This window comes from Mercenaria mercenaria, chromosome 15 (genome assembly GCF_021730395.1).
Source record: "Mercenaria mercenaria strain notata chromosome 15, MADL_Memer_1, whole genome shotgun sequence".
In the NCBI taxonomy this organism is placed as follows: Eukaryota; Metazoa; Mollusca; class Bivalvia; order Venerida; family Veneridae; genus Mercenaria; species Mercenaria mercenaria.
In genome coordinates this window covers 19,803,160-19,868,509 of record NC_069375.1, presented here as the reverse complement: position 1 = coordinate 19,868,509, position 65,350 = coordinate 19,803,160, and the positions used below count along the sequence as shown (strand labels likewise).

At 34.5% G+C, this 65,350-nt stretch overlaps 2 protein-coding genes across 2 annotated transcripts in view; both read right to left on the bottom strand.

Annotated features, from left to right (window-relative positions):
• Positions 1–4,672: 4,672 nt before the first annotated feature.
• Positions 4,673–52,990, bottom strand: LOC123548730 (laminin subunit gamma-1-like). The gene is made up of 29 exons (XM_053524719.1): positions 52,499–52,990; positions 44,289–44,590; positions 38,707–38,837; positions 37,876–38,042; positions 36,539–36,727; positions 35,543–35,660; positions 34,401–34,508; positions 33,065–33,201; positions 32,454–32,579; positions 30,827–31,132; positions 28,692–28,919; positions 28,112–28,297; positions 27,379–27,508; positions 26,762–26,874; positions 25,919–26,065; positions 25,358–25,510; positions 24,594–24,731; positions 21,607–21,798; positions 20,884–21,043; positions 20,167–20,316; positions 19,373–19,510; positions 17,087–17,264; positions 16,432–16,554; positions 15,968–16,082; positions 15,576–15,775; positions 13,790–13,948; positions 11,740–11,839; positions 11,080–11,207; positions 4,673–9,560 (listed from the first exon to the last, which is right to left on the bottom strand). The coding sequence occupies exons 1-29, from the start codon at positions 52,962–52,964 to the stop codon at positions 9,423–9,425; spliced, it is 4,926 nt and encodes a 1,641-aa protein (XP_053380694.1). The 5' UTR covers positions 52,965–52,990; the 3' UTR covers positions 4,673–9,422.
• Positions 52,991–60,127: 7,137 nt separating this feature from the next.
• Positions 60,128–65,350, bottom strand: part of LOC123560450 (uncharacterized) — a 15,531-nt gene continuing 10,308 nt past the window's right edge. Inside the window, exons 12-14 of the mRNA XM_053524721.1 lie at positions 65,188–65,259; positions 64,752–64,819; positions 60,128–60,293 (exon numbers count right to left, since the gene is read on the bottom strand). Coding sequence (XP_053380696.1) covers positions 60,239–60,293; positions 64,752–64,819; positions 65,188–65,259 — 195 coding nt within the window. The 3' untranslated portion in view covers positions 60,128–60,238. The remainder of the gene's footprint in view (positions 60,294–64,751; positions 64,820–65,187; positions 65,260–65,350) is intronic.

Here is a 65,350-nt window from a genome sequence, read left to right as displayed (position 1 = left end):
ATTTCGCCTCCAGCAGTTGATTGCCTGGCCGTAACCGTAGAAGAAACTGGTGTTTTAGAGTCACTACGTCAAAGTTCAAGGTCTTAGGGGCAAGAACATTGGAAACCATTTTCAATCCATAACATAAGAACCACTTGACCTAGAACTTTGAAACTTAATTGGATGATCGGACATGTCAGGCTGATGATCCCTAGTTATTCACCAAGTCAACCAAATGTGTCTCTTTGAATCCTGCTCCTATCTCCTATTTTGACTTGCTTATTTCTAATGTTTATACCACAGTCACACATACGGCGCGGAATAGCTACGTCTGGCTACGGATAGAAACGTAGTAACCCGTATCGATCCGTACCTGAGCCGTACCGATTGATACGGATTACTACTTTAAGGTACGGATCGATACGGATTACTACGTTTCTATCCGTGGCTAGACGTAGCTATCCGTGCCGTATGTGTGACTGGGGTATTAAGGGATAGTCGTCTTCTAGTTTTGACTGAAGACACCATGTTTTCACTTCCAAGGACAGGTTTTCAGTATAAAAAGCTATACCGGTATCTCGTTGCGTATCTCTCACTAAATAGCATTAGCCTAGTAGGTTCATATTACACCCTCCCCCCACCACCCGCCCACCCCACCCCACTACACACAATAAAATGAAATGAGTCTAGGTAAATAGAATGATGACAGTTTATGTTAGATTTTGTAGTAGAAATGATTTTCTACTGCGTTTAACATGGTCTCCCTTCCTGGATCAAAAAGTAAGATTAAGGTGTTGTCGCGACCCCAGAAGAGCTTAAACCAACAACCCCAGGATCGAAAGGCAAACACCTTGAAATCGACCCCGTTTCAGGTTTTTTTAATCAATCACTAGACAAAATTAACGCCATGTGATCTCCAATCGTGACTATCTTTTAATGCCAGGCAAAAGACAAAACCACATTGGAACTGCAACCAGTGAAATTGGAACCTTGACACATTAGTTCCGTGCACACGATACTAGGAGAAAAAAGACAACATACAATTTAAACATATTGATGTCTAGAAGTCTTATTCTGTAAAAAGGTATTAGACACAATAATTCTATTAATTCAGTACCAAAGACATGATGTTGGCTTTGTTTGCTGAATTGACAGAAAGGGTTGATGTTGCAAAAATTTAAAACTTAAACATTTTTTTTCAACATCAACCAACATGTTTCTGAAAAAAAGCTTTTTTAATACTGTATAGTAACAGGAAAACTTGCCTCATAATTAAAACAGTAACTTTCATAAATATGTTACACTCTTTAAAAACAAGAGTTGTCAGCGAACTCGACTTTTCAAAGTTCTTGACTCTGAATTACAACTTTGCCAGTAAAAACTAGTTTTGATAGTAACAGAGATATTTGACTTAATCAAAAACTTTAACCAAAAATTCTAAGTTAAAACGGGGAAAAACTCTGCAAAAATCAAATCAGCGTTGTGGAAATTGTTTCTCCTGGTGTAGACTTTGATCGTAAATAACTATTTTCAGTTTTAAGTCAATAGTCTTGACAGAAACAGAGATATTTGACTTCATAAAAATCTTTCACCAAAATTCTAAGTAAACAAGAGATCACAGAGTGATCTTGGCGCCCACCCATTGAGCCATTTTTTATTGTTCCAAATTTCAAGACTAGCTCAAGGTCAAAATCAAGGTCAAATTTCATTTCAGTACACATCACTGTGCATGTGGTCCAAATTTGAACGCTGTAGCTTGAGAAATGTGAAAGTAGGTCACAAGATCAATTTCAAGATCAAAGTTCATTTCGGTATACAAAACTATGCATGTGCTTCAAATTTGGAGGCTGCAGCTTGAGAAATGTGAAAGTAGGTCACTAGGTCAATCTCAAGATCAAAGTTCATTTCAGTACACAAAACTACGCATGTAGTCTAAATTTGAAGCCTGTACCTTCAAAAATGTGAAATAGGTCGCTAGGTCAATGGCAAGGTCAAAGTTTGTTTCGGTACACAAAACTATGCATGTGGTCCAAATCTGAAGGCTGTAGCTTGAGAAATGTGAAAGTAGGTCACTAGGTCAATGTCAAGAAAGTTTTTTCAGTACTCAAAACTACGCATGTGGTCCAAATTTGAAGGCTGTACTTTGAGAAATGTGAAAGTAGGTCACTAGGTCAAAATCAAGGTCAAATTGCATTTCGGAACACAGAACTATGCATGTGGTCCAAATTTGAAGTCTGTACCTTCAAAATGTGAAAGTAGGTCACTAGGTCAATGTCAAGGTCAAAGCTTTTTCCAGTGCACAGAACTATGCATGTGGTCCAAATTTAAAGGCTGTCGCTTCAGAAATGTGAAAGTAGGTCACTAGGTCAAAATCAAGGTCACCTCGTATCAATCTTCATCTTGCCACTATACACGTAGTCCAAATTTGAATGTTGTAGGTTATTGACGAGAAGATTTTAAAAGCTTTTCCCTATATAAGTCTATATGAACCATGTGACCCCCAGGGCGGGGCCATATTTGACCCTAGGGGGATAATTTTAACAAACTTGGTAGAGAACCACAAGATGATGCTACATAACAAATATCAAAGCCCTAGGCTTTGTGGTTTGGACAAGAAGATTTTCAAAGTTTTACCCTGTATAAGTCTATGTAAATCATGTGACCCCCAGGGCGGGGCCATATTTGACCCTGATAGATAATTTGAACAACCTTAGTAGAAGACTACTAGATGTTGTCACATGCAAAATATCAAAGCCCTAGGTCCTGTGGTTTTGGGACAAGAGGTTTTTCAAAGTTTTTCCCTATATAAGTCTATATAAACCATGTGACCCCCAGGGCGGGGTCATATTTGACCCTAGGGGGATAATTAGAACAATCTTAGTAGAAGACCCTAGATGATGTCACATGCAAAATATCAAAGCCCTAGGCCCTGTGGTTTTGGACAAGTGGTTTTTCAAAGTTTTTCCCTCTATAAGTCTATATACACCATGTGACCCCGGGGCAGACCATATTTTACCCCAGGGATATAATTTGAATAATCTTGGTAGAGGACCACTAGATGATGCTTCATACCAAATATCAAAGCCCTAGGCCCTGTAGTTTTAGACAAGAAGATTTTCAAAATTTTTCTCTATATAAATCTATGTAAATTATTAAAAAAACAAAGGGCCATAACTCACTCAAAAATTGTTGAACCAGTTTGATATTCAGGGGGACACAACTAGGATACCAATACATTATTCTGACAAAGTTTGGTCAAAATCCCCGTAGTAGTTTCTGAGGAGATGCAATAACGAGAAATTGTTAACGGACGGACGGAATGACGGACCACGGACGCAGAGTGATTTGAATAGCCTACCATCTGATGATGGTGGTCTAAAAAGGGGCTTAACACCATCAAAATTCCAATCAAAGTTATGGGGATTGTTTCTCCTGGTGTAGACTTTGATAGTTAATAACTATTTAAAGTTTCAAGTCAATAGCTTTGATAATAACCGAGATATTTGACTTTATCATAAACTTTAACCAACAGCGATGCCTGCGCCGGGGCGAGTGCAATAGCTCTACTTTTTCTTCGAAAAGTCAAGCTAAAAATGATTTAGATGCACATTGTCATGTATTATAAATGGTATGGTTTATATATCTATAATTATGAAATGTAGTTTATACTTCTTTGTAATTATGTAGATCTACCATTAATAAACATCTTCTGACTGCAGATAATAATTCTATGAAGTTTGACAGTTGTGGGCCTCATGATTATTTAATTATTCATCAAAAAGCTATAGGCCTTAGCGTTTTTCAGTTAGATAATTTTCAACGCAAAAAAAACAACATCAAATGAAGTTTAGACACTGTTTAAAGTGCTGTCTGGTTATTGATTTGAAACCTTTGCTGTCTAGGGTCACTTTTACCTGCGTAAGTGACTTACAAGCCTCTCATGCCACCAGTCTTCTACAAACTGTCAACCTACGTAGTTTTCACCATGGCATTTTCAAGTTATTGATTGAAATTTATTTTATTTTGTTGGGTTTACCGTCGCACCGGCACAGTTATAGGTCATATGGCAACTTCCTAGTTTTAATGGTGGAGGAAGACCGAAGGTGCCACTCCGTGCATTATTTCATCATGAGCGGGCACCTGTGTAGAACTACCGACCTTCTGTAAGCCAGCTGGACTGCTTCCTCACATGAAGAATTCAAAGCCCCGAGTGAGGCTCAAACACACATCAATGAGGGGCAAGTGCTTTGAATTCAGCAACCTTAACCACTCTGCCACGGAGGCCCCACTGATTGAAAACTGTTTTGCATGTATATAAGGCACACAAATATAGCTTCTTTTGTTATACTTAGTTTTGGGTTTTAGACAGTTTTTAACAGTATTTCAGTTACTAGTAAGTAACGGCGAGCAGTTAACCTTACTTGTGTTCAAGGCATCTGTACCAGTACAAACCTGTTACCCTCAAGTAACTGCAAACTTCCCCACATAAATCAGAGGAAGAGGACGAATAATTGCAGACACAATGTCTTTTATCAATTATAACTGAGCACAAAACTCATGACCCCGCGATCTGTACATCTGCGCTCTCCCTATTGAGCTAAGCTGCCTGGCTTCGCTGTATAAAAACTACTTCCCTTCACACTGTACATGTAATGCTCCTCAGATACGGAAAAAATAGAAAGGAATAACTGCAAACATATTAACAATGGTTTATTTTAATACAAAATTTCAGACAGGGAAATGAGTTTAAAGCTAACATAGTTATCATGAGTTTTCCCTTACACTTTCACTTGAGGTTTAGTTTATATTTGAAAGAATATGTGTTCCTAGTGATACAGTAAAACCAAAGTCAACATCAAAAAGCAACCCATTATAGCAGATGTTTTCTTTCAAACACACACTTTTCAGTGTTTCTGGTGGCATCTGTTTACCAGAGACTATAATGTCCACTTAACATTTTGTAAGAGGTAGACTTTGAGTGACCGTGTTTACATATATTGAGACCTTATAGAAACTATCAAACTGCTTATATTTCGAAACCAGTAAACAATTTGTAGAAAAGTTAAGATTTATCACATCAAACAATTTAATTTATTATCAATTATTAATTAACCACTTTTCAGAGGACTGTGAATAAATATGTAAATCAAAAATGTTTTACTAGAAGATTTGGAGAAGAACACATCTTGTGTCTGTTATTCTAAAACACCGCCATATATCAAGTATCTATGTACTGTTTTACAAATAAAAAGTAAATGTATTTGACTATTACAAAAGACTAAATACAATTTATTATACATTTATTCAGTTAAAGTACTAATACACTTATACTTGTATAAAATAAATATAAATGACAACAAAACTATTTAGGTATAGCACCACCCTTACTTCTCTTTTTTTGTAACAAGTGTATGCATGCTAGCCGTTACTGAAGAAATAATATACCTGAATTCAAACATAGAAAGCTAATTTGAATTGAAACAGGAATTTTAAAGTGAACAATGATACCTTGAATTGTGTGTTTACTTAGGTAAATATTCAATGTATTCATACACAACTGTTAACAGAAAACCTGATGTGTTGCTGCAGCAAGGTAAAACTATAACATTACAAAGACAACTTCAATTACTTATTCAACCGCCTTGCTGCTACCATGAACTTAATATTGTTCTGTCTAAAAAAACCACAAAATAATTCAAGGGTGCTTACAAAATCCACAAACAGGAAACTTTAATCTTCCCAGTCTTTGACTAGCATGCAATCATAAGAAATGACATGTTCAGGACAAGATATTTACCAATGAAAAGGACTGAAAGCCTCTCAGCAAATCATATAATCCAATTTTTCTGGCTTTTATTTTAGTTTGATTATGCAGATTTTCTATTATGACATTCTGGATTTCTTCAATTTCATTTTTAAACTACTTGCTATAAGTTTAAAGAGCAAAAAAGCAAGACTATTTAAAAGCTCAACGTATCGAAGGAATAAGTTTACATGATTGCCATCAAGCAGATGTTTGACAAACACTGCTAATTAGGCGTCATCTGTGAGCTGTATTAATACCTTTAGCCTGCTGGGGGCAAGTGTTTCTGCCTTTGCGACCAGTGCAGACCAAGATCAGCCTTGCAGTCTGATCATGGTCTGCACTGTTCGCTTTTCAGTCAGTAAGTTTTCAGTGAAAACCCCTTTGAGTAATAAATGGTATTGCCCAAACTGAATGTTGGACCAGTCCATTTTAGAAATTTAGCAGGGTAAAGGTTAATACATTTGTCCGAAAGTTTCTTTTCCTGACACAGGACAGTTTGCCAACTTCTCAAATGTTCAACTAATCATTTACCAGAATGGCAACATTGCTTAAAGGACAGAACCGAGAGATCAGCAGAGTTCACCCAGTAGCAGTGTTAAATGTAAAAATCGACATATACCTAATGCACATGACTTACATTAGAACAAAATGTGAATAAAAGAAGTACAAAGCAATAAAAAATCAATGATACAACTAGCATTTACATCACCTACGACAAATGGTATTTACATGAAACCTATTTATACAGGATCACATTATATTTCATTAATCTGAAGTGCACTTACAACAAATAAACATTATTAAATGTAGGTTTTTCGAACAAGAATACCACAAAATATATTAACACTTAGCATTTCTGACTAACCTTACAATGTATTTAAAAAATTAATTGTTTTAATCTTACAGAAATTTATATGAAAAAATAATTAAAACATCTTCCATGAAAAGTCCAATGAAACTCGATAATTGAGTAAAATCCTTTCAAATCTGAGACTTATTCAATCCTTTCATTACACTTCATATACATTTTTTTTTTGTATTTTGATTGTATTTTTGTTCACAATTAAGTCAAAAACTTCTCAATCACTGGTGAAAAAGCTGAGAATGACAAGGTGTGTGATCATTTTTACAATACTAACACTGAAATGATATGACATATAATCTATTTGTACGAGAGAATAAAGCTGGTATGTTACTATGGAGATCATGAAGATGGCACCTCTATGTTCTATCTGACAACCACACTACAATGTTACCCTACGATAATAAAAATTAAAGGTCTTAACTTACAAAAAATATAAAAAACCTGTCATTTTGAAATTTACCTTGAAATGAAGAAAACAAGACAGCAAGACTTCTCACTGCTTCCCAACAAAGAAATATTACATTTTACATAGTTAAAAAGGTAGAGAAAGGCAAGGAAAGTTGATACATGTAAATGTATTAAATTTTGTGTCTACTCTGAAACTACAAAAAGATGATAAAATCCACTGCACTGATAAATAAGGTAACTACAAGCAGAATGAAAAGTATATGACTGCTTCACATTATACAAGCTTTATCCGTGTGCAACTTGTAAAAAAAACAATTTAGCATCAGTTGCAAAATGCTTCTAAAAATCTAAAATGTAGATGTCTTTATCATAAAGCTAAAACTAAAAAACATTAAAATATTTCATTTATTACAAAATACAAAATTTTCTATAAAAAATTACAAGCATATATATAAATTTCTTAAGAAATGCATAATTCACTAAGGACACAACACAAAACATGAATTTTGGCACAGTTATATATGATATAATGGTAATTCTAGTAAGCATGTTATTACATTCTAGTGCATTTTTTCACAAAGTTATTCTCCTGAAATAATTCAATAAAAAGGAAACAGAAATTTACTATCAACTGCAATTTTCTCTGTCAATAATTTGGCAAGTCATACTAAATATAGACATAATTTTTCTTGGTATTTTTCAGTATTTTCACTTAAATTTAGGTTTCTAAGTTCATGATCAATAGTTAATTGAACAGTTTACAGTCAAGAGAATAATTTTCTGAAGAGTGACCAGACTTAATCAAACATACACCTTCCTTCCATCATCTACAGCTTGTATTCATACCAAGTCAGGAGTAAGAGATTCACGGGTCAGTACCGATAGCAAAATATTTTACAAACAATCACAGAAATATTGCATAGGTCCTATGTAAAACTTTTGTTCATAAAAAAACATCCTAGATAAAAAACTTTCACAAGATGAAAGAATAAGTTTATGTTAGTTTAAAGTTAAATTTTACAATTCTTGTATGTATAAATATTCAATAAAAACATAAAAAAAAAAAATGACAACCATTTGTACAAAAACAACTCATTTTAGACTTTCCCGATCGATACAAGCCTCGAGGAAATGTGTAGAACAAATACCTTTCTGACAAGTCTGTTTTCAACCTGACCTAACACTAATCTTCTGTAATTTTGAATATGTATATTCCGAATTTTAATGAAAAGTCTGATTGACATCTTACAAGCCACATGGTAGGATATATTTTAAAAAGCTTATGCCTGACAAATACAATAAGGCGCAGATATCATCCATTTGTTGTAAGGTCAATTGCACAATATAATTAGGAGGTAATTTCAAGCGATCTTGAACACCTTCACATTTTCGGGTTTGTATGTTGAGAGAAATCAACAACAAAAAATTGTGTGGTTTAAACAGTGTTTCAATCTTCAGTTAATGAATTATACTGACAAACTTGAAAATCTTTGATCAACAAAAAATAATCAGATAAAATAATTTTAAATTATGCACATTAAGAGTAAAAGAAATATAAGAAAATTTGACATCACAACTGAATTATGCAATGTAGTTAAATAGCATATATGTTGTTTTTTTGTTTTTTTTTTAAATATTGACCAAAAATTAAATAGAAAGTAATAATAATAATGTCACAAGATATGAAATTTTACCCACCAGTAAATCAATGATGTAAGTATCAAAAAAATATGTACACATACACATATACTGGCCATGCAAATAATATATCTATGTATGTCAGTTTATACATAACCGGAAGATATTCGTACAAAATTGTTTTGTTACACACGTTATAAGTACTAAAACTTCTACTCTTGAAACCCAATTGCAATTTTATAAAATATTCCATTCATAAAAATGATTTTCATCTAATAAAGCATGAAGCCTTGATTATATCAAAATTTGTAAAATATTTATGACAAAAACTGAAGCAAACTAGAGAAATGATGCAGACATAAAATGCATCATTCAAACTCCACCTGTCAACTAGTATACAACTGAGTAAAATTGGAATATTTACATCTTTTCTAATGCCTCAATAAATCCTAGCATTATACTGAACATAATGTAAACAGCACAAATTCTCAGAATTTTTGCCAAAATTAAAATTGGCTTCTCTAGCTAGTAGCTATACGTGTATATATATTTCATCATTTGTGCAAAATCTTCAGTCTTTACTTATGTTCGTCAACGAGTGTGACAGGACAAGTGAAGATTTGTCAGCACAGTTACAATGAAATGAGAATAGCGACACTTTTGTTTAAGACAATGATATTCTGTACAAGATGATATATAAAGTCTCTGTACAATGAACCTGGTGAGTTACTGGGCTGTAGGTGTCTCAATGTCTATATTCTTGAAACACCCATCAGGTAGGGATTCCATAATATCCTTCACATTCATCACATCAGCTTCAAGCTCAGACAGATCTTGCCTGTAGTCCTGCACAAACATCTTCACCTGAAGTATGAAGACACACATTTTAATACAGTTCAAATCATCCCGTTTACTGAATTGCTTGTATTATTCCTTACCACGCTTAGTTTCTATAATGAACTTGCCCATCTTCCAATTTGGACAGTACCATTAACTGTTAAAAGGGGTGCAAACCAAAAAAATAGAATGGTGAACAGTGTAGAATTATCAGACTGCACGGATGTGCAGGCTGATCATGATCTACACTGTTTGCAAAGGCAGAATTAATGGTGTCTAGCATTGTAAGGGTTATGTTCATGTAACCCTTGGTATAATTTTTCTGCTTTTCCCAACTGTTTCAAAAGCTTAACAAGGAGCTGTGTTCAATAAACGCTTGATGCCCCCAGAGGCATCCTTGTCGATAGATTTTGCAGCTAAGTCCAAAACGAGGTCAAGGTCAAACTGAGGTCAGGTGATGTTTGAAGATGAGGAATGGTCACAGTTTACATCTGTATTAGTATCAATTCATTCTTGTAAGGGGTATTGATGCTAGACGAAACGGTCCCATTTGGTTAACCAGGAGATGGCCCATATAAATCGACCTAAATCCAAAATGAGGTCAAGTGATGTCTGAAGATGAGGAATGATCACAGGTTACATCTGCATTAGTATCAAGTCATTCTAGTAAGGGGTACTGTTTTCTAGACAAAACAGTCTCATTTGGTTAACCTCGTACGGACGGACGAACGAACGGACGGACAGGTCAATCACTATATGCCTCCCGCATCAGTAGATGCTGGGGGCATAAAAAAAGCTTCACTCTAATTTTGAATATGCAAAGTCCATACTCTGTCTATTTGTTAAGGTTTAATATCCCTTTCTGTTTCTACATAAGGTATTATGTATCTGTTACTGTGATAATCTCTGGACCCATAAAAAACTGAGCGTGAAGACCAGTCTCATAATAAAACACTACCATTGGTCAATTTCAAACCTGTACTCAGACACAACCAATCAGGAGCTGGAATTTTTAGACTGGTCTCTAAACTTACTTTTATAATTTTAGTACTAGGATATTCAATATACAGATTTCACTCTGAACAAGAATATTTAACTAAAATTTTACATTTCTGTTTAGTGTCCAATCTCATTCAAGTTTATTGCCAATAAAGTGACATTCTCTCCATGCAAAGCTGGTAATAAAACTCAGCTACAAGGCCAGTGTTACAGTGCAGCCTTGCCATGGTCAAGGTTAAAGAATGAGCCAGGTGTTAACCAGTCAGTTTTGAAACTATGTTACTGAGACTGACATTCTTACAGTGTTCTTATCATTAATACAAAAGCTAATACTGAATATTATATCTTATGGTGTCATTTATGCATATCTGACTACTTAAAATCCAATGATTCTTCTTGTAATAAAATGATTGTATTCTTCTAAATTCTCACAGATTTCATACAACTGACATTCTGACTTAAGTTTCATACAGGTACTGAATATAGAAAAATAAGCCTGCGTTATTCCTCATTTTAGAAGATTTTATAGATCTGAAAGCAAACAAACCTGGTCATTAGCTGTAGTAAGGTTCTTGAACTGAGATTCTAGGTCTGCATCTTTAAGTGTCTGTTCTGCTGCTGCTAGTTCAACCTCCAGTCTGTCAAGCTCAGCAGTGTCCAGATCTCTCAATGTTGCTAAAATTATAGAGTTATTTTTCAGTATTTTCCTACTGTTTGTTTGTTGTTTTGGGTCTAACGCTGTTTTTGAACAGTAATTCAGTTATGTTATGACAAGCAGTACAAATAACCAGTGTTCCTGGATTCTGTACCAGTACGTACCTGTTCTCACAAGTAGCTGCCAATGTCCCTAAATAATTAAGAGGACAAATGATTACAGACACAATGTTATTTACCTAATTATCACAGAGAACATAAGCCCCTCCAGGGTATCAAAAATATGACCCCAGGGTCCATAGATGAGCTACTGAGCTAAGTGTGCAGACCATTTTCATGTTGTATTCTTCCAAGGGTTTGTGTTTTGTTTTATTAAAATCAGCTGAATAGAAATATTTATGTCAGTTGCTGTGCGACTATGTACTGACACATACAAGGAGTAACTTCAATTGGTATTGTTTGAGATTTGAACTTATCGCCACAAATGCAGATTTAAAACGCTGATGAATCTGGGCCTAACTGTATCATATTGTGTTACATACTCTCTACATACCTAGAATGCTGCTGATATTCTCAACTTTAGCAAGAGCATCAGCCACTTTGTCAGCTGCATCTTTCGCTGTCTGTTTGGCCTGTCCTGCTTGTTGCAATGCCTGGAAAATACAAGTTGTCCAATCACATCTAAAGAACATTTAACAATTATTGTACACAAAAAATATTGAAGACATAGCAATTGTGAATATTTAGCCCATCTAAAATTTACCTTAAAAGGATCTTACAAAGTACAATTTTCTTTCTTAAAACATGATATATATGGAACAAGAGCTGTCACTAATGGTGACAAATGCCCCCGCAGTGCGCTGACCTTTGACCTGGTGACCTTGACCTGGTGACCCCAAAGTTAGTAGGGGTCGTGTACTCAATAAGTACTATCAGCATGTGAAGTTTGAATGTCCTGGGTGCAGTGGTTCGCGAGTAAAGTGTCTTCATGCAAAAAGTTAATGTTGTGACTAACGAACGGACAGTTGAAAACTAATATGCCTCCCTTCGGGGGCATAAAAAGCAAACAAACAACATGAAATGGTATCTGGAAGGTTTTCCTGCAATGGTGATTCTTTTTTTTGTTTTGTTTGGTTGGGTTTAACTTCACACCAACAAAATTATAGGTCATATAGAGACTTTCCAGCTTTGATGGCGGAGGAAGACCCTAGACGCCCCTCTGTGCATTATTTCATGAGCAGGCACCAGGGTAAAACCACCAACCTTCCATAAGCCTTCATGGCTTTCTCACATGAAGAATTCAATGCCAAAAGTGAGGCTCAAACCCACAATAATGAGAGGCAAGTGATTCAAGGTCGGCAACATTAACCACTTGGCCACGGAGGCCCCCTGCAATAGTATGAAGCAATTCCCTCAAATTATTTGAAAACATCAACAAGAGCTGTCCGTAAGACAGCCAAGCTCGACTATTCGAAATATTGTCACAGAAGCAGAAAATGATTACCCAAAATGTTAAATATCAAAAGAGTTTTAAGTTCGAAAGGGGACATAATTTGACCAAAATGTAAATCAGAGTTATGGGACTTGATGCTATCAACTAGTTTTATAACCCCGAAGAAACATGTTAAGTTTCAATTCAATATCTGCATTAGTTCTGGGGATAGTAACTTGCATGTAAAACTTTAACCAGAATTTTCTAAGTCCAAAAGGGGGCAAAATTTGCTCAAAAATACATGTTAAGAGTTATGGAACTTGGCCCAGTTAGGTTTGTAATTGACCTAGAAAAAGAATAAATAAGTTTCAAAGCTATATGACTTTTGGCAATAGCTGTATGTACTTGCACGCAAAACTTTAAGTCCAAAAGGGGGCATAATTTGCCCAAAATACATGTCAGAGTTATGGGACTTGATTCTATCAACTAGTTTTATAACCACGAAGACACATGTGAAGTTTCAATTTAATATCTGTAGTAGTTTTGGAGATAGTAACTTGCATGTAAAACTTTAACCAGGATTTTCTAAGTCTAAAAGGGGGCATAATTTGCCCAAAATACATGTCAAAGTTATGGGACTTCACCCAGTGAGGCAGGTAATTGATCTAGAAAAAGAAAAAATAAGTTTCAAATCTATATGCCTTTTAGTAATAGCTGTATGTACTTGCACGCAAAACTTTAACCAGAATTTGCTAAGTCCAAAAGGGGGCATAATTTGGCCAAAATGAAGGTCAGAGTTATGGGACTTGGTGCTATCAACTAGTTTTATATTCCCGAAGACACATGTGAAGTTTCAATTCAATATCTACATCAGTTTTGGAGATTGTAACTTGCATATAAAACTTTAACCAGAATTCTCATAATTTGCCCAAAATACATGTTAGAGTTATCGAACTTGACCCAGTGAGGTTGGTAATTGACCTAGAAAAAGAATAAATAAGTTTCAAAGCTATATGCCTTTAAATGATAGCTGTATGTACTTGCATGCAAAAACTTAACCAAGGTGTGACGCCGACGCCAGGGTGAGTAGAATAGCTAGACTATTCTTCGAATAGTCGAGCTAAAAACTCTGTATACAGAAATTATTAAATACAAGAACATGTTTACTTACATTCTCTGCAAGATCTCTGTCATTGTTAGCCTGTATTTTCAGGTTGTCAACTTGTTCCTCAGAGTCTTCCACATCTTTAGCTAGAAGATCAGCATTGTCTTTCAGATCAGCTGCTTTCTGTTTGGTTCTGCCTGCCTCTTGGCGGATCCTGCTTGCCTCCTACGGTAACAAATGTCATCAGACAATAGTAGTCATTAAACATAGGCACAAAACTATTATGACTAAGTTTCACCGGATTATTTCTACTGTGCTTTCAGTCTATTGTGCTAGTAACAAGAAAGTTAATTGTAAAACGCTGTACATCCTTATGTAGTAATAAACATTTTACTGAACAGAAAGTCCAACAAGGAAGGCATCAATAACCATACTCCTTCAAAACAACTCATTTTTACGAAAATGTAATGCTCTCATAGGGTGTTTATTAAATTAAATACTATAATGAACAGCAATGTTCCCATGAGTATGGCAAATATTCAGGTCTAAGTATCTAGAGCATTTATTTGTAATTCTGATATTTTGCATAGTAGCTTTTGCAGTCTTTTGTTGCTGTTTGAGCTACTTCTTAACAAGACAAGAGCTGTCACAGGAGACAGCGTGCTCGACTATTTCGATGCTGGATAGTGAAACTGGGCACATCTGAGGAAACTAGAGCTGTCACTGGAGTGTTTAATGACTCCAATTGTGGATGAAGATATTGCACAACAGCCTGAGTCTATGTCAAAAAATTCAACTTAAAGTAATTAGAGAGGTAAAGATAAAATGTATCAAAACACTATATAAGTATATCCTAAGCAAAAAGGGGCATAATTCATTAAATATTGGTGCCAGAGTTGTGCAGCTTGTGTCATATAGTGTGGGTGATGATGTTGAACAACTATTTTAAGTTTGAATCAAATCCATTCAGTAATAACAGAGACAGAGTGAAAGTGCATCAAAACTTTAACCTAAAATTCTAAGTAAAAAGGGGAAATAATTCATGAAAAATTGGTCCCAGAGTTATGCACTTTGCATCATATGATAAGGGTAATGATGTTGAACAATTGTTTAAGTTTGAATCAGATCCATTCAGTTATAACAAAGATAAGAGTGAAAGTGCATAAAACTTTAACCTGAAATTCTAAGTAAAAAGGGGAATAATTCATGAAAAATTGTGTCAGAGTTATGCATCTTGTGTCATATGATGTTGGTGATGATGCTGAACAACTGTTTTAAGTTTGAATCAAATCCATTCAGTAATAACAGAGGTAGAGTGAAAGTGCACCAAAACTTTAACCTGAAATTTTAAGCAAAAAGGGGGAATAACTCATGAAAAAATGGTGCCAGAGTAATGCATCTTGTGTCATATGATGTGGGTGATGATGTTGAACAACTATTTTAAGTTTGAATCAAATCCATTCAGTAATAACAGAGATAGAGTGAAAGTGCATCAAAACTTTAACCTGAAAATCTAAGTGAAAAGGGGGGATAATTCATGAAATATTGGTGCCAGAGTTATGGCCCTTATGTCAGATGATGCGGATGATGATGAGGAATAAGTATTTCAAGTTTGAATCAAATCCATCAAGTAATTACAGAGATATGTTGAAAAAAGAGAAAGTGCACCAAAACTTTAACCAAGGTGGGGATGCGGAAAGACGCCGACGCCGGGGCGAGTAGGATAGCTCTCCTTATACTTCGTATAGTCGAGCTAAAAATCATCACAATCACTACTACCATAAAGACACAAATGTCTAAAATCTTAGTAAACTGATGAATACAGGTCGAGTTTTATTCTATCTTCACTTACATCAGATGCTCCTTGAGCAACACGTTCTGCTTCCTCTGCTGTGCTAAGTGCATCATTGGCGTCACTCTCTGCACCGCTGAGAGCATCACGAGCCACCTGGGTTCGATTCTCTGCCTCTTGTATGAGGGCTTCAATCTCTGGAACCTCCTTCAGGGCCTCTTCAGCTTTACCTCGGCTATCCTGTACTACCTGGTTAAATCCTTTAAAGTAAAAAGTACATATGTATTAGTATTTATAAGATGATATCGTTTACACAAACCTTAAGCTTACTATGCCAAATCTAATCCATTAGTTTTTTTGGCACTAAACTTTCAAAATGAAGTTTGAAAAGCATTTCCTAAGCTATAAGAAGGTCAGTACTGGCAGAAAATGAACAATATAAACAAGTTTACCAAGCAATGTCTGTAAAGTCTCGTTTGCTTCTTTCAGTGTTCTTTCTCCCATTTCCACAGCCTTTCTCGCCTTTGCTCTTGCACTATCTACATCTGCTAGTAACCCATCAGCTCTCTGAAAGTTGAAATCATTTCATAACTAATAAAGTTGCCTGTAAAGTATTGCTCTCAAAGAAGCTGTTCAATCCACATGAGATGGGCGAGTTCAGTCACCAGGACTTATGGGAAGTTCAGTTAACATGAAATAGGATGTTCTCAACAACAATAGTATTGCTGACAATACCTAAGAATGCATTCATCCTCCATTTTCGATTTATGTCATGACCAGTTAGTTGTAAAGAACATGACACTACAAATTCAAAGTATGGAGAACTTGTTAGGCTAACTCACCACCATAGCTAATCAACAAAGTTGAGCATCAATCTATTATATAACTTAACAAAATCAAAAAGACAATTAACAACCTGCTGGTGTTTTATTCCACTATCAAGTAAATCCTGGGCAGTCTGTCTTTGCTCAGCTACCTCGTCCAACAAATCCTTGTTCTTTGCGATCAGTTCCATTGCATCTCGCTTAATTTCAGCAGCCTGGAATTATCAAGTACTATGTTACACTCCTAAATTTCTAAAACCAATTTGCACTATTTTATCTTTGATATGTATGATTACTAATGACAATATTTTCATCAACATGTTTTGATATATGGCACTACTTTAAAAAAAAAAAAAAAAAATGTGATTTCAAAATCAGATTTGGATAAAAGTAAAGAAGTAGATCTACAAATACAGTCATTACTTTTATTTGATGCGGTCAATATTCACTTTATGTGCAGCAACTCCAACTATCGGTAATATTGAAATCTTGAAACAATTACATCTATTTCCAGGAACTTTTTATATACAATGCAGACAGCACTGGTTTACTTTAAATAATGCAGTTTTTTTTTATATGGGGATCACTGGTGTCCTGCATAAGATGTCAGCTATTTCAACAACAGCACGCAGGTTTCTGACACATAAAGCTTACATTCAAATCAGCATAATCAAGCTAAAATAAATCGATAAAAACTTAGCTATCCTTTATTAAAGTTATACAGGTATACAGGAAGTTCATATTTACCTCTTCTTTGATCCTGTTAGATTCCTCAATGAGTTGGTTGACATTGATACCTGGTAACTGTAACGAGGTGGCCTGTGAGTAGAGGTCAAGTGCCTCCTTGTATGCTTCCATTGACATGTTCAATGCCTTCTCTGCAAAGAACTTTGTCTGTCCATATTTGCGCTCAGCATCTTCTCTTCTGTAATACAAGAGGACCATGATGGTCCTGAATCGCTCACCTGTCCCCACCTGACCCAGTTTTAAACCGAGTATGATGTCGTTTTTTTTCTGTTATTTGACATTGTGACCTAGTTTTTGAGCTCATGTGACCCAGTGTTGAATCTGACCTAGATATCATCAAGATAAAAATTCTAACCAATTTTCATGAAGATCCACTGAAAAATATGGCCTCTAGAGAGGTCACAAGATTTTTTATTATTTGACCTACTGACCTAGTTATTGACGGCACGTGACCCAGTTTCGAACTGACCTAGATATCATCAAGGTGAACATTCTGACCAATTTTCATGAAGATCCATTCAAAAGTATGGCCTCTAGAGAGGTCACAAGGTTTTTCTATTTTTAGACCTACTGACCTAGTTTTCGACTGCAGTTGACCCAGTTTCAAATCTGACCTAGATATCATCAAGATGAACATTCAGACCAATTTTCATATAGATCCCATGAAAAATATGGCCTCTAGAGAGGTCACAAGGCTTTTTTGTTATCTGACCTACTGACCTAGTTATTAAAAACACGTGACCAAGTTTCGAAGAAGACCTAGATATCATCAAGGTGAACATTCTGACTTACTTTCATGAAGATCCATTGAAAAGTATGGCCTCTCGATGAGGTCACAAGGTTTTTCTAATTTTAAACCTACTGACCTAGTTTTTGACCGCAGTTGACCCAGTTTCGAACCTGACCTAGATATCATCAAGATAAAAATTCTAACCAATTTTCATACAGATCCCATGAAAAATATGGCCTCTAGAGAGGTCACAAGGTTTTTTTGTTATTTGACCTACTGACCTAGTTATTGATGGCATGTGACCCAGTTTCGAACTTGACCTAGATATCATCAAGGTGAACATTCTGACCAATTTTCATGAAGATCCATTCACAAGTATGGCCTCTAGAGAGGTCACAAGGTTTTTCTATTTTTAGACCTACTGACCTAGTTTTTGACCACAGTTGACCCAGTTTCGAACTTGACCTAGATATCATCAAGATGAACACTCTGACCAATTTTCATACAGATCCCATGAAAAATATGGCCTCTAGAGAGGTCACAAGGTTTTTTTATTATTTGACCTACTGACCTAGTTTTTGTTGGCACGTGACCCAGTTTCGAACTTGACCTAGATATCAACAAGGTGAACATTCTGAATAACTTTCATGAAGATCCATTGAAAAGTATGGCCTCTAGAGAGGTCACAAGGTTTTTCTATTTTTAGACCTACTGACCTAGTTTTTGATCGCAGCTGACCCAGTTTCAAACTTGACCTAGATAACATCAAGATAAACATTCTGACCAACTTTCATAAAGATCCCATGAAAAATGTGACCTCTAGAGTGGTCACAAGCAAAAGTTTAAGCACGCACGGATGCACGTACGCACGACGGACGCTGCGTGATCACAGAAGCTCACATTGTCACTTTGTGACATGTGAGCTAAAAATAAAAAGCTTCAAATCAGTGCAAATACCATCTTTTTTTTTTAATTCCTTAAACTGGCAAAGGCGACAGACTAATAATGCAATTACAGTGTTGAAAGAATTCTCAATGAAGATCCCTGATGGTAAAACACTTTAAACTGAGACAAACTGTAGCAAATAAAGACAAATACCAGAGAAAATTGAAAATGACTTGGATATTTAAAGATGACTAATGGTACAACTACCATAGTCTGCACCAAAACACAATTTGTAACATAAAATGTTCTCACTGGGCTGAAAGGTTGCTCTATTTTTAACTTGTTTGTGGGGTGGAGTATTTCTGATGTATGGCCAAACTGTTAAACATAATTATTATTATGTAACATAGTTATTTATAAATAATCCCCAAGATCTGTCTCAAGCAATTCAGCCCTGCTATTGGTCAATATCAAGATAGAGCTCAGAACCAGCTTATTAAATGCCTGAGTACAGAGACTGTTTCTGTACTCCAGTTTTATAACCTAGGAACCAGATTTCAGCAAAAGTTGTAAGAAACATGTGTGTGTGTTCAGGTTTAACATCTTTTTCAACAATTTTTCAGTCATATGACGGGTGTAACATATGGTTTGTATCACACACGTATGTTTACCTGATTCTGAGGTCACGTATATCTTGCTGAATGTTTTGTGGCATCTGCAATGTCTCTATGGCCAGTCTCAGTGCCTCATTAGATGTCTCTAGGGCTTTCTTTGACATCATCTCAATCCTCTTGGCTTCTTCCAATTGCCTGAAATACATAAAACCAGGATTTTACAGCACAATATGACTACTGTGTTATAATTTTAATCATGTGACACATTTTTGATTAATTAAAGCACTACTTAATGCTTAAAATCAACATGTGTTTGCACCAGAACAAACATGGGATGATACGGCAGCAGTGGTCATAAGGCACAGCTTGCTTATGATAACTGCCATTGCTTATTGTTTCAACATAAGTCCACTTCAGGGTCTCTTGACCTCGGCTACTGATTTCCCAGACTTTACAGAAGCAATGTTATGTAGCCAGGCCCTGTATATATGCCAGTGTGTTGCATGCACCTTTGATGTTATTGACTTTACATGGTGCCTCTGCCTAAATAATACTGAGCAAAAGACACACAAAATTCTAACATAAAGAAAATATTTGAGACTGACTAAAACCGATCCTACTTCATTTATGATTCTACTTAAAAGATATGTTTCTTAACGAAATAAAGGGATCAGGTTCTTAACGTTTTTGAAAAAATGTTTGCTTTGTTCAAACATTAAAGAACAAGTTTATAAGACTGATAACAATAAAAAGATTTGTAGAGCCACTATTAATTGAAACATTCACTATGGTAAGTGAAGAATTAAAATTTATCAACAGAAACTTTCAGTACTCAGAATATAAAACCGTACCTCATTGACAGCTCTTTAGATTCTGTAGCTATTTCTGTCATCTGTGCTGACTGCTGACCAAAGTTTTTGAGAGCATCTTTAGCTCGTTGTAACGCTGCTTGACCTTCTGTATCAATGTAATTCTCTGCTGCCTTCAGAGCTGTCTCTGCCCTGCAAACATTGTACATACAAAAGATAATACATGGGTGGAAAGCTTAAACTATTATTATTATATTTGCTAAGTATTGGTCTACTTGACAAGTGAAACACATTTTTTCAACAACATTCAGTGACAAAATAGTGTACAGTCTTTAAGATATAGTTGCTGTAAGCATTTCCTTATCTCGTAGACAAACAAGCAAACTTTTGATCTGTAATATGTTGTTTGCCTATCATGCTAGCCAAGGGTACTTGCAGGATAACAGATTTCTACATATTTTTTAAATTCAACAAAGATCCTTTTATATTTAAAATATCACTTATCTACTGTGTCGTTAATTCATTCAATTTCCTTTGCATAAAATTTCTAGATTTTGGCTTAAATGGCCATTTCTAAGGAACCTGAATTCTTGGTCTTCAAATATAATTTTTTAAATTAATTTTATTATCATAAATATTTTATTTTCAGGACTGAATTAACCATAAAATCCTCACAAATTAGTCCACAACCAATGTTAACAGCACATGTATATTTCCTTTCTTCCAGTCCAGTTTAAAAAAAAATTCAATACTACAGACCTAGAGATGGCTTCTTCTGCCTTCATTATATCATCATTGCTGCTTTGGGCTGTCTGTCCTGCAGTTAGGATATTTCTTGTGATCTGGCCACACCTGCTCAATACATCTAGAATATGGTCTTGAAGCATCTGGAGTTGCTGACCCATTGTACCATTATCACCTACAAATATGCAAGTCAAATGTTCAAATTATATATTTTCAACTTTAACTGAAACTACCATCATATAAGATATACCTGATCTAACAAGACCCCAAATTACAGCAGATTAATGGCTATGATACATGGCTATTTTAACTGGTAAATTAAACTAATGTTATATTTCAGATGCTGACAAAACACAAATGAACTGTACTGTAACTACAAATGACTGAGAGCAGTTAAAGTGTTTGACACTCATCCTTGGAGGTTTTATGATTAAACCATGAAAATATCCTGACTCTATCTACTTGTTGTCCTAATTTCCCACAGGAGATTTGCAATGAATGATATGCCATCAAGATTTTCCAAGTGAAACGCGCATAAACATTTTCAGTTGAAATGGATAAAAAAAATTACTTAAACATCTCAATAATAAGTGATGACCTTAACCTCAGAAAAAGTGTTTCCAATGGACTGACGGGTGGATAAATCAACAGAGCCATTAAAATATTGCAGACAAATATAGGACTAACAGAACTAACTTCAAACTAGATACTGCTCCACTTTAATGGAAAAATACTTACTTGTAGCCCCTCTAGCCTCATCCAACAGGACATTAACGGAGTCATTAACCCTGGTAAGCTGTGTAAGGAACTGTGTATCATTAAATGCTGTAGGATCATTGCCAATGTTCAATATAAGATTGTTAAGTTCTCTTAACTTTCCACGATGGATGTTCACTCTCTCCTGAACCAGGCTATAGCAGGGTGGACAATCTGTAGAAAATGAAACTATTACAGTTTCTTGTGAACTTGATAAATACATAAAGCATTTCCAAACTAGAAAAGGTATAACATAAACTGAAAGTAATTAAGAGGAAGTTTGCCTTGAAGTGAAAACACAGGGCTTCAAATGTCCCATGTCTTGAGCACACGGATTACTGAATTTTTTCAGCAGGCTACCACGAAATTCCTTGTTGAAGAGCATGGAAATCAATAATTTACTTTGCAATACATAAATGACACATGCAGGTTCCATTAGAAATACAATACTATGTATTATTACCTGCAAGCATGCAAGCATGATTATTTCCTGTGTATATTTGATATTGAAAACCAGGCCTTTTTTTCATCAGTTTGGGAATGCCACCGATACCGGTGGGAAAATGGCTCTCGGAAATTGTCTTAATTGGGTCAATTTGCAAATTACCAAAATGTACATAAATGTGTTTTTGTGTGAAATATTAATGAATTGCATTTTAGTAATTGTTCAACAGTATTATAATTTACCTAAATATACATACAAATTAGCAAAACTATCTTAAAACAGCAAAAACCCTAAAAGGTATAATCATTTGGGAATTTTAAATTCAACTTTGGGAAAAAAACATACTTTTTTGCATTGGGATTACCTCCTTTTACCGGAGGTAGATTTATAGGGGAAAAAAGCCCTGAAAACAGAAAATCGAGGCAAAAATTATCAGTAGATAAAACCACTACAACAGCTGAAATTAAGCTGGATAAAGGGTCCTATTGGTATCAACATATAACACTGTATTTCAAATGTGAAATTTACAAGTGTTCCTGCTAGACCTGATTAAGACTAAAGACACTTAATATGATAGACAAAAAGGGTGTCCGATTTGGTTAAGTTTTATGACAACAAATGTAGATTTTAAAGCTGCAAAGCAAATGGTTTGCATTTGAAAATTTTTACTATGTGCAACTAGTTTTATTTTTATGAGAACAAATTCAAAGCTGCAAATGGTTTGTATTGAAGGTTTCTAACTAATGTATGTGAACTTTGTGGTGTATTTTAAAGGTTGTAGTACATGAAAGCATGTTTTACTAACTTTTAAAGGTATCTTTTAGGAAATAAATGTTAAATCAAGCATTGTTTCTATCTTAACGAATTTGCAATTCAGGGTTCATAGTACTTTTTCAGATTTACCAGAAGTATAGTCATTTTCAAGGTGTTTCCAAGGACAAGCATCAAATTCAAGGACTTTTTAATACATGTGTGAACCCTGCAATTGCAGGAAAATAAGTTTCTTAACCTTTAGCCTGGGTAGTCTTTTAGCCTATAACCCATAGGTTTATGTGGTGGATATTAAAAAGACAGCTTTGTTCATATTCTGCAACTCACATACAGCCAGTAGTTTTTTCTTAAACTGGCATTAAAAGAGCAAATATATGTTACCTGCTGAACAGTGTGTACATGTAATATTAAGGGTGTTATACCTATACACCCGGCAGTGATATTATATTTAAGGGTGTTATACCTATACATCCAGCTGTGATATTATATTAAAGGGTGTTATACCTATACATCTGGCAGTGATGTTATATTAAGGGCGTTATACCTATACATCCAGCTGTGATATTATATTAAAGGGTGTTATACCTATACATCTGGCAGTGATGTTATATTAAGGGCGTTATACCTATACATCCGGCAGTGATGTTATATTTAAGGGCATTATACCTATACATCCAGCAGTGATATTATATTAAGGGCGTTATACCTATACATCCAGCAGTGATGTTATATTTAAGGGCATTATACCTATACATCCAGCAGTGATGTTATATTAAGTATTAAGGGCGTTATACGTATACATCCAGCAGTGGTTATATTAAGGGCGTTATACCTATACATCCAGCAGTGATGTTATATTTAAGGGCTTTATACCTATACATCCAGCAGTGATGTTATATTTAAGGGCATTATACCTATACATCCAGCTGTGATATTATATTAAAGGGTGTTATACCTATACATCTGGCAGTGATGTTATATTAAGGGCGTTATACCTATACATCCGGCAGTGATGTTATATTTAAGGGCGTTATACCTATACATCCAGCAGTGATACTATATTAAGGGCGTTATACCTATACATCCAGCAGTGATGTTATATTTAAGGGCATTATACCTATACATCCAGCAGTGATGTTATACTTAAGGGCGTTATACCTATACATCCAGCAGTGATGTTATATTAAGGGCGTTATACCTATACATCCAGCAGTGATGTTATATTTAAGGGCGTTATACCTATACATCCAGCAGTGGTTATATTAAGGGCGTTATACCTATACATCCAGCAGTGATGTTATATTTAAGGGCGTTATACCTATACATCCAGCAGTGATGTTATATTTAAGGGCATTATACCTATACATCCAGCAGTGATGTTATATTTAAGGGCTTTATACCTATACATCCAGCAGTGATGTTATATTTAAGGGCGTTATACCTATACATCCAGCAGTGATGTTATATTTAAGGGCGTTATACCTATACATCCAGCAGTGATGTTATATTTAAGGACATTATACCTATACATCCAGCAGTGATGTTATATTAAGGGCGTTATACCTATACATCCGGCTGTGATGTTATATTTAAGGGCGTTATACCTATATATCCGGCTGTGATGTTAGATTTAAGGGTGTTATACCTATACATCCGGTAGTGATGTTATAACTATACATTTGGCAGTGATGTTATATTTAAAGGTGTTATACCTATACATCTGGCAGTGATGTTAGATTTAAGGGTGTTATACCTATACATCCAGCAGTGATGTTGTATTTGTTTTCCATACATCTGTCACAACGTTTACCCTCCACACCTTGTACACAAGGACAGTTACCATACTGGTCACACTGCATGTCTAATGATCCCTCAGGGTCACAATTACATGCTGCAAGCAAATTTTAAACAAATTTAATCTAATTATTCTATACCAGAAATACGGTTTGAAATACCTTTTTCCCATTGCTTATGTTTTTACTGTTTCAGAGACAATCAACTTTAAAATGAAAAGTTAGTAACAGAAATAGCCACAATATTTTGGATGATGAAAACTGATTTGCATCTTTTATCTATTGCTTCTTTTAAAGTCATTTAGCTTCAACTGCTAACAAATACAAATATTATCATAATTTGGTAAGACTTAGAGCAAGTTTCTTAGAATTTACATGTATAATGCCATAGAAACAAAACAAAATACCATGTGATATTAAAACTCTTTTGCCCTTTGTTTTAATTTCAGTTTATTTCTTTAAAATACAGTGAAACTTCGTTTTATCAAACCCGGATGACTCGTACACCACCTATCGCTCAAACTCTTCTTCATGTTCCAGCAGAAACCTTGTATAGTATGTTTTGTCTGATAGCTCAAACTACCAATAACTGAAATTTTGCTGGGCCTGGCGAGTTTGAGTTAACGAAGTTCAACAGTTTTAAAATTTACAGAAATATGTATACGTATGATGGAAATGGAACAGATGTATATAACCATCATAATATCTCGCACACTGTGCTTACCTGTACATCCAACCACAGAGAATCCGAAGTAGAATCTCTGACACTGGTCACACTTTCTGCCTGTTACTCCAGGTTTACATTCACACTGTCCAGTATAGAGATCACAGGTATCATTGAGGGAGCCTTCACGGTCACACATACATGCCTCACAGCCTGTAGTAACAAGTATAATTGTATACATACGAAACACTGCTAATTTGCACTACACATTTAAATTCAGAAGTTTCAAAGCATCACTTATTACATGCTACCCCAATTTTGTCAATTCAATACAAAATAAAATGAACACTGAATTCCCTTAAAGTAATATAGTATATATTTTTCGTTCTATTAACTAACAGAAGTTTCATATTTCTTATTAAAGATGTAAACCTAAAACCAAACCTCTGTGAGGTAGCACACTTCTTATTCATAGGCCTATTTTACTTTCTTCAATTCATCTGTTTATTTTTAAATTCCTTAGACTGTAACCTTTATGCATTAAAAAGTGGAAGTGTGCACTGGCATATTCAAACAATGGCCAACATTTTCTTTTGTAACTCTATACACTAAAAGACCTACCCTGTCCGCTGTCAAGGTTCCAGTATCCGACCTCACACTCATTACATTGTCGTCCTCTCACATTAGGTTGACAAGGACAGTCTCCTGTTGACGGGTTACAGGAGATTACACCTGCAGTCAGTGTTCCAGGAGGATAACAGTTACATGCTGAAATACAAACAATTCAGTACAGTCAGTGTTCCAGGAGGGTAACAGTTACATGCTGAAATACAAACAATTCAGTACAGTCAGTGTTCCAGGAGGGTAACAGTTACATGCTGAAATACAAACAATTCAGTACAGTCAGTGTTCCAGGAGGGTAACAGTTACATGCTGAAATACAAACAATTCAGTACAGTCAGTGTTCCAGGAGGGTAACAGTTACATGCTGAAATACAAACAATTCAGTACAGCTAATACAACTATTCTTAATACCCACAGACACACTACTTGTCAGATAGTCAACTTAAGATTATAGGTGTAAGTTATTGTCTTTGTTTGAATTCTATACTGAAACTACAAGACTAGTGGCAATATTTTCTAAAGGTGCCTTTACATGTTTAGTTTAGTTTAATCATATTTTATTGCAAATTAACATTTACATTTATAATAACAAACATCAAAAATGTACATGTACTGCCAAGAAAATAAGCAAATGAGTCGGGCCAGAGGTTCTTACAACATCAGTAAACGGCCCTTCCCAAAGTAAATGGCCCTTCCCACTGCCATGCCTTTACAACAGCAGCATATGAAATAATCAGATGTCTTTTAAATATCAGGGGTTTAAAACAATTACTGTGGATATGACTGATCAAGGAATAACTGCCAACGTATACCAACGCTTCTTCAAAACCAAACTCCTACCTTGACAATCTCCTTTCTCGTCAGCTAAAGCATCACCGTAGTAATTAGGGAGACATTTATCACAGTAGAATCCTGCTGTGCTATATATACACTTCCTACATTCTCCAGTAGTCCTGTAACAGTACAGATACAAATAACATATGTGTACACTTGTTCTTATAGTAAGTAACTAATGGCAGAAGTACTTTGACCAACACAGTTCTAATGAGAAAGTTGTTACGCATCATGAAATGTCCTAGGCTTTCATGTTGTAAATATTGCACAGAATAATGAATTACATTTCTTGTATTGTACTGATAATGAAGTGCTTTTGCAAAACAAATTAACTATATAACGATGCATTTTATATATTTCTAGTAAAAATTATGCTGAAATCTGAAGCATATCAATCTGCCTCTGTTTAAGAATTCATGGAAAGAATGGTTTATGTAGATCATCAGAATCCCATGAATGGAGATGTGTTGAATCACTACCTAGACACTGCAAAATATGAAGCAGGTTTCCTCCAAGAGGTTTAAAACTGTCTAACCTTAAACACTTGTTTTCCATTTAACCCAATTAACTTTCATGGACATGTATGAGTATATTAAGATATGGAATACTGGCAGGATATTTACCTGTTACAATTTCCAACAGCATTAGTGTCAATGTTACCATTACAGTCACACCTTGCACATGGTCTCTCTTCACCATACCAACCTTTAGGGTCTCCATAGAATCCATCCAGGCATATATCACACAAGTTACCTTAAATGGCAGAAAAAAATGCTATAGTACATGTAACACTGCACACAATAAATATTTCTTTCAATGTGAATTAGGTTTTAACTTCTAATCAACAAAATCTGCAGTAAGAAGTAACTGAGAAAGGCACAGCTTTGTAGTCAAACCTCATTAAAACAAACACAAATTGACTTATTAAAATTTGATCAGCTATTAAATTGAGTGAACAGAAAATGAGCCGCGCCATGAGAAAACCAACACAGTGCATTTGTGAACAGCACAGATCCAGACCAGCCTGCACATCCACGCAGTCTGGTCAGGATCCATGCTGTTCACTTTTAAAGCCTACTGAAATTAGAGAAACTGTTAGCAAACAGCATGGATCCTGACCAGACTGCATGGATGCGCAGGCTGGTCTGGATCCATGCTGGTCGCAAACCCACTACGTTGGTTTTCTCATGGTACGGCTCAAATTATTATTTTAGTAATCTTATTTCTGTTTTGGAAGTAAAATCACCATTGTTTACTTGTTTCATTCTAAGTTTTAACTCAGGAGGTAATAATTCATAATAAATTTTCTGAAAATAAATTTCCCTTACTGATTGTAGGCAACTGTGGACGTCTTACCTCCATATCCCTCCTCACAGGCTGTACAGACAATCTCACCACCCTGTAGCTGCACACAGGGACCCTGGCCTGGGCATGGGCATGGTTGACAATCCTCTGGTGTACCCGCCCTGGCATCACCATAGAAACCAACAGAGCAACGTTCACAGTAATCTCCAATAGTGTTGTCATTACAGATACACCGACCTGAAAGTAAGATTGATAGCTGTTAGACAGAGATTAAAATCTTCAGCAAATCATCATATTACAGTAAAAATACAGTTTATAACATCGACAGTGAAATTTCTTGTATATAAGTAACACACTAACTAATGAAATCTAGTAAGTACTACGCTTGATTGCTTTTAAGAAAAAAACTTATTGATTTTAAATATGTAATAATACACTTTATAGACCTATTCAGCATAAGGTAATTTTAAATTAATAAAATCTGGAACGTTTTATCATATTTTTCTTTATCTGAGAATAATTAAAACTAAAGAATTAAAGAAAAATCATCAATTATTTTAGAAATATAATATATAATTTTCTGTCATAAATATTATCAGAACTTTATGCTCGATTAAAAGAGAAAACTCACCACTTTCAGCATCACACTGGTCAGAATGCCCATTACATTCGCAAGGTACACATGAAGCAAATGGTCCACCATTTGGAGGATCACGCTTGAATCCTGGAGCACATGACTCACAGAACTGACCAACGTAACCTTCAGGGCAGGTACAAGATTCTACCCAGGATGCCTCTTCCTCACCATTAAACCCTCGTCTAGCAGTTTCAAGATGAATGTCATCTATGAATCCTACCCCTGCAACACAATATTTATTTTCAGAACCTGATTCAAGATTAAAAGCGAATAAGTATCCATTCATTATTGTGTAATTGTTGTGTATAATTTTCAAATACTGTCAAATTATTAATCTTTGTTGAAGACTAATTTTTATTGACTTCATAAAGGTTGCACCAAACCATGTAATTAAACCTGAAGAACAAATGAAATTTCAACTAGAGGTGCTTTTGTGAAAAGCGCATCTCCCACAATTGCCTAATCATCTGAATAGTAAGTCTGTCTTTGTATACTGTTTGTGGCCTATTGGTATTCACATGTTGGAGTAACCGGTCTACAATGCTGTGTTGGGGTACAATGCTGTTCAACGGTAGCCAAGTGGAGTAACCGTCTACAATGCTGCGCCAGTGGCTGTTGGTAATGATGTTCAAGGGCCATAATTCTGAAGTGTCTTGGCCGATTTGGCTAGTTATCGAACTTGGCCGAGATCTTATGGTCAAACACATTTTGTTCAAGTTTGGTGAAGATCGGATGAGAAATAGTCAACTTAAGAGTGTGGACAAGCATATAATGAGAAAGTGTTAAAGACGTGTAATCTGTAAATGTTTGCAAAGACTAATTTTAGGGAAATGATCCCCTACCTCCTCCCCGCGCGCGCACACACACACCCTCTTAGATAAGCAAAATTTAATCACTTCCAAATACTGTGAAATCATTTAATTTCGTCGGCACGAAATTTCGTGGTTTTGGCCAAAACGGCTGTTTCGTGGGGACGTAAATTCGTGGATTTTCAATTTTTATTAAAAAAAAAAAAAATCATAATTTCCACAGGAATAGATCTACTACTGTCCTTACATGTGAAACATAGAGACACGTGTCAAACAGCGCTACCATGGTTACCGAATTTGCAATCTTCGCTGCGGGAGATTAGCGAGTGATCATGTGCCAATTAACGACCGCGTTACCTATAATTATACGACCCCTAATTTGCAAACCTTTCTAAAATTGTGAAATATTCAATAAGAAAAGTCGGCGCCAATTAAAAGTGTCAAAACTGTAGCACCTTGCACAATTAGCATTCATAATCGAAACAAATATAAAGTTGACCATTGATCATTTGATCAACTCGCTCTAGTTATTGTACTGCAAATCAAAACAAACTATAATAGATTTAAAATAATTTTGTTTTTATTCCGTAGTACTCGTATAACCATAGTAATCCTTACATAAACTATTAAAAACTGTCCGACTTTTTTTTTTGCAAAATGAATGGTGCGTCTGCATCTAAAATTACAAGCTGTTGAACTTGTGCATGTGTTATTTCCTGTCGAGAAACGTGTAATTTGAATTAAGTGTTAATGCATCGGACGCAAAGCTAGCATTTAAATTATAATATTTAATAGTTCCAAAGTCGTAGTATTTTACAACATGTCAGTAAAAATAAAGGCTAGTGTATAAACACTGTATAGCGGGGCCGAAAAAATAAAATAACAGCCGTATTATTGTGCGGTTGGCACGTGACGCTACGTCAAACTTCTATTTTTAGTATCATTTTTACTTTGACAAGCATGTCATAAACAAACCACAGGTACATTTCTAAATAAAGTAGTCGGTTTTGTTTCCACGCATAACCAAGTTTATTGCTGATGGAGCCTCCATAAACTACACGAAAGCTGCAGGTTAGTACTGCCGCATGCAAACAACTACGGATCAGATCGAATGGCTGTGGTGTCTTTTTTGGCTACTTTACGTAAAATTAAAAATATCGTGGGCACAATTTGTTCGCTGGGACTTGAATTTGTGGTTGAGCTCAACCACGAAAATTAATCCCCCACGAATAATAATGATTTCACAGTATTTCAGATTTTAAAATATATTTTCTATTAACAACGTATCGACACAAATTGGTTGTTTATGTCAGTTCTTACCTCCAGCGCTGTATGTTGCTCTGATCTTGATAGCTGTAATATTTGCCAGGATTGTAAGGAAAGGTTCTGACTTCAGTTGTGGGTACCAACGGTAGTCTGGATGCTCGTTCAGCCGGAACTTGTACTCGGCGGACTCTAACCCTGGTGTGGGGTTGCCCTGAGAATAAAATGGTGCCGAGATTCTCTGCCCTGCCCCTTCAATAATGATGTCAATTATAGAAGGTGTAGCACCACCTTCCTCACCTATTCTGAGTTTGTAGGTCAACAACTGGTTGTAACTAAATCTCTGGTCACCCAAATACCTCGCTGAAATATAAACATATTATTAGATATCAAGATAGTGTATGAGGGAAAAAAAAACACGGTTATTTATGGAGTTTCCACTAACTGACACATTATAACGGCAAAAAGCTGTCAATTACTGGTCTGACGATGGCTCAAACAACTGATATGAAAAAACGAAACGTCTAAATACCTTGCCAAATATATAACATATAAATTTGCTTCCAGCTTTATAATTCATGGGGGACTGAATTTCTTGCATTTTGCAGATGTTATGATCCATAACATCAAACCCCAATGATGAAATAAAATTCCTAATAATAAATGTACTCTTCAAACTTTATAATCCACAAATATATGTCCACAACATATAAATACATGTCCCAAGCAACAGGCATTTTAATCAAAACAACAAAACCCTATTCACTGCCGGGAATGAGAGAAAACACTTAAGAGCGCGAGTAAATTACTGCATGTATTGCTGCTCAGGAAGTGTTTTCTACCCCTATTCTCAGCAGTGTATTTACCAATTTATAAGATAGCATTATCTGATAAACAACTCTACATCAACAGTCAAAAGTCACCACCACCTTGTTTCCTTTAAAATGGAACTACTGTGACTGGACTCATTCCCATTTTTAAGAAAGTATGTTTTTCCCATAGCTAAAACAAGAGCTGTCACAGCGCCTTGACCTTTGACCTGGTGACCCCAAAGTCAATAGGGGTCGTGTACTCAATAAGTACTATTAGCTTGTAAAGTTTGAAGGTCCTGGGTGCAGTGGTTTGCGAGTAAAGTGCCTTCATGCTAAAAGTTAACGTTGTGATGAACTAACGAATGGACGGACAGTTGAAAACTAATATGCCTCCCTTTGGGGGCATAAAAATTTCTGAGAATGCAAAAACTGATTATTTCAATGTTACACTGTTAAAATTTAAATACAGACTACATAAAAAGGCTGCTTATATGAGGCTAGCTTAGAATGTTTTTTATCAAACTGAACTGAACTTATTCAAATTAAGTGTTTTTCTTCTTTTATCATCAAGGCCCAGTTGTTCAAAACTTTAACAGACGATTAAGCTAACAGTTTATTAACTTTTAGAGTTATTTTTTGACATTTCTGAAGACTTAGAATTACAAATGTACGAGTTAAGAATTATAAACACTGAAAAATCTTTACAATAAAATCAAAACATCATACTAGTGTTTCCCACCAAGAATAGTATTTTGAATCAAAAAAAAAAAAAAAGTTAGTGTAACAGCCGGTTAAAATTTACTTTTTCACCAAGTCATGCAAACACTGATCTTTTTCAAATTTGGTACAAAAAGCTGTGAATAATGTCCTACCTGGAGCAGTGAAGTAGACCATATCATTGTTATCCGGTGCAGATATACCTAGGTTCTGTAGTATACCATTATACTGTGTGTCTATCATGTCGTTACCTCTGTCCACTCCAGTCCATCCTTGCTTTCCTGTGAAACATTTAAATTCATATCAACGTCACTGACATGATAAACATCATGTGTATACATTAGCAATATGTCTGTCAAACTTGCATTACATTTCAAACTTTATCTCAGGTAAATGAATGCCCTAAAAAACTGTTTCTTCCTTTTTTGATTGCTTTACGCAAAGTAAGACGTGTTCAGGGAAGTTAGATCTGTGATTTCTGGTAGAGAACAGCAGTTTTGTTTCCTACAAGCCAAAAATTCATTATTTAAAATAAATATGAAAGAATGAGCTTGAAACAAAGGAAAAAACTTTCACCCTATTTTAATTGATATTGAATAAGGTGTTCATCACAAAAAGGTTTAAGGGTAGATGGACAAACTGTCAAGAATATATTTGTAAATTCTCCATTTTGAAGGGCAGAAAACTAAAAAGAAATCTCATGTAAAGATAGTCCAGAACTAAACCAGTCCCATTCTTTATCTTAAAGTGTCACTGTTTGCCTTACCAGTTTCGAAGTCAGTATGTATAGTTCTAGGGAAGTAACCAGTGGCATTGGAACAAATTGAGGAATGTCCATAACAGAAACACGATATACAACCATAGGGATTATCCATCTCTAAACCAAAATATCCTGGCTTACATCTGAAATAAAGAGAGAATTTTCGCTATATTATTACATGGTTTTAATAAAACTATTTATAAACGATCAAATAACAACTGTGACAACAAGCATTTTGCATTTTTCATTCCTATCTCTCAAAGTCATTCTGTTTTACCAAACTGTCTATAATTGTTCAAGTGTTTATAAAAAGCTTTCCTTATACTGCTCTACAGTGTCCCGAGACTAAAGCCTAATTTTAACAATATTAAAGGTATGAAGCAATATCAACAAATGCCCATAGTTCTCTACAACCTACAAGAATTGTCCATCAGTTATCTCTGACCTACAAGAATTTAAAGTTCAAAGACATTCTTCTCAAATATGTTTCTTTTCTGACATCTTAAGATTTTGATACCATTTTCTGGTGGATTAAAAAAACTTGTCCCTATACAGACTTAAAATAGCAATACTACTCTACTCAATAGCTTCCTGAACTGATACTTCTCTCAAGTGGACACTTTATACAAAGTGACTGTAGTATCACTTAATTCAATGAGAACATCATTAATGGTGAAATCGAAAGAATGGAGAATATTCACGTTTTCAGTAAAAACAGAAATAAACACATTCTTCAAGATCTTTTCTTCAATCATGTTATTATATTTCAGATTAAATCCTGCTTCTATAAATAGTTTTCCTCTTCAGTAAGACACTTAAACCATGACCATTCTGGTTAATGCAACAAACAACAAGGTTTAACTTTATACTGGCCTATTAAACAATTTACCTTTAACACACCGCAAATTTTCAATTAATTACAAGCAGTCAGCCGAATTTGTTTAATTAGTACCTATTTCTTTTATTCCTATTTTACAACTCTTCTCAACTCAAAGTAATTAATCTTGACTTTGTACACAATGGCAAAATCATAATCTGGTGATATTAAAATTAATATAAAGCCATTCTAAAATCAGAATTACAAGAGACTGTACAAATTCACTAAAATTACAGGTCAGTGTAACTATACAATTAGAACAAAAAACAAAACAATAATCTTTCTATCTATCACAATATACACCTTTATCTCCAATATTACCTTGAAAAAAAAAAAGTACTCCTAAACTCATTACACTGTACATTCAAATTAAACTTTTCTGTACTAAAACAAGTTAATTTACATGCTTACTCTGTAAACATCAGAGATATGTTTGCTACCATAAAATCAGTTGTTACAACATACCTATCACAGTTCTGTCCTTCCACAAATTCTTTACAGAGACATGATCCAGTATCAGAGTCACATCTTGGCTGGTTGTCGAGACTTCCTTCCATCACACAACCACATGGCCTAAAATATGGAATTATGTTTGTATACTGGCACAGCACTCCATCAGCAATGATGAGAAAAACAAATAAACTTACAGCCATGCTGTAATTAACCATGCATCAAAAATATTTGCAATATTGCATATTGTGCTTTATACTGATTTCACGGTTTAAATACTGGAAAAAAAGAAAACTTTAATATATGTGATATCAAGGTTTAATCCATATCCTACATCAAGGTGACTTTCAGATCTGATCAATTTTTCACAGTTCGTAACTTTTTTGTGAAGAGATTTTAATGAGATTCAAGCTATTTCTGCAGACTTCTGCGTCTAATTCAATGAAAATTATGCACAAGTCTAATCAAAAATAGAACTCTGTAAAAAGATCTAAATACCAACAATTTAAAGTGTAGGAAAAAATGTGTTTTTAAGTTTGCCTACAGAGTGCCTTGATGCAATAAACAAAGTTGCTGTTTAACAAAATAATCCGAAACAGCGTTCCTTGTGAATTGCAGCTTAATTTTATATCTAGATTCAGATATACCACATTACATCATTCTAAAAGAAATCTGAAGGTGGTAGTAAGACCTTTAAATTTTCAAAATATCTTTAATAATGCCAATTTTATGACCAAGTATGCAACTTTCCCTATGTAAATATCAGGCAAAATCACAATTCTAAACAAAGAAAAAAAAATTTTACAAGAAAAAGTTTTTATTGCTATTAAGACATCCTCAAATATTTATAACAATCCATTCACAAATTAAATCAAAATCAAATCTGAAAAAAGTTGCTGTCTAAAAATAGCTGAAATTTACAATGGAAAATATCCCTATCAAAATAGTTTATGGCAGATAAATTCCGAAGAAATTAAGATATTCAAAAAAACTAAGAAGTTCCTCTTATCACTCTCTAAATTTGAATAATGTAAAATATCAATGGTATTGTTAAATACAATCAAGAAGAAATCAAGAAAAAAACATCTTGAGGAAACGGTGGATCAAACAGTAATTGCTTTGGCCTAATTACAGTTAATATGTTCTTTAAGCATTACCTGCATCCATAGATACCGAAGTCATAATAATTATCTTCACAACGGTCACATCTCTGACCGGTAACACCTGGCTTACATAGACACTGACCCTGGTCATCACACTGCAGTTCTTCTGAACCTGAATTATAACATTATACGTCAGTATTACATTCAGCAGTAATAATAACTATAAACTAACAGTGTATAAATAATACTCAGCTAATCTAAACAATTCTGTAACATTACACAAACTAACACAGGTTACAAAAAGAAAATCTGTTGTAAGAAAATGATAGTTATTATATCGTATGTGTTCAGGATATTATGATTGAATAATCATGTCAATGAAATTATTGTATATGTCATTGAAATGTGAAAAACACATGTACAGATAGGAAAGTCAGGCCACATATTTACTGTATGCTTTTAACTATTTATAAGTACATGAACCTGTAAAACAAGAATGTGGCAAACTTTGCTCTTCAAATACTGTGAAACTTTGTCCATTTCATGGACATGACATTAAGTGGTTTTAGCCAGAATAGCTACTGCACTGGGATATGAATACAGCTATTTCAACTTCTCAAAACAAAAGTACATGAAGAAAATTCATATGTTTGTTGGAATTTAATTTCAAATTTGACTGAACAAGGAATCTACAAATAGTGATCCCCCACAAATGACTTCTCAATATGCATATTAATGCTCAAGTTTAGATTTCAATTTCTAAAATGGACTAGTCCATCATTCAATTTGGGCTGTACCACTTACTATTCAAAGGGATGTTCACTGAAAATTTACTGACTGAATAGCGAACAGTGCAGACCATGATCTGCCTGCATGTATGATCATGGTCTGCACTGGTCACCAAGGCAGAATCACTTGCTGCCAGCAGGCTAAAGGTTACTGCTCAAGTTTAGGTTCCAAATTCTAAGGACTGTGATTACTATAAAGTTTTACTGATTACCAGAAATAACCTTCATATCTACAAGCACCCTATAATAACCTAATACATACCTGTAGGATCACAGTTACAAGCTGTGCACCTGTTAGTTCTCTGCTCAACATAGTGGTTGGGCAGGCACTCCTCACAATGAATACCACCACGGTTATCATGACAGTTTGTACAGTGACCACCGTGTCCTGTCTCTCTGTACAGATCCTCATCAAAATAACACTCGTCACTCATTCCATTACAGTCACATGCTAAAGTACACAAACATAAAACAAATCAATTTCCTATCAAATTTTGTGTGTGTAATTTGAACTTTTATATCAAAACTGCATTTAGTTTAATGAAATGGCTTTTGGTATTATGTTATCAACTTACTGTCACATTTTTCAGAGTCTCTAAGTAGGCTTACCCCTACTTACCCCTTAACTGAAAATAGAATCATGAATGGACACTTCCATTACCATGACCTTAAGTTGTAAGTTATAGAAGATATATTGAAATATTCATTTACCTAAAACAAATAAATGCATGAAATGACCCCAATAACCAAAAAACTAAGAAATATGATACAATAATATCATAAATATAATCTATTAATCAAGTATCACATTTATGTAATATCTGAATAATATAAATCAAGCCAAATTAAAATAAACCTCTTTATTATGTAAATACTTTGGCTCTTAGCCACTCACTGATGCATTAAATGTACCACAGTCTAACATACATTTGGCAGGTTGAATGTAAGTGTTTTTCTTCAATCTTTTGAGAAAGAACCCTACATATAGGCTTTCACTCAGAGAAAGAATTTTCATGACAGAAGACAGATGAATAAATAGAATGATGTGTTAATGAATGAACTAACATCTGAGTAACTGACACAGAGACAAGCTACCTAGTTTCTGTTTCTACAGCAAAGCAAACACTACCAGTATATAAAAGCTGAAGGGAAGTAGGCCATATTCATTTTTCTAGATGATACATGTACTGTGTCAGCCTGTGTAAGTATTGAGAATTTACTGGTAAAATTCTTACAACAGTCAGTGGTGTAGCAATTAGAAGATTTAGGGTCTAGGGTTTGATTCCAATTTGTGACTGAAATCTTGAGTTCATTGCAGGAGAATTACTTTAATTGGTACTGTTTCCAGCGGTACTAGCCTTGGCTAGATGCTAGAGAGGTAAACGTAACAACTGATGTACGCTTAACTAAAAGGTTGTTTCATTCATTCCTGGTAGAAACTTAAATTCTTCTGTTACCAGTACTAAATAAGAAATCTAACCTATACCTTTGCATGTTTTCTAAATTTGCAGGGAAATGCCATTAAATGTCCCTTTCCCAAGGGTGTAGCTAATTCTCCAAAACAGAGAGAGGGGGAAAAACATTTTTATCTATATATACCCCTGCACTCCATGGCATCATCTTCATTAGCTCTGGCCCATGGTCTGTCATTGTAGAAAGGTTTACATATATTACAGTCAGGTCCTGTAGTGTTGTGCTCGCACTCGCATATAAGATCTCGGTTTGGTGCTATTTCACAGCGACTGGCGTGACCATTACATTTACATCTGAAATAGAAAGTCATTTATAATATCAATTTACAATACTCATATAAAACTTGCCTGGTTGTTCTATTCGCAAACTTCACTTACTCTGCATGAAAATTGCTCACAAACTTCAAAAATGTTCAGAAGTGTAAATTCATAACAGATATGGCATGTAAGATATGAACCCAAATATATTTTTAATTCCATCAAGTTTAGATGTTTTTTAAAGTAATGTTCTGCTATGAAAACATATACTGTAGTACCACTCAATGCTTGCTAAGTACTAGTATCTGCCTTGCTGAGTACATGATTTTATGACAAACATCCTTGAACACAACCAACAGGAATCTTAATTAACAAACTATCAGACACCAATAGATTTCACACTTGATTACATAATTTCAGAACCATTACTGCTGACTCTGAACCTTTGGTCAAATAAATGTTCTTTTTTTTTTTTAAATACCGGTAATTGACAAGATTATCAATATACTTCTCCAAAACTAAATGACAACCCTGTTTGAGAGTTTTACTTGTCCGAGAAACAAACTCCTTACTCCCCAACTGCTAGTTTCTTGCTTTTGCATTACAGTTATGTTATACTGAATCATAATTTCTGGTTACCCTTGATTACCGGTAATCTTGATTTGCACAGATACATGTAAATTTACTGTACATTTCTTACCTTGCACCGACTGCCAAGTCATCAACAGCATAGAAGTATGATCTCAAAACACGGGGATCTCCAAAGATCTCATCACCAAATGTGTTCATACGTGTCAACACAATTCTGATATCTGTAGCTGTTACCCATTCCTATAATACACAAAATATCACTTAAGCTACGGTAAGAAATGAGTTTTGTGTTACCAAATAAACAGCACTTTTCATGAAAGGACTATTATACAACAAGCAGTTGGACAACAAAACTGGGATATAAAAGTTTTATCTAGTCGCCCCCCTCCCCTATACCCCCTTTCCTCCTACAACCACCCTTCAGACACACACTGAAATTTGCTAAATCTGCTGATGGCAAAACAGACTGAACAATGATTAATAAATTTTGTTGAATGCAAATGACTTATGTCTTACTTACATAGCATAACATGCATTTTTAATAACCCATGTTGTCAATTTACATTTATTGTAACTGCCAACAAAATCAAACATCCATCAGTTTAAAAGAACATGTAATTTGTTGAAATTATCAACAAAAAATGTTGAGAGTATATGAAATTATTAACAAGAACAAAATGACTGAGAACACTTTCAAATGTCAGAAAAAGTTGTTTGTGTATAACAGAAGACTGCTTTTGGCAATTCAATGTTGTACATACCTATCATACTTTCACATTCAATATATTTACATCTGTATATCGTTTTTTGTTTTAGTCCCATAACAAATATATTTTTCAATAGGTCACTTTCCATGGTTTGTGTATCTTTTTTTAAATGTTCCTTGTGGTTTCCAGAAACAAGAGGACCATGATGGTCCTGAGTCGCTCACCTGTCCCCACATGACCCAGTTTTGAACTGAGTATGACATGGATTTTTTCCATTATTTAACACAGTGACCTGGTTTTTGAGCTCATGTAACCCAGTTTTGAACCTAGATATCATCAAGATAAAAATTCTGACCAAATTTCATGAAGATCCATTGAAAAATATGGCCTCCAGAGAGGTCACAAGGTTTTTTATTATTTGACCTACTGACCTAGTTATTGATGACACGTGACCCAGTTTCGAACTTGACCTAGATATCATCCAGGTGAACATTCTGACTAATTTTCATGAAGATCCATTCAAAAGTATGGCCTCTAGAGTGGTCACAAGGTTTTTCTATTTTTAGACCTACTGACCTAGTTTTTGACCACAGTTGACCCAGTTTCAAACTTGATATAGATATCATCAAAATGAACATTCAGACCAATTTTCATACAGATCCCATGAAAAATATGGCCTCCAGAGAGGTCACAAGGTTTTTGTTTTATTTGACCTACTGACCTAGTTATTGATGGCATGTGACCCAGTTTTAAATTTGGCCTAGATATCATCAAGGTGAACATTCTGACCAATTTTCATGAAGATCCATTCAAAAGTATGGCTTCTAGAGAGGTCACAAGGTTTTTCTATTTTTAGACCTACTGACCCAGTTTTTGACCGCAGTTGACCCAATTTCGAATCTGATCTAGATATAATCAAGATGAACATTCAGACCAACTTTCATACAGATCCCATGAAAAATATGGCTTCTAGAGAGGTCACAAAGTGTTTTTTATTATTTGACCTACTGACCTAGTTTTTGAAGGCACATGACCCAGTTTCAAATCTGACCTAGATATCATCAAGGTAAACATTCTGACCAACTTTCATGAAGATCAATTGAAAAGTATGGCCTCTAGAGAGGTCACTAAGGTTTTTCCATTTTTAGACCTACTGACCTAGTTTTGGACCGCACGTGACCCAGTTTCGAACTTGAGCTAGATATCATCAAGATAAACATTCTGACCAACTTTCATAAAGATCCCATGCAAAATGTGACCTCTAGAGTGGTCACAAGCAAAAGTTTACACACGGACGGATGGACACACGACAATATTCTAAACAATCTTCGTTGTACCCAAGACCAGAAATCAACTGTGCATGATAATAAAGGTACCCTTTGAATACAGCCAACTGTATTCCGGTTACTGACTAGATACTTAAAAAAAAAAAAAAATCATAAATACATGTATATTCTCACCATCTTTCTTGGCTTTGATTATCCTATGTTTTGAGATCTTGAAATACAAAAGTTGAATATCTCATGTGAACAAAACATAGGGTCTGAACACAGACTTAGCAAACTGCAGAAAAATGAGGTAGTTCTGCTGTATCATTAAGCCATGCTAGAATATTTTATGTAAACATTCCCCATTAAGAACATGGACTATGTTCATCATGTTCATTGTGTATATGTATCTTTACAGAAAACTGTATTGCAAAGTAACAGTGGTAGACATGTTGGCGAAATTTTCTTTTTGAACAAATTCTCCTTGAAACACTGAAAACAGGTGCCACATGACTGATCTTAATTAGAACTGATTGAAACACATGATACATATATTATAACCTTGCTTCTGTGGGCTGATTCATGTCTGCTTGATAGACTGTATATCTATTTTCTCTTTTTAATTATTAAACACAGTAAGACAAAACTATCAGTCAGTTAAACATTACTCAGTCAAAGTTAAAACTTACAGATAAGAAAAAGTTAGGCTCCACCTTCCATCATGTTTTAAAATTTTCAGTCAAATTTGAGAAACATAAACTGCATAAGGAAATTAACCAAATTTCACATAAAAAGTCGAATTTTCTTCAACAGACCTTAACATTAGGAAATCTTAAAGGTACACTTTAAGCTATGTACATTCACATTCATGTATAAACCTCACACAATTTAAGACATAAGGTATAAAGAATAAGGCAATGACCTCATTTTTACGAAAAACAAACAATACGAAAATTTATTGCCTTGCTCAAATTTCTCACTTGACACAGGTATATTCACCTCCATCAAATACCAAAGAATAGAGGGTTTGACTTTGGCTAGTGATAAACTTTTCAATGAAAGGATATTAAATTTTTGACAGCTCATTTCACAAGACTCAATGTAGATAATAGATCAAAAGTGAGGCTTGTATTCAGATCACTGACTAAAACCTGATCCCCAAACATTTAAACCACTGACCCAAGAAAACAGTTTATAACTGTCCTAGTGACAAATTGCTTCCTGCAAGAATATAAAAAGTAGATTACCATAACCTTTAGCCTGCTAAAGTTCTATAATGAACAAGTTGACAGTACCATTAACTGTTAAAAGGGGTGCTTACTAAAAAGATACTGACTGAATAGCGAACAGTGCAGATCATGATCAGACTGCACGAATATGAAGGCTGATCATGATCTACACTGGCCGCAAAAGCAGAATCAATCACGTCCAGAGGGATAACAACATTCAAAGCAGGACAGGTACAGTACTAATCCGAGTGGGACATTCATATGTGTTCATATCCTAAAACTGAAAAGCATCTAAATATAGGCCAACTGCCTTTGATGTTCTAAGCTTATTTTGTTTTTTAAGAAAAAAGATTCCACAAAAAAATATGAGTTTCTGGAAACAGAAATTTTAGAGTCAGACTTTTGGAAGGTGTCCAGTCTACGCTTATATCCTTCCTTGCTATGTTATGACACAAAAGTGACTGTGAGTAATGGCACTCTGACAACTGAACATGACTGGACCGTAACTGACCATGGCCATTTAGGTTACAGTCTAAGACAAGTAAAATGTAAGGGACTTGTCTTGTTGAAATGAATGTATTTGCAAAGTTATCTGAATATCCAACTAGGTATAAAAAGTTAAAAGTTACAAACTGGACTGGTTGAAAGACTGAAAATATTTGACTTCTAAGTAAGACCAAGGGTCTTGAAAATGACATCTTATCACTGCGTATGTTTCGCCAAATTAGTTTTTTTTTTTTTATAAAATTGGATCAAGCAAACAAAATTATCCAAACTATTTCACTTAAAAATCCAGGTACTCATTACAATAACCCCAACATTTCTGCTAATTAGACAGAATTATGACAGTAATTATAAACCAGAAATCTCTATGAAAGTTTTTATATACCTTCAGTTCCTACTACATACCAACACTTCTTTATGTACCTACATATTTTATTGAGTGAGCAGATGCATGTTTTCATTCATAGAGAAAGACATGAGTACAACACATGACTGTGTGTTCAGGTGTTTTATCTAGCAGACATATCTACAAATATTTGTGATGCTTCATGTCTGTTAGAATCAAGTGTTATCAAACAAACTTAAACTGAAGGAAATGTGAAGAGCAGGTATGCACGGCAGCTTCTTTAATGCTTTAACCTTTACCTTGCTATATTTCTAAAACAGACTGGTCCCTCGTTCCATTTGGGCAGTATCATTTATTATTCAAAGGGATGTTCAATGAAAATTTTCTGACTGAATAGCGAACAGTGCAGACCATGATCAGACGTGCAGGCTGATCTTGGTCTGCACTGGTCGCAAAGGCAAAATCACTTGCCACCAGTGGGCTAAAGATTAACAGTTCGAAAAACAAATTTCTCTCTTCTATTCACACCATGGAGAAATCCTCATCTACTCTTATTAAAAGCAATAACTTTTAAGACAAAGATTAATTATATTTGTCCAAATGAAAACTCAAATCAACCCAATTACTGAAGTTTTAAGCAACAAAATCCAAACTCTACATAGAAATTAACCAAGAGAATCTGATGATCTTGCATTAATTATTTCAAGAAACCAAAGATAAATAACTGCCATTAAAAAGAGGTCATCAAGTTCCTCTTGTGGTTAGAGTAGATCAGTTGTAAATTCCAGGCCTACATCATATAAATCATTATAGTAACTGGTTCAATGGAGCAGACACCTTTATTGTGGAGAAAAATAATCCGGCTATATATTCAACTTAATCATAAAAACTGCCTTTGTTGTGGGATAAAATTATGAATTTCGGAATTTCAAGTACTAATTTTATGGCAACACATGAATCAGACAAAGACTGCTCATTTGCCTGGCCTTTTGAATTACAATTTTTTTTTAATCTTTCCACTAGTGTTTTGTTTAGCTGCTCATAAAACCTTCTTAAAACCAAAACAAAAGGCTTGAGAAAACAGTCTTAAGAAAACATGGTTTTCAGGTTGTCTCAACAACACCGTTTTTACACAAGATTGTCAGATATGCTTGAATTTTATAGATACAAAGTGCCTGCACAATATAAGCACCTTGAGAAATTTGTGCTGATAGTTTATAATATGATAGATGTATGTATCTCTCCATCATTCCTGGCCGTGTGCCTACTATGACTGGGTGTGCCACATACTGCTACATTTACCTGCACTCTCAGCAAATATTCATACAAACACTTAGGCTGTTCCAAATTAAGTATACAATTAAGATTAACTGATAGAATATAAGCATAAATTATTGAAAAAGTACATATATTTAACAACCTTTATCGACCAATCACAAGGACTTTCTGAAAAAATATTACGAAGTTGCACAAGGTAGATGACTATAGATATACTAATTAATGTTCTGGACCACTTTTTTTATAGTAAAAAGTTTGCAGTCGGCCAGTGATTAGCTGACCTTAGGTTAGAGTTCCAGCATTTATTCACTCTAGAACTACGTATACATTTGGACAAAACCTTGATTCTATGATTTTACCTGTAATATTTTACTGTTCTCAAAGTTTTCTGCATCAGGTCTCCCTTCAAGGGTTGAAAATGGCACCTCCCCTCCAGTCAGTGGAGAAATGTCACTGTACTCGTCTGAACAAGTTGCTACGTCTTGGTTTTGTCGTGAGACGTAACTGCCAAAAGGCAAATTGTATGTACGACTACACGAGGCACTGTAGTACTGATATGGTATCCACTCATCTTCCACAGATGTTCGTTTATAGATGGCAAAACTTTCAGGTCTTGGTGAATGAAATCTAAGACGAATGTATGTAACATCAAATGCTTTACCTGGAAAAAAAAAAAAAATTCAAAGTTCAACAGTGTCTATAATTTTATCCCACATCATTTCTTTTTCATGATGGTAAGGCAAGTTTCATTATGTGGGGGACAATTAAATGTACTGAAAGTTCTGTTTCACTTAACATTAGAGAACAACTAAAATGTTTTGATGTCAGATCAACCCTTTTAGTTCCCTATATTAAAATACAATGTAAATAAAGGTGTAATGGCAGATTTTAACATCACACCACTGACACAATTACAGGTCAAGACAAATTTTCAGCAGGGAGACCCCAGGAATGGAGAATATTTCTTGGCTGTCTGCATCAGGAAAATGCAAAATCTAGGCTAGCATCAGTGATTAGAGTCCTTCAAAACAAATATATCTACCATATAATCCTCTTAAGTAGCACTTTCTTGAAAAATTTACAATATCTCTTATCTCCGACTCTACTTAGATGAGCCTAGAGAGAAAATGGTTTTCTAAGAAAATATCAGTGTCAGTTTGAAGAAAGAAATTAACAGTATTACAGATTATTTGATCTTGACAGTCTATCCAAAGCCCTGCAAAGTTTCAGAATGATCTGTCCTATTTTAACAACAACTGAGCTAAGTCTTAAAATTAAAACATTACTGAATATAGGCCCAGCTGCCTGGCCATCCTAGCATTATTTGAGGCATATGCAAGCACCTAGTTTAGAAACAACAGCCCTCCATAAACCAGCTCATGAAAGAATTTTACACCCCAAGTGAGATTTGGAACCCACAGCGGTAAAGGGCGAGTGATTCTACAGTCAGCGATCTTGTTAACTTGGTCACTGAGGCCCTTAACCTTTAGCCTGCTAGAGGCAACTGATTCTGCCTTTTGCGACAAGTGCAGACCATGATCAGCCTGCACAGTCTGCACTGTTCGCCGAATCGCTATTCAGTCAGTAAATTTTCAGTGAACACCCCTTCCAATAATAAAATGGTACTGCCCAAATTGAATGATGGACCAGTTTATTTTAGAAATTTAGCAGGCTAAAGGTTAAGTACTAAGGGCAGAATAAGAGGATGTACTAAATGACAAACAATAGTCCTTAACAGAATCATATTTCTCAACTAAGGATACATGGAACAAATTAATCAACTGTATTTCTTGACAATACTTGAATTCATCACTGAAGAGAATGTCAGTCATGAAGTATTTTTAAAATACAGAAAACCACAAACTATTGGTCTAACAAGCATGAAATGAGAAAAGTTTAGTAGCCTGCTGTCAAAGTGTTAACCACAAAAATATATAAATAAAATTCATTCAACTTTGAAGCTTACATATCAAGTTACATTATAAGGAGACTATTTAATTCAATAGTATACACATTGAAAATGAGTCCAAGGTGAAATTACACTTTTCATATATATTCAAATTCGTTCAATGACTTGTAAAAAGACTGTCTGACTGCTTTAAAGTGTGTCAACCTATATTACAGGGAAAGTAAACATTGTTCTGATGAATAATGTTCTGTCTTTTTGCTTGATCTTTTTTATACAGTTACTACAATTCCAATAGTTGATCAAAATAGCAGACACTACTAAATTGGGTACTATACTTTTAGATTATATAACTTCATCTTGAAAATAATGTCTCAACCTTTTTTCAACTTTAAAGGGAAAAGCAAAATTGACTTTAAAATAAGAAAGTTATGAACATTTAAATATTTGATCAAAACGGAGTTCTCACTATCAGACCTGGGGTAAATAAAAATGTAATTGTAATTAATTGCAATTAAATTACATTTCCTAAGTAATTGAATGTAATTTGTAATTTGGTCATTTATCAATTACATGTAATTGTAATTTAATTTCAGAGCAGTTTTAGGGTGTAATTTACAATTACCTTTCAATTACTATCCAACAGTGTGTCACTATTATAATATAAGACAATTTTTTAAATATCAAGATCTATGTACATAAGTGTGATATGTTTGACATGGCAAAGAATGAAATCCTTTAACATCAGAGTTTGTAGGAAGTATTTCAGTCACATCTTCAAGTTATACCACCTACCTACCTGGACTTTGGAGACTTCTTAAGAAATAATTTAGCTTGATTAACTTTTAGAATACATAATAATGTTACCAGGTGAGGCTGGCACTGATCAGGTTATTTATTTTTCTGCTCAATATTGTGATAGATTTCAACAAATATTGGTACAAAATAACAGGACAAAATTCTTCCAATAAATATACTGCACATAGCCCCACTGTCAGGCCTGTATAGTTTTGCCAAAATAGGAGCAAACACCTGTCTTAAGGATCAGGTGTTCTCAAAACTCTTTCATGGGTTGGCTTAAATTGTACATCAGTTTTGGTTTTACTGACAATTCAAGATTACCCAAATTATGCATTGGTTGGTAAAGAATTATAAGACTGAATATCCAGGATTTTCTACTTATAACACATAAACATATTATAAATTATGACACCTATCTATTGTATAAGTCAATGACTACCATATGAGAGCTCTATACATAAATTTAATATGACATCAATTATATTGTACACAATAATAGAAGCCCATCTACAGTAACTAGGTTTAAATATTTTATAATAAGGTATTATCAAATATCACACAGTTACCTCAGAGCTTCCAAAGAGCTACATACCTTGAATATATTTTGTATTTTTACTTTTGCACAAAAGCATTTTTTAACAATCATTCTAGAGTTTGTTGTTTTCATTTGATGGAATCAAATTTCTTCTGACAAACTAAATTATTCACAGAAAAATAATTGGGGTAATGTACAAAATAAACTGATGCCATGGCAGTCACTGTATTAAAAGAATGAGTTATCAATTGAAATTGTACAGAAATAAGAAATAAGTAACTGACATTGAACTACTAGCTAATATAAATTGCTATTACCAGGTGCTGTTGTCGAACAGTCTCTGTGGTCAAGCTGTCTAAATGTTAGGTTTGGTATGTCCCATAACTGCGATACTAATTTACATACAGATTCAATTAGTTTAGTTAATACTTGTTTATTGTAGCTTGACTAGACTAGTGATTAAAGCTTGTAGGTGTTTATTTGAATCACTCTTGAGTCACCATCCTGGAAAAACCAGTACTGGTGTCTTAAAGGAAGGCAAGGCCATGATCCTACAGGGGCTTGACCTACAACCTCCAGCATGAGCAGATGATACCTTAACCACTAGACCACTGCTCCCCTTTAGAACATTATGCTATGTTTATCAATCATAATGTATCACTGTTGCACCCATGCGCAGGACAACTTCTGACTATTTTACAGGATATTTACCACAAAGTCTTTTTCAAAAGCACTTTCAGTTACATAACACAAAGAGATCCAAACCATTTGCAGCAAAGATTAGCAAAGATGAAAAGGAAATTACATTAATCATCATAAAAAGGAAATTACATATCATTCATCATAAAAGTATCTGGTGGCTGAGGAACTAGATTCCATGTTTTTATACACTGGTTACCATGACAGATCTATACTTTCTTCTGTACCCGCCCGCTTAGCTCAGTAGGTAAGAGCATTGGTCTACGGATCGCGGGGTCGTGAGTTCGATCCTCGGGCGGGGCGTATGTTCTCCGTGACTATTTGATAAACGACATTGTGTCTGAAATCATTAGTCCTCCACCTCTGATTCATGTGGGGAAGTTGGCAGTTACTTGCGGAGAACAGGTTTGTACTGGTACAGAATCCAGGAACACTGGTTAGGTTAACTGCCCGCCGTTACATGACTGAAATACTGTTGAAAAACGGCATTAAACCCAAAACAAACGAACAAACAAACTTTCTTCTGTATATTATTTATATGTAACTGTTATCTCTGCCCTATTTTACCATTTACAATTTGGATGTTGCTGGTATTTATATTTGTATTTTGTATAGATCACCAAAATGCTTCCCCCTCTGAGAAAATGAATGAAGATAATCTCTCATCCATCAGTCTGAACTGTTTTACAATCCTGTCAGTGACTAGATCATGATCATGTTTTCTGTTTTCTCCTTTTCTTTTTTATATTTTTATAGGAATTTTTTTTTTTATATCTAAAAGAGAAATATCTATAATATGTATTGGCAATTCAAACAGCTTTAGAAATATTCCACATAACAACAAACTGACACTAGTTTTCAATATATATTTGGTGAATAAGACCCACCAGTCAGTTTCAAACAATCAGTTTTTTGCAGAGAGAGAATATATATTTGGTGAATATGACCCACCAGTCAGTTTCAAACAATCAGTTTTTTGCATATATATATATATATGTTATGGAATTTAAATCTTGTTCTATATTTATACTTTCTTACTTTAATGTGGATGTTCCTAGAGCAGGGATTTTTTTTTTGACATGCTGGGAACATAGCACTACCCTTTGAATTGGAAATTTTCAAGTTGTTCTCCACAAAACTGGGAAAAAATACAAAATGAATAATTAATTTTGCAAGAGTTTAACTTCTAAAATGGTCTTCATTTCATTTTAATACCACATTCCATCAATATGGATATCAGAAGTACATGTTTTTAAAATTGGCTATTCAGATGACTTTTTAGCACTTTTTGCTTTTCAACTATTTTTGGATGGGCAATTCATTGAGAATTTTCTTCAACTAACTGGGAAAAACACATACTTTTTTGTAATTGGGAACTGGCTAAAAGAATACCTGTAGAGTCACTTGTAAAGGACATGAATTAAAAGAGTGCTATAAAAAATGATGCGTAATGAAATAATTGATAATGATAAGAGAACTTGTATAAGCTGTAAACAATTTTAAGATACTTCTTCAACCAACAACAGTTACTGAACAAACTAAAACTTATGCAAAAAGTTACGAAAACAGTAAAAAATGAATAGAAAATAATAAAAAAGCAGAATTCAATGAACTTCCACAAAAGATCATATCTCTCAAATTGCTGCAAATGTCAGATGGAAAGGCCAGATAAAAAAGCACAACATGGGGTCTAAGTGCCATTATCCCGGGCTTTCAAATTTAAAACACCCAATTTGACACCCTTTGTTAAATATAATTACGATATTTGAAATTTCGATAACTGAAAATGAATAAAAAAGAAGGTAAAATTATCCAAGTGAAAACAAGGAAAGAAAAAAGTTAAAACAGGTGTTGATTTACTGATTATATTGTATGAATCTATGATGTAGTGAGAAATATATTTTATCACACTTGGGTGCAAGGTAGAAATCAATGAAAAGGGAAATGGGACAGTTAATAAAAAAATATTATAAACTGAAACTGAATAAAAAATATTATAAATTTACTAGTGAAATGTAAAACTGAATGTTCACAAGCAAAAGAAATTTATTTAATTAACAAATTTTCTATTTTAATGTTTCATGTTTTTCTGAGTTTGTTTTTTTTGTATATTCTTCTGTGTGTTCACTTTCCAATTAATACCCAATTTGTATACTTTGTGAAATTATCAGAAATATTTCATCACTGTTATAATTTATGTAAGAACTATTTCAATAATTCACTAACAACATGTACTAAAAATCTTTTGGTATCGGTATGCGATTTGGGCTGAGGCGTACATATAGCAAGGAACAAAATTAAGAAATAGTTTCAACCAACACAACAAACAACCAAAGAAAACCTAGGAGGCTAATAAATTCAAGCAGACCTGTTCTGTATAAGCTGTCTTGTACAGGTGGATATTACATACAGCTTATAGAACAGGAAACACAGATAATCTCTCTAATCTTGTCTTATCTCCTCTAATCTACATGCCCTCTACACCTTACTGCCACACATACATACATATAACATACAGCTTCAGGCATGTAGTAAATGATTTCACAACCTGTCCAGCTTTTATACTTGCTTAATACATTAACAGACATTGCAATATTCCTGACTAGGGCAAATTTCTAACCTTTCTGTACACTTCTTAATTGCAATGATCTACTGGAGAAACATGAACAAATTTCATATAGAAAATTGGTAGAAAAAAAACTTTGAAGATCTGCATATTCAGAAGCAAGAATTTTCACACAAATAAACAAATATTGATACAGGTTAAAGCTCTATACAGCCAGTTAACACATTATTAGACACCATATTTTCTCAACAGATTGACAAAATGTAATAGAAGTTCAGCTGACCTAAGTAAACAAGAATTAAAGAGTGTGACAACAAAGTTAAATCTCATAATCTGTCATAAATACCTCTGATAACACATTTCTTACAAGATATTAAACTTACTGCAATTGCTTTACATATTCATAATCTGAACTGAAAGGAATGCATGCTGTTCCTTAACCAAGTTAAACGTAATTTTTTTTTTGCATTTTTTAAAATAAAGTACTAAGTAAATAAACCGGGATTCTTTCCTTAAATTATAATATTTAAAACTGTCTACAGTAAACATAAACTTATATTTTGAAAGTGTAGTTTTCCATGAATATCTGCAGTTTCATTGTTTTTAAACATTTTCAAGCACAAAAATCCTTACTCATGTTAATGTTGCATTTCACCCTAACTTATCATTAGCTCTTAAAACTAATAAATCTAAATACGATGTTTGATAGATTACAAGCAAGAAAAACATGGCTCAGTGCAAAATTACTTTCAACTCACCATTTGCCTCATCTCTGACATATTAAAAAAATCATAGAATTTCAAATTTTAAAAATTACATTAATTATCAATACTGGACTGACTGAGTGAACACTATTATATTACTAAAAAGTAAAACAGAAACTCCCAAGTTACAGGTAACTGACTGAAATGTTATGTAATGAATAATTTTGCTGACATTTTATATTGCAAGAAATTGGATCCAGTCCAGATTATCATAATAATCTTGATGCAGAGCATAACTATTAACAAAACTATTCAGATATTTTTTAAATATATGTGATCATAATCATATGTTATAAACATTATGATTAATCAATGTGTGAATTAATCTGACACCATAAAATAACAAGAGCTATTGGAGGCAGGGTTGGCAACCCAGGAACAGGTTGGGCAATACTCCTAAAAATGAATGAAGTGGGCAATACTGGGCAATAAGAAGTTTTTTTATTTTTTTTATTACGGCAATACTGGGCAATAAGAAGTTTTTCTATTTTTTTTATTACTATCACTTTATGGGTTGTTTAGTCAACTAATTTGCCGAAATATGTATTGAAGTTTGAACCGAAATATTTCATTGCCCAGTATTGACCACTACTGCCCAGTAAAACCAGGGTTTTCCCAGTAGTACCCACTGGGCTGGGCAGTATGCTTAAAACCTGGGTTTTTGCCAACCCTGATTGGAGGACAGCAATGCTCGACTACTCAACAGCCTTGTCAATTGAATAAATATAAGTCGAAAAATGAGCATTATTTTGTAAAACAAGCAAAACAGAGTTATGGAACCTGAGCAATGTAAGCCCCCCCCCCCCCCCCCCCCCCCCAAATAGGTCCATTTCCAGTCTCCCTACCTACACTCTTTTTTTACCCCCTACCCTAAACTTTTTATCAGGGATAATTTTTCGCCCTTCGAATTTTAGAAAAATATTTCTGTTTCATTTTAAACCTTTCACGTGGTTTCGCTGAAATAAGCGATTCTGATTGTTTGGCATTTATATCAAACTCAAAGATGGCAGCACCTGTGTTGCTAGCTTTATAAAATCAGTTTTGGGGCTTCGCTTTAAAACTTTTTTGCATTATAAAACGGCCAAAAACTTACTTACATGTACGACTGTTCCAGATCACAAATGCATTTAGAATGATTTGCATTACATCACAACCATGCTAAGGTACATTTAGTAATAGCAAGTTTTACATAACATTAACAACCAGGTTCATAAATTACCTGAACAATATTACATTTAGTACGCTTATTATCCTTTGAATTAAACTGTAAAATGTATTTTAACAACTAGGTTCATTACCTAAACTAAGTGTAAGATTTACATGCTGCTGACGAGTGTTTAGCCAGTCTCCTCTTCTCTCTAGCATAGTTTCGCTCTGCCACCAAGTCCAGTTGTTTTGATTGTTAAAATCTGTCATATAGAACGGTGGGTGCATTTGGGACGGAGATCCTGCATCACAAATGTGACCACATGATTTTCTCACGCCTGTAACTCCTGTCTGCAAGCAGAACTCTTGCGGACCAGTTAATCCGCATGTATTAGTTGCTTCTACAGTGAGATTAAAGGCAGCGTTTACAAATTCTGGCGTACATTTTTGTGCTCTACCCCTCGAGTCATAACACGAATTTTCAGCACCTAAACTGAAGTGAGGTAGATGGAAAATTAAAACTACAAATCCTAATTGATTCATTTTTGAAAGTAAGTGCACAGAATTAACTAAATTATGTAAAAATCCAACATTCCTCCGTCCACTTGCCACCGCCATAACTTCCTAACTTTCCAAAGTTTATGTTACAGTGCACTCTGGGTAATTTACATTTTACTGGTTTTCGGCTTTAGTACGCTAAGTTCCTATGCGTGTAGAGATATGGTAACCAGTCAATTATATTAGCATAGGCCAAACAATATATTTTGTTCGCTTCTCGTTTCACACGTTTTTAACAATTGTTATTAACGATTAAAGGTGAAAGGTCAGAGGCACGTGGTCTCAGGAGTTCCACAGGGTACTTTTGGACTCCTTGCCTTTTCTCGTCTATAAACAACCTGCCGGTTTATGAAACATCTTCTGAAACCCGGCTTTTTGCTGACGATAGCCTACTTTTGAACAAACAGGATGCTGCCTGAACTACAGAATAGAAAAGTGGGAAAAGGATTGGCAAATGAAATTGCATCCTGAGAAGTGTAAGGTGCTTCGCATCTCCAAGAACAAGAAACAATGAGTAGAAACATCCAGATACACACTGCAGACAGCATACTGTATAAGGGTGAATATTTGATTATGTTCGTTTTCCTGTCCATGCAAATTAACAAACAAAGCATTTTGCATTTTATTATTTTTAGTTGTAAGAATCGATCTATACATTCATAAATAAACAATGTCCCATATTTATTTCGTGCAAAATCAACATAATTGTGTTCTTACAAAAGTTTCTTATGTGAGACCCCCTAAATTTGCGTAACGGAGTTGTGTCCGGAACAATAGCATATTTTTCTAATATCATTTTTACACCAAACATCTACCATTAAATAATGGAATAATGTGGTTCAAAATAATTAATGTATTAAAATTGTAAAACAAATATTTCATATGATTATAATATAGGTAATATAGGATTTATATTTGTTTTAATATATGTCCTCATTTTTTAATGTCAACACCGTTACGGTCTCTAGCTGTACTATCGGCGCCCGATTTCCCCCAGTGATTTTGAATTTTGCCGCGCACTAAACGTCCTTTTGACCTCTACCAATGAGTTGAAGCGTTCTGTCAACAAACAGCGGGAATTGCAAAATTGTAAGTATAATATAAAAGTTATTTTTTTTATTTGTCTACACCGTTCATCTAAATTCTCTGCAGCTAGGTAAGATATATAAAAAATATTGTGTAACATATATGGAAACTTGATTATGGTGATGTGTTGATTCCGTTACGAGCTTTTGTATCAATAGCATGTCGTGTACACGTAATGTAATAACAAATTGTCAACACCGTTACAGTCGAAACCGTTATGTACATGTCTTTTAGTAACGGTGTTGTCAGTGTCGTAACGGTGCCGACAAACCAATTTTAATACTTCCTAGAATGATTAAAATACTTTAGAACAACAATTTTAGTAAAACTATTGGCTTTGCTGATACTTTAGTGTTAGTTTAGATATTTCCGTCCTTTTTTATTTCAGGTACATGTAGCATAGGCGGCAACAGCGAAACTGAAAGCACTGCCGAGACAAATATCAAAAGTTTCATGTGTCACATATATATATGCGATCAGAAACCAAACTTTGTCACTCTTGTGCTCCCTAAGAAGCCGACAAGGTTTGACGTCTAGTATTGGTTCTTTCCAGGAACGATGGTTAGATTTGCAATACTGTTAATAGCGGGCGTTAACCATCGTTCCTGGGAAGAACCAGTACAAGACACCCAAATTCTGTAGATTGTTCTCAGCATGTGTAAAATTAACTTACTATGTTAGTTAACTGATACTAATCATGGGTGTTCCATGTATATACTACTGTTGTTTCTGATTAAAAATTTTAACACTGCCCATTCATGTTCTTGACATGCAAAATTGGTACAAGTTGTAATGTTTTACGATAAACTTACTATCATTGTTTCAGAATATAAAATGTATACACTTTTAAATTATTCTAAACATTTGTAAAATGAACTCTAGTATTTTAACTGATAATTTTAAGACCCGATAGTTCGATACTAAAGTTGTTTTGATAGACTTTACATTATCATAAAATGTTCTAAACATGTGTAAAATGAACTATAGTTGATTGATACGAGTAATGAATATGATATCCAACTGAATGTAATGTTTTTGAAATTTCTGTTTGTTGTTTAAATCGTTAACAGTGTTGATTAAATAAAACCATAAAACAGCTGTAACTTTGTCTCAAACGAATGCTCACTTCTTTATACTGGCCATGAGAGAAGAAGTTGTCCAGCATCTGAGTCGCCGGAGGTGTTCAGGACCACGTTGGGGCTTTATCTCTCCAGTCACTCGACCAATCTCCCGTGTAAATATTCTTATGATCATATACATACAGATGTTTTAGCAAGGATGCCCAGTTTTTGTTAACCCAGTGGTTTTCACACATTCCTAACGGGTTGACAACAGGCAATAGGCTATACTGAAGAAAGATAGGTTATGACTGGTAGGCGCTTTCATCAAGGTTGCAAACCCACATATGACTTTTGGATACCGTACACATGGAAAAAACGTCTCCATTAATGTAATATTTTGTCAATATTTTCCTTATTACATGGCGGATTTTCATAAAATAAAATGCGCCGAAGACAGAAAAATGAGTGCGTTCCTCAGCCCAAAGCGTCAGCCATCAGTTCTCCCTATACTTTTCTCACCGTTTTTCTTGGACTGTGTAGATAACATATTGGGCGAAGTATTGGCCTACCTGTTCATGTTATCATCAGATATCAAATTCTTGTGCAGATCTATAATAAATTAATCCGGGTGCGATACTCTTGCTCTTTGAGAGACTCTTTGGTTCTTAAACGAGATCTGCGAAAATTGTACCTTTTTCCAGGGAAGTACCTGAGGTACTTGCCCCTTAATTAATTCTCATTTAAGAATGACTCAGAAATTCCCAGTATCCGGACTGGGATTTTAAGTTTTTGATCATTGTGAATAACTGTCCAGAGCGATAGGCGAATCTATGTAATCAAAGCCCTGAAAGGACTGATAGCCAGCGCTTAAATTGAGTGATATTTCAGGGTAAGGGTTAGGGTTAGGATTGACTTCGACTTTCATAGAATATGATACCACTTTATGCTGTTAACCAATCCAATCCAATTTTATTTAGAATTTTATGTAAGGGCGAGAGTGGGTTCATGTGGAAAAAAGAGTGAAAATTTTGAGCAGAGTGATTCAGAATATTTCGAATGTGGACATAAAGTTCATAATTATTCTACATGTAGTTGCTGCTTATTTTTGTTGTTTAAAATAGTAGTTCTCAGTTGCTCACACGCTCACACAATACCAAAATTATAAAAATAAACATACTTTTGACACGTCCAGAATATGTGTGTGCGGTCACATAGAAATAGAAGGAAAACTCAAACGACTGGTAGTTGATTCAAAGCTATAGCCAGTTGCTAAAGCATTGGCTAATAATGCCAACTCATTTTTAAGCTCCAAATATTCGAAGAAAAAAATAGAGCTATTGCACTCGCCCCAGTGGCGGTCAAATTTCTCTGTTTCTAACAAAGCTATTGACTTGAAACTTAAAATAGTTATTTACTATCGAAGTGTGTAGGAGAAACAATCCTTATAACTCCGATTTGAAATTTGATAAAGTTTTATAAAGTTTTTACTGGCAAAGCGCTGATTCAGAGTCAAGCACTGAGAAAACTCGAGCATGCTGTCTTACGGACAACTCTTGTTGTTTTGATTGTTACTGTCGGCACGTTAGTTAAGGGGAGAAAATGATTCTATATGGTTGATTGGTCATAATCAGCTAGCTGAATTAAGTGAGAATATAAAACAGGATATTTTTGTAAGAATTTTAGCATGGTAAGTAAGATTAGAAAAGATGCAGAATTATAAGATACAAACATAGCTTTCTGGTCTAGTACTGGATGGTTGTCACAGCCGCCTTGTAGGATGGTACACGTTTATATATCTGGCTAGACAGTTTATTTCACAATACAACTGCGTGACGAAAGAATGAATTTTCTTGATAATCAGTGGTGACATGTTCTACTTGTCTGAAACTAAGTGGGTGCACCTATCTAGATACTCTAGATGGTAGTTGAATGTATCTTGAAAAGCAGATAGTGATAAGATGATGGTAGATTTAGTAAAAAATTACTTAAAGCGTCAGTCCAATCTTCTCTGTATTTCTGTTACACTAGCAATAGGTGAGAGGCCCGTCGTAGCGCACGGGCTGTGGGCGGACAAAGGTTTCTTGGATGCTTACGTTGACTATTGTTATATTACGTTTTAGAAATCATAGAATTTTGTTTGCATTTGAAGATTTTTAGTTAAATCAACACCAAGAAATTTTTGCACTGGAGACAGGCCATGAATTAAGTATTGGTTTTTATGATGTGTAGTGTCTGTCATTTGGAGGGATTTGAAGTTAATACATGCCCCACTCATTTCAATTAAGGTCTTTCTGGCGGACTTGGATCTGAATTGACTGAAAGATTTGATAGAAAGTTAGACCACAGTGTCAGCGGCAAAAGTGACTATTGTAGATGGAAGATTGTTTATGTAAATTAGAAAGTACAAGGAACCAAGGACGGAGCCCTGTTGAAGACCATGTGTTACAGGTACTCACGCTCTAAGACTACAGACTTACTTCTATTAAGCAGAAATATCAGTTGAGGACTTGTGGGCACACACTATAATCTTGAAGTTTTAGAAGAAGTTTGAAGTGAAGCTTTGCCTCAGTCTTGCTAAATCAAGTCGCTTTGTTTACGATTTGTCATATGTCACGTGACTGCGGACAGGTGTCTGCGATAGCTTAAAATTCCACAAGGCTTTTGATTTTATGTTGATTAAATACAAAGCATCTGTCCAAGTACAAAATAAACATAATTACATGAATTGAAGCCATAAAGGGGGATAATTTAAACAATCGATGCAGTACGATTTTCTGCTATATTAATCTAAATTTGATATTCAAACTTACTGCAAATGGTAGGCAATATAATGCCCTCTTACGGAGGTAACCGGTCTACGCCTGTAAACAAACTGTGGTAGATTGCCGATGCTCAAGATGGCGTCCAAGATGGCCACCAAAATAAGTAGGTTTACATTTATTTACTTTTCTACGTAAAGATAGTAGCATTCATGGTGTTATAAAGTTGATGCTGATGAATTAGCGCAATACAGCAACACTGTGAAAATTAACAAACAGTACTTCTCAAGCAAACTCGGGCCAAAAACAGACAGAAATACTAGTAAGTACATTTCATAAGCGTTTCCAAATACAATGTACGTTTGTTCTATTTATATTCACTATCGCAGATCCCTTCAAAAATGCTTCTTTAACATTTTTGATTTTCTGATATATATATATATATATATATATATATATATATATATATATAAGATTAAAAAAAGAGTGTCCATATTTATGCGCTTTTAAGATATAATGTATACACGAAGTTTTGAAATGAGTAAATGAGCTAAAACCTGTTCATACAAAACAAGACCCAAAGAAGGCAATTAAAGGCATGACGACCTTTATACAAAGTACAAATACAAACCATATATCGGACATTTGCAAACTCCTTGAATTTAGTACACTTATACTGAGACATTTTTGTTAAGATTCCCACCAGTCAGACGGTTTGGTTCCTTGAGTACATATATAGTTTTGGATAGTAGAGCTTTTGTAATCGCCATTTCATTGTCGAAAGCTTTCCTAATGTCCCTTATTATATTGTCAGTTTGTTGGCTATCTTAAGATAATCGGAAACCTTTTGTGTGAATTTCGATCTGAAGCATTATTGATACTAAATAAGGCGGCAACGACACAATATCAGAAACAAGGATACACCAATGTATCTGAAGAATGAAGGCCCTTCCTTGTAGACTGGGGCAACGACTGCACTCTTTCACTTGTCTAAAACTTCACCACTTTCTGTTCTTATTTCTTTTTGGATAATATATTTATTCCTTTTTGGATAATATATTTAAGGGCTTTAAATGATATTGCGATGGTTGTTATTTTACTTATTTTATTCATGTTTGAGTATGTTGTGCTTTGATGGGTAACAAGAGGAGCAGTGATTTCCACTACTAGTATTTTGTTTAGATGTGAATGTAGCTTCTTGGCAGCATAAAAGTAAACAAAAGAAGGAATATCAAGAACGTTTGACCTTGTTTGGTTTTGACTTATGCTTACTGGATTTGAATACCATGATGATTGTGTAGTCTGTAGATTATCGTGATGTTTCGGTGTTTTTGATATCTATCTTCATTTGGGCCCATAATCGTCAAAGTTTGAATTCTGAAAGACAAACTCAGACATTAAAACTCTTGATTTTCTTCTTCATTTTTTTTTCATAGTTAAAATAACTTATATAATAATGAAAATTTGCACGAGACTGCATTCTTTAGGAGCATGTATCCAAGCCAAGTTTCATTTGCATATACTTACTGTATACAAAGTTACTGCAAATTGAATATTTGTCGTTCTTAATCTATGTTTCAGACATTGAAATGAATACGGACAGTAAAGGTTTAGGAAAAGAAAAGTTCGAATAGTGCAAATGTTTCATTTATCTCTACTTGTTTTTAAGTAAACAATTACAGACGCATGTTTTGTTTTTATTTAACAAGCAAATATCATATATAATGATACGAAGTTGAAGATCGTTAATGAAAGTCACAGATATACGATTTAATATTGAACCAAATTTAAATTTATTTTCAAGATATGACAGGATAAAGGACTACTAGTAACTGATTTTGGTCATGATTATTCTACTTTATTACGAAATTTTGCTTCTTTCTAAATTCTCGATTTTGTCTGATTATTTAGGTCGTAAATATATATAATGATACCACAGCATTTCTTTTATATTTTAAAAGTATTTCAGCAACATATATTTTTAAATGTGTGTGAAATTGCATAGATGTTCTCTAATTATTAAGAAATATGGTGCAAAAGAATGAATGGGGTGTTAAACGTTTCAATTAGTATAATGCATAAGTAAACACAGAATGAATACGCAATGCCACTCAGGTCTATAATTTATTTTTATTACTACATATGACAATTAATTGTAGTTATATATACACAGAGAGTTTTTATTTTTAGCCTAGTTTATATTATATTATAATTTATAGATCTAGATTAACATCTTCATGTGTTACTTATTAGTGAAAGATGACCACAGTACATTTTTAAACCAATAGCGAACAATTTCTAGAAAACAATGAAAACATCTGTTTGATTTTTTTTATAAAAAAGAAAGAAACAATACATGTACATCATATACAGAAAATAACACCATTCTGTCACTTCGTATATACATGCATATAGTATATGCAGAAAACTATACAGGTATTCCACACAGCTGCTTGTTACAGAAGTCATTCGTCCTGCAGCATCTGAAATGTACATTTAGTTGTATGTTGTATTTGTTTATTTATTTCATTCCGTTTCAACTCCATTCAAAATTTTGTTTTATATAATATTTATTTCATATTACAAAACAAAAAATTAGGAAGCAACACAAGACTTTTACTGACAATATAACGAAATTGTAAGAGACTTATAAAAGCTTAGCAGCAATGATAGATACAGATCTTTATCTGAGTCACCAAGGTACATATCGTATGTATGCATTTAAAATAAAGCTCATTAATTAACATGAAAAACATTGCCATTAAATCCATGTATTATAAATGACTGTAAGTTATTGCACGAGTACAATTAACAGAATAAGGTGACAAAAGTATTTACAAGAAAAGGGAAATGAAGGCCCGAGATCGCTCACGTGAGTTCAGGTATAACAAGAGGATAGGTACTGATCAAGATGAATCAACAAAGCCAAATTAAGGTGGTTTTCATTTCGCTATGAGTATGTGCCCTTTTCTGGCTTTGTTTAAAGTCAACAGTAATTGATTTATCTGGTAAAGTCCATGCATGTATTGGCAACAAACTACTACTTAATTTATCTGCTGTATGGTATTAGGGACTTTACTTGTTTGTGTTGGTAATAAAACAATGCTTAGTTGTTAATTTACCGCCGGTTGGCAAATGACCATTATTATGATGTTAAAAATTGCATTTATCTGTTTCACAAAAACACACAACTTTTTTGATTCCACAGACAAAAGAAATATCACATAACGACTGTCTGTGTTTTCAACACTTCCTTATGTCTTTTCTTCTGTATCTGAATAATATATGACCTCTTCTGAATTTAGACCAATTTCACTTTAAATAGTAGGAATATAACATTTGTCTGAGTGTGTAACATTGTCAGTACATTAACATGAAATGAAAACAATTCTTTTACTGTCTCTTCGCAATCCTTTCTTGCCCTTGGAACACAGAGAATTTTGTTTAAATCACTATTTCTATTAAGCCAGTGCAACGTAATGGTCGTAAATTCTCAAAGAGCATAGTATTAGCGTGAAATTCATACATTGTCATGAAATGAAATTGAGAGTGCAATCAACAAAAGGCTGAATATCTTTATCAACAACATTCTCAATCATAGAATACTGACGTCTTAAATATAGATCTCCACGTAGTACTTAATATTGGCCTCATTATAAGTTTAATCAATAATCCAACTGTTTCACAATCCCATAACATACATATAGGGCAAAATGACCACGCCCTCAGGTGGTCAAATGTGTTTACGGATTGGTATACTTTAAACAGTCTTAGTAGATGGTCACCCCATCATCATTTGTAGGAGATTATTTGTAAATCATGCACCAGCTTTGACGGGAAGATACTACAATATACATAAACGGAAAAGTGACCACGCCCGTTAGCGGTCGTAATTTCTGACAAACAAGCTTATTAGAGAGTGATCCAAGAAGCATGTGTATGAATATTTTAAAAAGTTAGGCCGGTGATTTCTTAGGAGATGTTTATATTTGACTATATACATGTACATAAAAGGAAAATTTACTAAGTTACTATGCCCCTTCTCCCCCGCCCCCACCCCCTGGCGACCATTCTGTTTTGAAGCATGAGAATAATCTGAACAATCTTGGTATAAACGCACCAAAGCAGCATTTGCGAAATTATTTCGAAATCTAGCTCATGGGTTCTGACTAGATTTTTTTTAAAAAAAGCTTGGATTTGATTTCTTTGAAAGCACATCTTAGAAATCAACTAGCCAAGAAACAAACCTATGAAGTTTGGTTGAAATTTGCCGTTTTATGAGGTTCTGAAGAACGGGTGTACGACAGAAGGTGAATCATTACAAGAACTCATCTGAGCACTGCACTCTTTTTGCTCAGGTGAGCTAAAAAGTCAAGGAGGAGACGTTGCTATAGTCGATAGAGTTCAAATGTGGTAAAATACTGAGAATAAAAAGAAGGCGCTAATGCATGTTTAAGATTAAATAGCACTCCGATCAAATCGTGAATGAACTGCTTGGGATGTAATAAAACAACACCAGAAACACATTCAATAGATACAGTAATTAGACAATTGAATGGAAATTCAACTGACAGTGTGTGGTTTCAGTCGTTATTTAATTGTTTATAGCTTTTTTCTTTCTCACACAAAAATGTATTGAAAGCTTACATTGGGAGTTTTCATCCATCTGCTATGGACTTCATCAGCTAACTGATCTTCTTTACATTGACTAGAGATATTATTAGGATTAACTCCACCTGAGAGCGTGACTGATGTTAATGTTAAAACATGTGAATAAAGCCCTAAATGTGTGCACTTACCCAAAACGGTCAATTAACAAAGTCAAGAAACATCTGTTGAAGAAGAAAGACTAAAGCAGAAGGAAACCATCGGATAGAAAGACTCAAAGGGAAGTGTCACCCTCTCATAAATGAAAGGAAAGACTGAATATCTGAAGAGAATTTTCAATAAACACAAGATAAATGTATGTTTTAAACCACAACGCACACTTAGACAAATCCTTGTAAACAAATAAACAAGAAATCAGAGGCCGAATTTACCATACAAAATATAAAGGACATGAAAAATGTCAATGTTACAAGGACTACATAGGTGAAACGGAACGAACACTGAGAGCAAGATTCATGGAATATAGATGACCTAGTTCTAGTAGTAGCGAGGTATCACGCCACATACACCAAGACAGTCCAGGTCACACTGTGTCATTGGATTTAGTGCGAAATCTTGATTCGAGAACTCTCTTGGTTTTAAAGGGATAGGGAGGTCTAGGAGGCGATGCACATTAGAGCATACAAGCCGGCACTGAACAGGGGGGTGGGGGGGGGGGGGGCTGTTTCCAGTTATCGCACATGTGGTACACAGCATTAACATCACTCACGCCCTCGAGTGGTGTTAATCCTAATCCCCAGTCAATATAAAGAAGATCAGTAGGCTGATGGAGTCCATAGTAGATGGTTAGCTTTCAAAGTTTCAATACATTTTTGCGTGAGATAGTAAAAAGCTATAAAAATTAATATGTATTAAATTGGACATTTTTGATAATGTTAAAAATTCTCCAGTTTAAATAGGTTAAATCAATAGAGCCAGAATAATGCGTAAATCGTCAAACATGTAGCAATGCAACAAAACTTGTTTTTCATTCTATAGGGCATTTACGACCATAAACTTGTGCCATGAATAAGGACACAAGGAAGATACAGCAGGTTTATAACTTGAAATATTAAAGTGTAGTATTTAATTCTAGGAATTGTTAAATAACTAACGCGTCTTCTAATACGGCGTCTACTGGTGAACGTGAACGAAACAAAATGTAAAAGAAAACTATTAAATAAACCTTAAAATGGGACAAGAAACCTTAAAATTAGCATTCACCAAAGACTCTCTTCCATTAATTGATAACACTGTACAAAATAAAATAAAACAATATGTTAGAAATGTACACGGCAGTTTAAAATACCAGACAAATGGTAGACAATTAATGCAGCAATTTTAGGTATCTATGACGTAACTGGCACATTTATGAAATATGAGCCGCGCCATGAGAAAATCAACACAGTGGCTTTGCGCAGTCTGGTCAGGATCCATGCTGTTCGCTAACGGTTTCTCCAACTGCAATAGGCTTTGAACGCGAACAGTATGGATCCTAACCAGACTGCGCGGATGCGCAGGCTGGTCTGGATCCATGCTAGTCGCAAACGCACCATGTTGATTTTCTCATGGCGCGGCTCATATATATATTGTTCTAGTATAAAATTGTTGTTATTGTCATTGTAATGGGGTGTTTTGGCAAGAGAATGAAGGTGTACAAAGGGCCTATAATGCATAATTAAAATAAGTATAAAAGTAAATGTACTCTTATCAACATAATATTAACTTAATGCATTTTTTTATACTTTTATGCTAGACTAGAATTAATGCATGTTTGTTCATGCAGAATCCCTTGGGATATGTTGGTGCCCGTTTCCTAACGGGCTCGGGCAGTAAGCTATATATTGGGATTCTGTAATGTTAAAACACAATCACACATGTATGCGTTATCCCTACATTAAAAGTAAACTGTTTTAAAGGAAAGGGGAGTACATGCTGATTTCATGTGAAAGCCACCTTCCAACTGTTCATAACAATATAATACATATATATGAAGTATTATTTCTTTATCCTTTTGAGTAGATTAATTTCTATGTTTTTACAGCATGACAACGTCATATATTCTAGCCGAAAAACACAGAGAAGTTATTTTATAGAATTACGGAAATGCAGTTCAAACAGACATCTAAAAATGAATTATGTCGAACATTTTGTTTAGTTTTGTCATAGAAACAAAACTGTTGTTTTACTTGTGTGATTCAGCGCTGCCTTTTTATTCTCGTAAAATTTGTTATTATATCGACAGCTCATCTTAAAACAACAGCACATGCACAGCACGTAAATAAGGACATTACCTGGAACATGAGATCAATGAGTTCCTCTTTTTCTTTCCAACCAATGTGGATGCAACTGTACCACAAACCTGTGAGAATAGAATGCTTTGGAAAAAAAAAACAACAACAACACCGAAAAACACATTGATAATATTTGTGAATTAATGCTCTAGACGGGATACCGGGCGAGCAGGCTTTGTAATAATCGTCTACTAGACATAGACTCTAGACATATCGCCACCAAGTGTTTTGAAACAAACAAACAATTTACTTGTGGACGCCGAACCATCTACATTTGTTCCTAATTTTTAGTCTTAATATCGCGATGAAATTGTTCTACTTTATCCGTCAGTTTTTTTTGTACGTGGACACCCTGTAGCATTCATAACTTTAAAATTTATTCATTATTTTATATTACTGGTATCGTGAAAAATATAAAGAATATTGTTGTTTCTACCTCTCTGGATCTACAGCCGCCCTCATATTCAGTTTCCAAATGGTCTGTAATGAGTTGGTCCATGAAACACTCCTAGTGTAATTCAAATTGTGAATAAACAAATGCCGTGCATGACTGTATTAGCGATATATAGACAGAATAGATGACGAAAAGCCGGTGTGCA

What these genes read in the sequence shown, in the direction of transcription:
- LOC123548730 (XM_053524719.1), bottom strand. Translation starts at nt 52,964, where the DNA reads ATGGCGGTGGCAAGTGGACGGAGGAATGTTGGATTTTTACATAATTTA. An exon ending in GAAGGACAGAACTGTGATAG is followed by an intron (nt 33,202 to 34,400) that starts GTATGTTGTAAC and finishes TCTTTATTTCAG; the next exon opens with ATGTAAGCCAGGATATTTTG. An exon ending in CTAACAGGATCAAAGAAGAG is followed by an intron (nt 16,555 to 17,086) that starts GTAAATATGAAC and finishes TGATAATTCCAG; the next exon opens with GCTGCTGAAATTAAGCGAGA.